This window comes from Eptatretus burgeri, chromosome 7 (genome assembly GCF_056783735.1).
Source record: "Eptatretus burgeri isolate ZD-2024b chromosome 7, Ebu_testis_v1, whole genome shotgun sequence".
Taxonomy (NCBI): domain Eukaryota; kingdom Metazoa; phylum Chordata; class Myxini; order Myxiniformes; family Myxinidae; genus Eptatretus; species Eptatretus burgeri.
This window is the reverse complement of record NC_140967.1, coordinates 47,904,379-47,976,467: the sequence shown is the minus strand read 5'-3', so window position 1 is coordinate 47,976,467 and position 72,089 is coordinate 47,904,379. Positions and strand designations below refer to the sequence as shown.

General features: G+C 46.6%; 1 protein-coding gene across 1 annotated transcript; it reads left to right on the top strand.

Moving 5' to 3' along the window:
* The first annotated feature begins 42,824 nt into the window (after positions 1-42,824).
* LOC147023211 (uncharacterized) lies at positions 42,825-64,349 on the top strand. The gene is made up of 3 exons (XM_085890327.1): positions 42,825-43,065; positions 45,010-45,067; positions 63,818-64,349. Exons 1-3 carry the CDS (start codon positions 42,825-42,827, stop codon positions 64,347-64,349), a joined length of 831 nt encoding a protein of 276 aa, XP_085746453.1.
* The last annotated feature ends 7,740 nt before the right edge of the window (positions 64,350-72,089 follow it).

Here is a 72,089-nt window from a genome sequence, read left to right as displayed (position 1 = left end):
TCTTGTTGCGCCTTCAATGGTGGGTCAGGCTCAGTATGGCCGTCAGAGGCCAAGAATCAACTTCAGGATCCGAGTCCGATTCTGAGTAGACCTCAACCCTGAGGTCTGAGTCGACCTAACCCTAACCCCAACAGCTAACCCTAACGCCCACCCTAAGTCGACCATCTTTCACATGTCACACCTGGCTCCATTGTACCCAGCCAAGGGAACATTTCACAACAAGAAGTCTTACGAGATACAACGGGTCATGCCCTATCGGAATCGATTATGCTGCCCACACCACCAGAGGCAATTGACAGGCCACCAGACACACACACACACACACACTGTCATTTCATCTGCTGAACCGGTCAGTTTGAAGAAGTCTTACTCTCCACCTTCAACGAGGAGGGCTTTGCGCTCACGCCGCCCTCCAGCATGGCAGTGCAGTGATGAGTGGCTCATGGAGACGAATGGAAGACCAAGACAACTTTCGTGCCAACAACTTTATGTCACTCTAACAGCCCACATTGCATATATGGAGTATACATCTCCACACACAGTTCCTTGAATAATCGTTATACTGTGTTCGTGATTTTTTCATTCGTAGTTGAGACTTACAAGTTTCATTTGTAGTCCATGTTCATGTTCTTTCAGTAACCAGTAGAAAGACACAAGAGGCAATTACGCCATTGTTGTTGTTGTGGTTTTACCATGTGTGGCTCTGCGTATGCGCGTGGGGCCGAGGTCGGCAACCTGCGGCCCGCGGGCCAAATGCGGCCCGCGGGCTCCTCCCGTGCGGCCCGCGGAGCCTTGTCCAGATTTCCATTGGTGCGGCCCGCGAAACATTTTTCTGAACCGACGGCAAATTTGACAGATGTGGACATATGATTCTTCCACATGTATCATAGTCTCTGTACGTCACAATAAATTATTTTTGCTTCGAGTCCACTTCACTTGGTCTTAAATATTTTTTCGTTGTTGTTTCAGATGGCTGAAGGTCTTAAGGTTTAATTTAAAATTACATTTATTATCATTGATTTTAGGTGTGTTTGTTATTTTTTCGGGTTGGGAGAGGGGTGCGGCCCGCGAGGTGGCCCGAACGTGGCCCAGTGGCCCGCGGCCTGGTTTAGGTTGCTGACGCCTGGCGTAGGGTATTATCCCGGCTGGTATGGTGGCGTGTCATGGCTTGAATAAAAACCTTCGTTGGAGAAGCTGATCTATCGACCTTGTTGGCGAGGGTTGTTTGTTGGCATCCCCCCAAAGAAAGTACAATTATCAATGATGCTTTTAATGGCAACGCACCCAGTTGTTTATTGGTGTAGGTTGCCGAAACCGCCGATTGGTGATGTGTTAATGTGCTGAGATGCGATCTTGGCAGAGAGCCAAAGCATGCAAAATTGGCTAGAAAATGCACACGTAACGACACGTACTTATTATGATCCCCAACATTGCACAATTTACTCTGATGTAACCAGAAATAATGTTGAATTTGCGAACAGGATAGCTCCACATTTGGGAAAGTGTGATAAGTTGTCCGTCTTACGCTTAGTGATTGGAAAAGAAGGCATTGCAGTGGAAGTTATGCTCACAGAAGAACAGAGGCGAATGACGAAGTATCTGTCGGAGGTAACCTCACATGGAACAATAACCACAGCGATGGGATATCACCCAAAGGACTTAGGCTTCATGGTTTATCGCCTGCAGGGGGCAGTGGTGGATTGCTCCGCAACTCTGTTAGGGCCCTGTCACACCTTGACGTTTCAGCCAGGAATGGCAACGTATAAAAATGCACGTAAAACGTTGGCGTACGCTGAAGTTTTGAGTTTTTTTTTTTTAAGTTTTGGTCGTATTCATAACGTGTTGGTCGTATGCATAACGTATTAGTAATGGGCACAGAACGTTTCGTTGTGTTAAAGATAACTTGTACCAACGAATGCTTAGCATGTTGTCGGCGTTCACAACCTATGCCCAACGATAGTTTAACTTAGTCATAGCGCGCTGCACGTATCGCCGACTAACTCGTGGCGTTCTCTGTTAAAAACCTGCCGCACGCCGATTTAAATCATAACCGCCTGAAAATTGGAAGTGTCAACATCGCAGTCACACCTTGATGATTTAGCCAGCGTATGCTGACCTATGAAAAATGTGTCTAAAACACTGGGACACGTCGAATACGGTATGGGTAAGTTGTGTATACGTTAGGAGCACGCTGAAAAACAATGAAGTACGCTGGCATATTACGTGGTACGTCTAGTACGTCGTGAAATTTCAAGCATGCTGAAAATTTTACGACGTACTCGACGTATGGCTCACAAGTTCTGCATACGCTGGCATAAGTTCTCAGCACGCTCCGCGATCGTTTACACACGTCGGCCACACGTTACTTGTAAGTTACTCATAAAAGTTGAAACACGTCGAGGAAATGTTTAGCATACCCGAAACTTAATTTTTAACCTGCGATTAACGTGCTTTGAACCTATTAGTAGCGTGCTTTGAACCGATGTGTAACGTATCTCAAACGCACATTGGCGTATGTAGACAAATTAGATTGACGTCTTCCGGACGACCACAGAACTTACTGAACGTGTTTCTAACTTACAGCTACCGTATAATGGCGTATTGGCATATACAAATGGGCTTCACAAGAGGAACCCGTCAGTGTTCCAGACTCCATGTTGAGTAGATGTCAATGTCAGTAGCAGTAGCAGTAGCAGTTCGAGAGAATTTAGTGATGTCGATGTTAGTAGTAGTAGTAGTAGTAGTAGTAGTAGTAGTAGTAGTTCGAGAGAATTTAGTGATGTCGATGTTGGTAGTAGTAGTAGTAGTAGTAGTAGTAGTAGGAGTACTTTCAAGTAACGTGTTGCAAAGTGTGAACAACGTTCGTGTAGCGTGCTTACAAAACGTTACTCATCGGTTAGAAATAAGTTTCGGGTACGCTAAACATTACCTCGACGTGTTTCGACTTATGAGTAACTTACAAGTAACGTGTTTCGACGTGTGTCAACGATCGCATAACGTGCCCACAACTTATTGCCAGTGTAGCGGAACGTGTGAGTCATACGCCGGCATACGTCGTAAAATTTCAAGCATGAAAAAATTTGAGGAAAACCTAAAAGTACAACGTTTAAAGCCAGCGTACTACGACGTATAGCAGTGTTTTTCAGTGTGCTCTTAACGTATACAAAATGTACCCATAACGTATTCGACGTGTACCAGCGTTTTAGACAAATTTTTCATAAATCGGCATACGCTGGCTAAATCGTCAAGGTGTGACAGGGCCTTTACATTGGCAAGTGCACAAATATACATGGACAGTCCTGACAGTCCTCCAATATACATGGACGGTCCTGCCACAGGGTTTTGCAGACAGCACTACCTTGTTTTCATCCTACCTAAAGCGGTAGCTGTCATAAAGTGCCGCGCACACCAGAAACTAGCAACGGGCGTGGATAAGGGAAATGATAGAGCAGCCAAAGCCGCAAAAGCGGCTGCGGAACACTCCATTCCCTTGGTAATGTTGGCACGTGTAGCAAATGAGCATGTTAAGCTACATCAATATAGCTTGCCAGACATCATTGCCATCCAAGCCGCAGCACCAATTAATGACCACGACAAATGGCAGGCAAAAGGAGGAATAATGGATGGAGATGGACTGTGGACAAACAATGGGAAAATTCTAGCGCCAGTAGAGATCCTACCGTGGCTTGCACGCTTGGACCATTTGAATGGACATGTGTGCAAAAGGGGGACTGTTAGACAGGTGCAAGAATCATGGTATGCACCAGAAATTGGGAAAGCAGCCGAAGAAGTCTACAAGAGTTGCCTGGTATGTCAACAGCACAATCAACAGATTACAGGTAAAACACGCGAGTTAGGGGCTCATCTCCGTCCTTGGGGTCCTTTTGTACACCTGCAAATAGATTTCATCAATATGCCTCTGTCATGTGGCTTCAAAAATGTTTTGGTCATGGGAGACATGTTTACCAAATGGGTAGAAGCATACCCATGTGCAAAGGCAGACACCGTCACTGTGGTGAAGCACTTGATGAAAATCTTTTTCTGCCGATTTGGCATCCCCCATAAGTTATCACATGATCTAGGGGGGACACATTACAGGGGAAGTGATGCAAGCAGCATGTAAGGTGTTGGGAATTAAGAAAGCATTTCACTGTGTTTCTCACCCGCAATCAGTCGGCGCTGCAGAAAGGCAGAACAGAATTGTAATATTTGCCAACTTATTCTTCACAACAGAAACAGGATTAAAATGGCCGGACACATTACCTTTGGCATTAATGAGCATGCGGTTGACCACAAACCAAAAATCAGAGTAATCCCCTCACAAAGTATTGATGGGAAGGCCGATGGGGTTGCCTGTAACCGCCCCAACCGATACGAATAAGCTGGACATTGAAATGATGGATGAAAATGTGCTGACATTTTGCAAACAGCTTTCCAGGATTGCTCGAGTGAGACATACGCGGGTGAAAGATGCGCTGCCAGAACCAGTGGAGGGGCCGTACCACACCTTCCAGCCGGGAGACTACATGCTGGTGAAACGCGTCACAAGGAAAACAGCCTTGGAACCTCGGTGGAAAGAACCATTCCAGGTATTGCTGACCACCCCAACTGCTGTGAAGTGTGAAGGTAAGTCAGCTTGGATACACTCCTCACACTGCAAACTTTCCTACCTGACAGAATAGAAGGGTGCGCTGGGATGAACATGCCACAGCAAATTTTAGTTGCCATTGTCACCCTTTGGATAGGAAGTTGGGAAGTGGAAGGGAGAATCGACTGTTGGCCAATCGAACAGAGAGAAAAAAAAGAGCAACTGAGAACCCTGCAGAACATTTGCACGAGTTGGGAATACAAGGAATTCATATGTTCTTTCTCCTGTTACATAGAAATGCAACGCTGAACAATAAGACGAAGTGTTGGGTATGTGCCTACCTCCCGCACTCCTCAAAAACAGGTTTGTGATTATCTGTGATCCAATTTGAGGAAATAGATTATTGCGGAGCTGCTTGGTACCACAACTGTAATTTGAAAAAAAACAGTACTCAGTGATGCACGGACTTTACAGGTGCGTGGTACCCCTTGTCAGGTCAGGCCAGATTGGATCTGTGACTTGCTACAGGTATCATGTAAACCTATAGTAACCTGTTCCATGGTCGGGTTGTCGGCAACTAAACCGTCTCCCCCACCACGTTTTTTTGGTGAGGAGGGTGTTTGGATATGGACACCCAGAGGATGAAAAACAAAACCTGTCAAAGGGCAGAGGAGCTCCTTGTGAGCCAACGGCCATCCATATCTAGTGCCCAACTGTGTCTGTGGACGTCCTCCTGCAGTTGGGTGACTTTTTATTTGGAGGTTGGTGGCAGGATTTGCACTCCAGCCACCATAAAACCCTTCATTCTGCAAAACACAAAAACGCAAAGAAATCTGAAAACCCAAGCTGTAGGAGTACCTCCTGTGCAGCTTCCCTTCGCAGGGCAGCTCACCGGATGACGGGATTGGGGCAAAGCCTTCGGGACCCCCAATCGTTAACGATATGAGGGAAACCAGAAGGGAACATTCCCGGGTCAGATTGCGGAAGAGCGAGTCAGAGTGATGCTGAGGTGTCGTCCACCAGATGGCGGTCTCCTTGGGTTAACCTGAGGCGGTCCCTTCGGGTGGGTGCCTGGAATGTCCTATCCCGAAGAGAGGATGATCACCTGTCTATGTTATCATCTGAGCTCAAGCGTTTGGACATCAGTATTGCAGCACTCTCTGAAGTTCAGACACCGGATTGTGGAGAGATCATGGTGGATGGTTACACCTACTATTGGTCTGGTCGCTCTGATGGTTACCATGCCCAAGGAGACACTGCAGCTGGGTCCAATAAGCTGACTCCAATGATAATTGAGGTAACACTGGTCAACGAGCGTATTATGAGATTAAGGATTCGTCACTCTTGAGGTGTCATTTCCCTGGTCTCTGTCTATGCTCTGACTGAGGCGAGTGATCTCACTGTGAAGGATGCATTCTACGCCACGCTCGAGTCTGTGGTCGATCAATTCCCCAGACGAGATACACTTCTAGTCTTGGAGGATTTCAATGCATCGACTGGAACTGATAGGGATGGTTATGAGATGTGTGTTGGTCCCCATGGGTCAGGAGCTATGAACCAGAATAGCACTAAGTTTCTTGACTTTGCAAGAAGTCATTGACTTAGGGTGGCCGGTTCATGGTTTCAGCGCCCCCAAGCTCATCGCTGGACTTGGTATTCCAACGCTGGCAGTGTGGCAAAGGAGATTGACCATGTCCTCGTTGATGGTCGCTGGAGGATGATCCAGAACTGCAGGGTCTACCGGAGTGTTCAGTTCCTCAATACTGACCACTGGCTTGTTGTAGCAACTCTGAAGCTGCACCTTAAATCCACGAGAATTGTACCATCCCAGCCTAGGCTGGATGTTGGCAAGCTCAAGTATGAGAGGGTAGCTGAGGAGTTTGTGAACAAGGTGAGTGGAGATTGAGGAGTCTGGGTGCTTTGGGAGGTCCTGAAGAGTTGTGGAGTGCCTTCAAGACCACCGCCCTTGATGTTGCTGGTGGATGTCTTGAAACTCACCGTAGGGCAAATAAGAATTTTATCTCTCAAGGGACACTGGATACCATTGACCAGAGTCGCAGGGCCAGGCTGCATGGCAGAGCTGAGCTGTTCAGGGAGCTGAGGCGTAAAACTGTATGTGCTAAGGGTGGACAAGGAGGCCTATATGTGAGGAATCTGAGGGGGTCGAGCATCACCTGTGGTCAAATGATTCTCGTCTTGCTTACAGGGGAACTTGCGTGTTGTGTTCATCCAAGCCCATCCCTCGGTGCACTGCAGTTAGAGCAGAGGGTGGTAGGCTCTTGACAGAGGAGTCCGAAGTGAAGGTCCGCTTACTTTGAGCGGTTGTACCAGGCTGATCCACCAGCTGTCAAGTTGGATGTCAGGGGTGTTACAATCCCTGTTGCTGACCATCCAATCAACTGTGGTCCACCTTCGCTTGTGGAAACACAGGCTGTGGTGAACCGGTTAAAATGGGGTAAGCTCCAGGGATATGTGGCATCCATGCTGAACTTCTCAAGGCTGGTGGAAATGCTGCACTTGTGTAATTGCATGCAGTTCTGTGCTCTGCCTGGAACACAGGCATCATCCCAACTGACTGGAAGAGGGGCCTTGTTGTCCCTCTCTGGAAAGGGAAGGGTGATCGCCAAGACTGAAACAACTCCCGAGGGGTGACGCTGCTCTCAGTGCCGGGCAAGGTCTTTGCTCAGATAATTCTTGATCAGGTTCGCCACCATCTGCTTGAACACCAGCGCCCAGAGCACTCAGGCTTTGCACCAAAGAGGTCAATGATTGACCGTATCCTTGCTCTTCGGGTCCTCACCGAACGAAGATGAGAATTTCGGCAGGGGCTGCTTGTAGCCTATGTTGATCTCTGTAAAGCGTTCGATTCAGTGAATCGGGATGCCCTCTGGAGGATTATTGGTCTTTGTGGTGTGCCACCAAAACTGATCGATCTGATGTCTGAATTATACTCTGGTATTGAGAGTGCTGTGAGATGTGGTGGTGCCATCTCTGACTTATTTCCAGTTGTTACTAGAGTTCGTCAGGGGTGTGCATTGGCCCCCATACTTTTCAGCACTTGTATGGACTGGATTCTAGGGAGGATGTCCGAGAAATCAGGCTGCGGTGCATCATTTGGGAATGTCAAGATCTCTGACCTAGATTTCGCAGATGATGCAGTCATCTTTGCGGAGACTTCAAATATTCTTTTGGGGGCCCTCAAGGTGCGGAAAGCTTGAGGTTAGTTGAGGGGAAAGGAGATTTGCGGTGGAGCATAAACTACGATTCACACTGTCCCATCAAAATGATTCTGCATGGAATAACAGTGAAGATGGAAACAAAATAATGTCTGAAATACATTTTCTACCGGTGATACTGTAAACACCTCCCAGAGATAAACACCGCCCGGACACGTCTGGAGACAAACACCGCCCGGACACATCTGGAGATAACCATCGTCCGGACACAACTCTGGACGTTTATATGTATTACAGCTGAAATGCAATTAGTTCTAGAATCTGTGAACATGAAACAAATTTCAAAATTTAAGATGCGAAATTCACCTCAGTCACAGTTCCGACAGTGAAAAAAAGTGTTCATTTGTCCAATTCGCACATCGTTTGACACTCCGATCGTCTCTGGAAACTAAATAAAGCCACAGGCACTCAGATAAGGAAGCGTGAGGTCGAAAATGCTGCAAAGGTCAATTCCACAATTCAAATTTTGAAATTCCGCTCAGGTTAACAGATTCCAGAGCATATTGCATACACAGAAATGAAATAAAGCCATGAACACTGATGTCCCCAGGAGTTTATAAGCATTGCAATGCATCCAGCGATTCATAGGTATGAGGATGAGGCATTCGATGATATGAGTGAGGAAAGTAAAAAATATAATTTTGAGTGCTTTATCGTGAAGAAACCATTGCAGTCTGTTCCAACTCAAGGTGTTGGTGAGCTGGCTGAACAAAATGGCGAAGTAAGAACCCAGCAAGCTGACAGAGGGCTGAAACAGTGGCTGATTAAGGATGATGCCTTGATAAAAGGATAATTAAATAAGGTTGTTAAATATCTTCAAAAGGGGTGTTTAAATTAACCCAAACACCCATTTTTCATTCATGCACAACCTTGGGGTTCCCCTATTATGCATGTAAAGTTTGGGGCTGCACTAATTTTCATGGTTTTTCAGTTATGGAAGAGATACACATTGGCATCTCAAGGAGATGGCCTGGGGGACGGAGGTGCCTGGAGTACCGGCAGAAAGTGGACGTAGCAACGTGCTGCCTCAGGCATGCTCCCATACCTGACCTGACATACACATACACATGCTGGCATTTATAATAATCGACTAGCCGAAACCCCGTCACAGACGGATTCCGTTCTTTCAACCACCCTCACCAGCTCACCCACACTCGAGGGACATGGACTGGACAGGGCATGCTTGCCCCCGCCTACTCATCCCCCGCCCCTGCCCCATTCCCCCTGCCGTCCACCCCCCGCCTTCAATTTGCTTACCCCCACCAAAAAATTTAATTACCCTGGCCCCGCCCCTGCGTCTCTCGATTCTCCACCCTACTTGCCCCCGGGCCCCCGCCCCTTGATTCCCCGCCCCACTTGCCCCCGCCCCCCTCACACTCAACCCCGCCTAATTCACCCCAGCCCCCGCCCAATTTCCCCCCGTCTCCCACTTTCAATTTGCTTACCCCCGCCCAAAAATTTGCTTACCTTGCCCCCCGCCTCTTCACTCCTCGACCCGTCTCAACGAAAAGTATTTATTCTGCTTCAGACTTGAAAGTTGACTGTTGCCACTTTGTGCGATGCACTCTTACAGGTACGAAGCTTCTTTCAGTCCAGGTCACAGTACCGAGATAAATGACGCGACTGCTCGGAGGAGCACAAAATTGGTCCTTCAGTATTAATATATATACTGAACAAAAATATAAACGCACCAACCTAAATATCTAAGTCAAGATTGCCATTATGGGAAAATGGTCAAACCGATGATATTGTTGCGGTCTTCGCGCCCGCCGGCGTGCGACGGCCACGTAACTCGAATCGCGGCACGTCGCCCACCGGACGGACAATCCAGTCGTGACCCTCTCGGACTAACGCCGGGAACCAGTCACGGGTGGACCTTTCGGTCTCACCGCGATCGAGCCAATCAGCCCCCGCGTGGGATAGGGTTGCTCGCCAAATTCGAACTACCTAAGTACCCACGCGGAGGGTAGACCGGGCGATCGCACCTCGCCGCAGGTCGACTTCGGACACGGGCCACTTAAGCGACCCGTTCCGTACTATCAGAATAACCGAGCGGTGTTATCGTCGACCTCGACGGTTCGATTAATTATCGGGCGTATTCAGCCCACTACCAACCCTTTACGTGAAGCAAGATGGGGATTCAATGGAGGAAAAGACGAAGCGAAGCGGGAGAACAGTTCAACAATAAAGCACATTTATTCGCGGCACACGGGAAGCACACAAATACAATTCCACCAAATGCACACAAAAAAAGAAAACACAATTCCATTTACACAAAAAGCAAACATAAAAGTGAAAACACAGTGCAGAGCTAATACCGACTACCGAGCACACGGCAACACTTATACAATTCTACTTCACAGACGGCGCCGACAACACATACCCAAAACCAAGGAAAAGAAATCCCCCAAGAATGGGGCAGGCCTGAGGCCGAGACCGGGTCGGGCCTACCCGTCTGGTGATGAGACGCGGAGCGGCGATGGCCCCGCAACCCGCGGGCCTCGTGGACAGTGCCTGGCAGGGGGTGGGAAAAGGGGCCCCCTTTGTCGCACTATCTCAGCGCGGGGGGAAACAGGAGGGGGTTGCTGATGCTCGGGGTATAGAGGATCTTTATTATGTGCGACGAGCGTCTCCACCTCGGCCAGGTCGCGCTGTCGGCCTCCCTCGGGTGCAGCTTCCTGCACGACGCGAGCACCCCCTCGTCTGGTGTCGCCGCCTTTCCACAGCTCCGTCCCCTCCGTTCCGACTCCAACGCACACGACGAGCAGCTCCACCGCCCGCGAAGTCTTGACCCTCTGCTTCCGACTCTCCTCTTCTTGACTCTCCTCTTCTTGACTCTCCGACCTCGTTCTGCGGACTCTCTCGTGACTCTCCTCTGCGACTCTCTCTGACTGACGAACACCGTCCTTTTATCCCCCCGTAACTTCGCCTTTGACCCCCTCCCTTTGACCTTTCACCTCGCTCCCCATTGGCCCGAGAAAAAGTGGGCGTGAAGGCTTTTTGATCCACAAATTTGCATATATCGATCGCCCTGGGGGCGGGGCCAATTCGCCCCTCGCTCACCGATTGGACGGCAAAAAGTGGGCGTGTGTCGTTTTTGATCCGTTTTTGAAGCAGAAAATCCGTGATTTTGTACACCCTGTTCAACGTGCGCCCTACACGAGTCCAGCATCGGTGCCCATGAGTGGCGCGAGATGACGGTGATGCGATGGTGGCGAGTTGTGACGGTAAAGGTCGTGGCGGTTGTGGTGAAGAGGCGTTGTGGTTGGTGGTTGTTGTTGTGGTTGTGATCATGGCGGTTGGTCCAAAATAAAGATAGTAAAAGAAAAACGGCTATCCTGAAGAGTCGCAGCACGTATAAATGACATGTATTCCCACTAGACAACGGGTTTGGGCCTAACTACACATGCACTTACCGAGATACCTCACCTAAGGGACCTGAATGGTGGTTTGCGAATCTGGTAACCACAACACTACCCCCTTCCCTTTTTACAGACTCGTCCCGAGTCGTCAAATTTTCGTGTGCCATCATGTGTAGTTTTCCCCTAGTACATTTTACCTACGGATCCCTGAGTGCGACATTCATGGTATTCGTGTCCCCAAAATAAATAACCTGAGGGCTGCGTAACTACCTAAACAAACTCACTCACACGGACGACTTAAATAAAATTGCCGGCGCTAGACAGACATGCCGGGGGGCGCACTCATATTTACAGTACATCTTAACCTTAACTTACAAATTTTACACTAAACCATGGCCCAGGATCATTGAACTCTGCAAAAGAAAGCAGTTAGCAGGGAGCCAGGCTGCCCACATGCAGTCTCTGGCTCAAAACAATGCAGGTGACAGGGAACGTGGCTGGCTGCTCACACGCAGTCCAAGGCCTTCCCTTTTGAACTGAACGCAGTGAACCACAACGGTGCTTGGGCTGCACAACGCAGTCTCCGTGCCAGCTCAAGTGGCACACGCAATGAGCACAACGAATGGATGCATGAACGGTTTGAACTGAATGCAGTGAACGCAAACACGGTGCACGGGCCGCCACTGCAGGCCCGTGTTGTAGCTGCCAACAGGGCAGTTCTCGCAGCTTGCAAACTGTTGCTTTTACGATCCTGGCGCACATGGAAATGAACAGGGGGGGGGCAAAGCAAAATTGAACGGGGCTGGTGAACATGGGCAGTGGGCATGGCATGGCAAAGGTGCAGGCAACACAGCCCGCAGAAGAAGGCCGCTGCAGGCAAACACAGCCGGCAGATGAACTGGCCGGCACAGGCCTTGAAGAAAAACAGCCAGCAGATGAACTGGCCGGCACAGGCCTTGCAGAACACAGCTGCCGATGAAGTTGGCCGGCCTCCGCCTTGAAGCAAAACACGGCCAGCCGATGAAGTTGGCCAGCTCTTGCCCTTCAGTGGAGGTTGGTGGAGGGAGTGCGGTGGTGCTGGCCACTTGGAAGGCGGGCTCGGACCTACCTACCTGTCTCCCTCCCAACCTATCGCCTTTGCCTGTCACTGTACATACCCACTCCCTTAATTTGTGAAAAACCAATTTAGCCCCCTTAATTTTTTTTATTTTTTTTTTATTTTTACTTCCCCACTATAAATCGTCCCCTAACCCCCTTTATCGTCCTTGTTCGGCTAACCTATTCTGTCACCTAGCCTACTCCCAACCCCTACGTTCCCTTCCCGGAGGGGAATAAGGGAGAGCTAACGTCCTGTGTCGAGGCCCAACGAAGCCTCAGAATGGCCTCCCCAGAGTTCGGCGATCTAACCCAAAGTGGGTCCAGCGACCCACAACGACAGCGAGGGGATGGATGGTGCGGAGGGGTACATCTCCTAATCTACCCTAACCATTTAACTGTTAAACTACCCCGGGGCTTTCAACAAGCGCCTCTCGCTTAAACTATTGGTTCTAACAACCCAGATTCCCGTCGCCTGTGTTGGTGTCCTTACAATTTCGGGCCTCGCCCCCCCAATTTTCTCTCCGTGCCCTCACACGGTCTCCTGGCTGGGACACGTGGCTCCCTTTGGCAGGCACGACCCTCTGCCGAATCTCCCGCTATGGCACCCCCGGGCACTACACTGCCTCCGAGCCTACCAGCTCCCTAACACCGGGGAGTGCCCCCATGGCACCTCCCCTGAAACGCACACGTGGCAGGCCGGCCTCCCGGGCCCCTTTCCGAGGGTCACCCGTGCCCACAACACTGCCCACGCGGCTAATGGCGCCCCGGGCCCCCGCACCAAGCAGGCGCACCCGTGCCCACTACTCTATCCCGGCCCCCCATGGGCCCATGGCCTACCGCGGCCGACTAGCCTGGTGCCCGGGGTACCCACTCAGCGATACTCACCATTCGCAGCCACGCTCCCAAGCCCGTCAACAGGGCTCCTGCACCCCTCCAAATGGGTCTCGAGCCTACATTCCCACCAACAACAAAACGACCTCCATTTTTCAATTTGACTAACCCAGCTAACTCACTCTACACTGACCCCGGGGTCCCTTGGGCGGGAGTCACTCCTCCCCCCCATCACTCATCGCACCATGCATTCCCCATTCGCTCCACTCACACAGACCCGCTGGCCTCACTCACTCAACAAGTACTCACCTCACAACTCACCAACTCTTCAACACACACACCACTGAACTCTGCCATTCTTCTAACTACATCCCCTAACTAACTCGTGCTCCCACGTCGTCCCTTAAACTAGTAGCACGTTCCTTTTAACACTACGTAGCTAAGCTACGTCCCCTCTACACATCCACAAGTCTGTCACGGTCTCCAAAATAAATCATTTTATTTCCCAACCTAAATCTGGCTATAATCCCTCTACCTAATCCATTCCACGGACTCCATGAGGACTTACCCCTGCCCCATGAAGTCGGTCTAACTAAGCTAACCCTTCCCCCTAACTAGTTTCCATCCTGTGCCCAGGTAAGGGGGTCTTTCACCCCTTGCCCAGGAATCCTGTGCACCCGAAAGTGAGGCTTGCTTTTTCCTTTTTTTTTTTTTCATGCGCAGCACCTGCGCGGCAACTCAGAGCTCACGCACTTTGCACCTGTCCGTGACGTCATGCAGCTGCACGTGTTCCTCGTCCCTCCTTGGACGGGACCATCCGGCAGAGATACCCCTCCTGCCGGATTCCAACCCCACGTGCAGCCATGACGTCACCGTGCGCATAAAAAAAAAACAAGCCACACGTCTCGAGGGGTTCCCCACGCGAACACATGTGCTTTGCCCGTTGGAGCTTAACACACACGATCGCGTGGAGAACCCGTCCGGTCCAAATCCGTTTACCTGCCTAAACTTTGTCCGTCCGCGGGATCGGCAAATCCACCGCGTGCGTTTCCGGACCGGGACTTCACTCTCGCAAGCGAGCACGTGGTGGTCTCGTGCGTTGCACAGCACGAACCTCGTGCTCCCTGCTGGGTGAACCCGGCACGGTCCTCGAAACAACTACAGCCGCTACCCGGCTTTCTCTCCTCTGTCGCCGTCTTCGCCATTCAACCCACGCACACCTGCGTGTTACGACGCACACAGTCCACTCCATCACATTCACACCGGGAGACGCGGCTGCGTGCTCCCGCATGCCAACCGACATCTCCCTCTCATACCGCTCTCTCACACACACGGTCTCCCTGGCACACAGCGACCTTGCACACGGCCGTTCACTCACGCGTGCGGGGGCACTCACCCGCGGTGCCTCACTCGCACTCCGTGCCTCATCCACACACGCGGGGGCACTCACCCGCGGTACCTCATCCACACACCGTGCCTCACTCATACACGCGGGGGCACTAACCCGCGGTGCCTCACTCGCACACGGTGCCTCATCCACACACGGCGTGCTGGGAAGCACGTACTCCGGCACCATCGCCACCACACCACTCACACACGGGGTCGCTTCCACACACGGGGACGCACTCACACCTTGCACCACACACACAGGGACAACCATACTGGGGATTCGTGTCCCCACAAGGGTCTCCGGGGCCTCTACACCCCCCAAGCTCTCCGTGCACCCGTCCACAGCACTCGTCCCCTCAACCTCGCAAAGCACGACCGAACTCACCTGGTCGTGACTCGCCTCAAGGGGGCATACTCCCTCCCCTCGTTCCTGGAGGAGGCCATCCCGCTGCTCGCACCGGGTCCCTACACGCTCCGCGAGCTCACCCCCATTGTCCTCCACTACCTCCGTGTGTGCGTGCGCGTCACTTACCCCGTCTTCATCGTGCAGTCTCTCCTCTATGGTTCCCTTCCCGGCTACCGTCACTGCCAACTCTTCACCCTTTACCTCCCTTGTCTCAACTATTATTTCCTTTGTCACGGCCTTCATGCCCGCCTGCAGGCATCGGCCCATGTTCTGCGTCTCACCCCGGAACTTTTTCATTTCTTCCTTCATGTGCTGTGTATTCGCATCCATCGTCGTTTTCACTTCATTTGTATTTGTATCCATCTTTTCGTTCATGCCTTTCATTCCGTTTTTCATTTCATTTGTGTATGTATCCATCTTTTCGTTCATGCCTTTCATTTCGTTTTTCATTTCATTTGTGTTTGCATCCATTTTTTCGATCATTTTCGCATTCATCTTTTCGTTCATTGCCGCCAGCATGGCGCATAGCTGGGCCATGTTGGATGCACTCAGCTGAGCCGTTTCGGCAAGGGTTGGGGAAGGGTTTTGGTGGAGAGGGGGGGGGAGGTGTCATACACTGCGGCCGCTGCCGCACCCATTTCAGGTTCTGGGTTTAGTTGGGCGAGTCCGTGTTCCTGCACAATCAACATTTCCTGCTCAGGGATTCCATCCTGGACCATGGATCCTACACTATTACACATATACATTTCTAATACCCCCGGCTCCCGCTCGCCTTGAGACGCCATCTTGCTTCTCGTGAAGGGTTAATTTGCTCGCTCGTAATTTGGAGGGAATCGGGGGTCGCTTCTCTCACCCCTGGACCGATTCCCGTAAATTTAGCCGGAGACAGGAGAGCCCGTTTTCCCGTTCTCCGATACCAGTGCCGCGAGGAGGGCGATGAATTTGTATCCCACTCCTGACGCCAGTGTTGCGGTCTTCGCGCCCGCCGGCGTGCGACGGCCACGTAACTCGAATCGCGGCACGTCGCCCACCGGACGGACAATCCAGTCGTGACCCTCTCGGACTAACGCCGGGAACCAGTCACGGGTGGACCTTTCGGTCTCACCGCGATCGAGCCAATCAGCCCCCGCGTGGGATAGGGTTGCTCGCCAAATTCGACCTACCTAAGTACCCACGCGGAGGGTAGACCGGGCGATCGCACCTCGCCGCAGGTCGACTTCGGACACGGGCCACTTAAGCGACCCGTTCCGTACTATCAGAATAACCGAGCGGTGTTATCGTCGACCTCGACGGTTCGATTAATTATCGGGCGTATTCAGCCCACTACCAACCCTTTACGTGAAGCAAGATGGGGATTCAATGGAGGAAAAGACGAAGCGAAGCGGGAGAACAGTTCAACAATAAAGCACATTTATTCGCGGCACACGGGAAGCACACAAATACAATTCCACCAAATGCACACAAAAAAAGAAAACACAATTCCATTTACACAAAAAGCAAACATAAAAGTGAAAACACAGTGCAGAGCTAATACCGACTACCGAGCACACGGCAACACTTATACAATTCTACTTCACAGACGGCGCCGACAACACATACCCAAAACCAAGGAAAAGAAATCCCCCAAGAATGGGGCAGGCCTGAGGCCGAGACCGGGTCGGGCCTACCCGTCTGGTGATGAGACGCGGAGCGGCGATGGCCCCGCAACCCGCGGGCCTCGTGGACAGTGCCTGGCAGGGGGTGGGAAAAGGGGCCCCCTTTGTCGCACTATCTCAGCGCGGAGGGAAACAGGAGGGGGTTGCTGATGCTCGGGGTATAGAGGATCTTTATTATGTGCGACGAGCGTCTCCACCTCGGCCAGGTCGCGCTGTCGGCCTCCCTCGGGTGCAGCTTCCTGCACGACGCGAGCACCCCCTCGTCTGGTGTCGCCGCCTTTCCACAGCTCCGTCCCCTCCGTTCCGACTCCAACGCACACGACGAGCAGCTCCACCGCCCGCGAAGTCTTGACCCTCTGCTTCCGACTCTCCTCTTCTTGACTCTCCTCTTCTTGACTCTCCGACCTCGTTCTGCGGACTCTCTCGTGACTCTCCTCTGCGACTCTCTCTGACTGACGAACACCGTCCTTTTATCCCCCCGTAACTTCGCCTTTGACCCCCTCCCTTTGACCTTTCACCTCGCTCCCCATTGGCCCGAGAAAAAGTGGGCGTGAAGGCGTTTTGATCCACAAATATGCATATATCGATCGCCCTGGGGCGGGGCCACCCGCCCCTCGCTCACCGATTGGACGGCAAAAAGTGGGCGTGTGTCGTTTTTGATCCGTTTTTGAAGCAGAAAATCCGTGATTTTGTACACCCTGTTCAACGTGCGCCCTACACGAGTCCAGCATCGGTGCCCATGAGTGGCGCGAGATGACGGTGATGCGATGGTGGCGAGTTGTGACGGTAAAGGTCGTGGCGGTTGTGGTGAAGCGGCGTTGTGGTTGGTGGTTGTTGTTGTGGTTGTGATCATGGCGGTTGGTCCAAAATAAAGATAGTAAAAGAAAAACGGCTATCCTGAAGAGTCGCAGCACGTATAAATGACATGTATTCCCACTAGACAACGGGTTTGGGCCTAACTACACATGCACTTACCGAGATACCTCACCTAAGGGACCTGAATGGTGGTTTGCGAATCTGGTAACCACAACAATATGTTTGAGCAATGGTTCCTTTGTTTTGCTCAAGACAGATGTTCCCATTGAAATTGACCACTCTGAGTGTGTGGACTCACACGTTGAGTAATCCTTCCCATGAGCACCATGGGGCTTGACAGAGTGATGGTCAGTGAGCGTGACCAGGACATAAACACTCCCTATAGCTTGCCCTATAAAAGGCCTCCCCAAAATGTGGACTGGTGCCAAATGTCAACATGCCACAGATGTCACAAATCTTGAGGGAGCGTGCCATTGGCATGCTGAATGCTGGGACGTCAGTACGGGCCGTTGCAGCACACTTCAATGTCCACCACTCCACCATTAGCCGCCTGAGAACGCGCCTCAGAGAGACTGGAAGCACCGGGAACCGCCCACATGCCCGGCGACCACGTGTGACCACCGCGGGTCAGGATCGTCACATGAGGCTGCAACATCTCCGGGATCGACTCCGACCGGCCACGAGGACTGCCGATGAGACTGTCGGGCTGCATAACAGGCGCATTTCAGCCCAGACGGTGCGTAACCGCTTGAGGGAGGCCAAGCTTGAGGGAGGCCAACACCCGCTACTGACTGTGTGAACTCTGACAGTGACACCTCGGTTGTGTCGGCTGTTGTAGCGCAAAGACTGTCGCCAGAATTCCCAAGGAACTCTTTGAAATTTAATGTTCAATTGTCATGGATTCTATAACCAAATTGTTGTGAAGATTTAGTATTAATGAGTTCGAGGTAAAAGAGTAACAATCGCTTGGTGCGTTTATATTTTTGTTCAGTATAGATTATTTCAAAGAAATATGGCAAAGGCGGTTGGATGAAATGCTCAGAATGTGCCCGAGCAATGATCATCGAGAATCAACAATTTGCAGGGGCTTGCCCGGTCATCATTATTGGCTCTGCAATTTGAACCAGTCCCTCGACCATCACCACCCCTCCCCCCCCTGGCTTCATTGGCCAATTTTTAAGTTGCGATCGACAGCAATGGTACGGTGACTGGTAAGGGTGAAATTAAACGTAAGAAACGAAGGAAAGCTATTTTGTTAAAGGTGAAATATCACTGCTCACATCATCTTTCCATCTCAACCACGATGTACCGCTTCATAAACAAAAAAAAGTAGTAAAAAAAAAAAAAAAAAAATAGTCAGACAATAATAGAACTTCGACTTCAACCAAACTGGAAGATCTCCCGAAGCGAGGGATCATCAATCTTTCCAATCATTCCCTCGGTGAGGCTGAAAGAAGCTCGCTATCAAAGGGTCTAAAATTCTGCCCAATCGCTCCACAAATGGACCAATTACAACTGAAAGAATATGTAAAAGATTTCTGTCGGCGAATGACATTGAAAGCACACTTTGTGAGAGTACTAACAGACAGTACCATCAGCCCCACAACAGATACTCAAGCAATCAACGACACCAATACACCACAACTCACTTTACCTCAACCACAAAAACACCTGGACACGTGTCGACAATCCTCATCTACACGTCAAAATGGAGCAAGTGAGGAATGAAATTTAAAATACGGTCCAAAAATAATTATTGAAGACACAAGGACAATGCTACAAACGCAGAGCGACGAGCACTCCACAATCTCCAACGTAATAAAGACAGCAGTTAAAGGTTCTGCCGTTGGCATAATGTCGACCATCGATAACACTGCAGAAGGTAATCGCCAGCTCCATGATGATGCCAACAAAGGTCTACCATCGAACCCGACCCTTCGACATCTCAAATAGGTTAAAAGGGTATTACATTCTATTCAGGCAGATGAAGCCATTAAATCACGCTTGGTTCTTGAAGTCCTAATCTTTATTTTCTTCCAAAGATACACAATCCAGGAAGGCCAATTGTATCTGGCTGCACATGTCCAACTGTTCTGACATCAAAAAAGTTTCCAATGTTATGGACGGCATTTCATTCAAACTCAAAGTCATTCCCATGAAGATGTTAGTGTCCCATGACACTTTGAGCCCATGACAGTGCATCTTCAAAGCACTGCATTGGGCTTAAAGTGCCATCGGACACTAACAACTTCATGGGAATGACAGAGGCTAAAATCTATGCACAACCCCATCACGGCAACTTAGGAAAATCCTGGGTACGTTATATTGATGATATCCTGTTTATCTGGTCAAAATCCTCCCGCAGTCTCACACAGTTCGAAATGAATTAAATTTGATGCATCCAACCATCAAATTTACATTCACCAGTTCACAGTCCGAAGTTCACTTTCTCGACACAAAACTCACTTCAAAACAACAGACTTGAAAGAGAACTGCACACCAAACCAACAGACACACACACTTATCTTCTCCCATCTTCATCTCACCCCAAGCATGCCATGCAGTCAAGCAATCACAGCAAGACACCTCTGCTCAACAAAAGCGACAGAAGAAACTTCTCTCCCCCAAAAAGAAACACTTCATTGCAAGACACGATAACACTCACACTGTGAAAGTTGCCATAAACCGAGCAAAACCCATACCTCACCCAGACCTTCTGACTTACAAACCCAAATCTGTAACTAACCGTGTCCCACTGGTCCTGACGGCATCTCAATTATCAACTATTTTGAAATAGGCCCTCCTATCCTCCATCGATCAGAAACACTCTCCACCACATTCATGAACTTCCACCAACATCATTTTGACGTGGTCGAACACTCAAGGACCTTTTAGTAAAAGCAAAACACCCACAACCCCACAGCAAAGAAACTACGGTTTCTGGCTTCCACAAATGCATCACACACAAACATATATGAGAAGGAAACAAATTCCACACTTCTACCACCATACACAAGTGCCAAATCACATCCAGTATGGACTGTCAGTCCACAAAGGTCATATACCTGAATCACTTGTCAAAGATGTTTAAACAATACGCTGGAAAAACTGAGAACATTCTCGATACATCATAATATAATGGGCGAAAGCCTCGAACTTCGAACACACTTTTCTCCGAACGTGTTGTGTTCATATTCCCGAAATCTTCACATTATGTGTTCCATGTGTTTACGCAGGTGATAGCGGATTCAAAACATTGAATATGGATAGAATAGCCATAAATAAGGAATTTGTGGAGTTAGTTTCACGTCCGCTGAGATTTCTGGCGACCGTCGCGACATCTATACACCACTGACGCGTCCGCTGGGATTTTCTGGTGACCGTCGCGACATCTAAACACCACTGGCGCGTCCGCTGGGATTTTCTGGTGACCGTAGCGACATCTATACCCCATTGGCGAAACGACAGTTTTTGCACCCAAAATTCATCTTCACCCCGATACCTCTTGTAAATATATAACAGCAAACATATAAAAAAATAAAATATGACTGGATAGACACAACTTTTCTTTTGTCTCCATAGTGACAGAGATGTCTGAAAAATGCCGCCACCCAAACAAAGCAGAGCATCGATGGTAGCGGTGTCCAACCATGCACGGCGAGATAGGAAACGGAGGCGTCTTGCATCGCGAAGTGCCACGTAGTTTCCCGCTCTTGATACAGCAAGTACTCCTCATAAGGAACACCCCGCTGTGCGAACTGTTTTCGAAGAGGGCAAGATTCCACCCCATAATTGTGGTTCGCTGTATGACGTCTCATGTCCCCATTGTTTGGCGTATCGATGGTCTGATGAACTTGAAGGGCAATGCTGCCAGCAAGGAAAACTGAGGTTTCAATCCACATGACTAAATGACTCGTGATATCAATTTCAATGGAGGGATCAATCCGGTAAATGACTCCTCGACTCTCCCTCAGACTCCTCGGAATATGACACAAAACACGGACCCCGTCAAAATACTGGGTTTTCATCACCTTGTCCCATTGATCGACTGATTTACACTTCATGAAGAGATCTCCAGATCTGAGATTTCTGGTACGAGACACATCTCCGAATTCTTTGTTCATCACTGGAGCCATTTTTATGGGGTTGTCAGGGTTTAGGGGTGTGATACCGTCAAAAACCCAAACGATAACAACAAGTTTGTGATTGTTCTCTTCAGGGGTAGAGGGGCCTTGACCACTTTGGGGGGTTCCGACCCCTCGGACCTCTCCCGCCGTGATCCGTCCCTCTTCCTCGTTCGATTAACCCTCCATGATGAACCCTCGTCATCATCACCAGAAGTGTTGATCATCCCTCATCACCATCTCCCAGCACCCACACGGTTAGATTGACCAATTTAGTAAAGACCCGATCGTATTATAACCTTCATGGACACAGAATACCAGAAAAAATCCGATTCACCCTCAACACTCAAACCCTCCTGTAACATCGTCTGACCGAACTCCAGCCGCCATCTTGACTCGTTAACCCCACCTGAGGTACAAGAGAAAAAAAGGAAATCATCACAACTGATAACATAATAACCAATTAAACCTCGTTAAACGATACACGAGTTAACAAAGTTAACAACTGACGATCTCACAGCAATCGATAACTATTAACGAACGGAAAAAGCTTCCGGTTACTCATCCGCTGTTGTTGTTGTTGTGGTTGTTGTTGTTGTTGTTGGTAAAATCCCCCAAAAACATCGGGAAACAACCAACGAACCTTGATACTGATTTTCACATCATTTCTGATAAACTTGACTGGAGAGACCAAGACAGGACGAGCACACAATTCATCAGCTGACCCGGAATGGGCTTTTGTCATGACGTCATCAGCGCGGTCAAGATGCTTCCTCGACGGTGGTTTGAATTTCTCCGTGGTGCCGGCGATAGCTCACCCACTCTTCCCGAAGGACATCGTGGGATGTTAAAAGTTCCCCACCTCGTGCTGGTAGACGGGACGCCCAATTTAACGTGTATCCGAGGGATGACACTCACACTGATGTTAAACTCTGCCTGTGAGACACCAGGATGATGTTTATATTTGGGTCGGAATTCGAACCAAGACGAGACAGCTTCAGGGTGAATGTTCCTCCCTCGAAAACCTCCTCCCAGCTCAAAAACTCAAGAAAATAAACTTTATGTTCTCTTCTTAATCCACGAAAACTACTTTATTTTATGTTTTCTTCATAACTCTTTTATTCATGAAAAACGATGCACAAACATGTTAATTATGGGTACAGTTTGGACAAATTTTAAAGTTGAAGTCCCGAACCCCTATTTTCCCCATTTACCCCCTTAGTTTGTGTGTTTACGGTTTAGAGGGATTTTCAAGAACATCAACCCCTATAAACAGGAAGGCTCTCCTGGATGGACCTGAACACTGTGCAGGGAATCAGGTTCTCTGACATCGAGTTTAATTTGAGGTTGCTGTTGTGCAGGTCTTCTTCTTCTTCTTCTTCTTCTTTCTCTTACACACAACAGCTTGGCTGCTGGATCACCATCATTTTGTTTGGGCCTGACTATGCCACTGATACTGGGCCCCTGCACCAATACACTGGAACTCATTTCGCCAACCTCGGAAAGATAACAGGCTGAGTCAACCCCACCTGCTGTTAATTCAGTGACCAACGGGGATAAAACTCAGGACCCTTGGATCCGAAGCCATCCACCCGAACCACGAAGCCAACAGCAGACTTTCTCAACGGTGAAGAATCACTTATAGACAGCATAGAAGACTTGCTGTCTTTGCACAATAGACAGCATTGAAGACAAATATGAAGTTTCACATCGAGTGATTAAGCGGTTCCCGAAAAAACATTATTTAATATTTTTCTTCAATCCAATTTGGCTGCCGAGATGCCCCTTAAAATTTTCACACTCAGCAGATGTGGCGTTCTTCATATGCAATTATGACATCAAAACAAAGGGACCTATGATGTCACAAAAATCACACTTATTTCCCATGAGGAGTACATGCCGTGTACCAAGGATCAATTTTTTTTTTATTTGTTGCGGTTTCAGAGAGAAAGAGGTCCAAAGTTTTTCAGTTTTTCCAGCATGCCTGCGGCACCGTGTGATCTACGACGTCATAATTATGATTAAAACAATATGCATGAGTAGTCGCACCGATGGTGAAAATTGTCTCAATCTGACAAGCGGTTGCGGAGAAAACCTAGGAAAGCTCTGTGCGGACAAACAAAGAAACAAGAAGAAGACGTCGTGCAGAGCACGACACTTGCAAAATCCATATTACAGATTTGACCTCAAAAATAAATGGTGGTTGAAGTCAATGACCAAATATGCAAATCCTCTTCAAATCACAAGTGAATCGGATGAAAATTGACAATTTTAGAAACTCGGTCTTTCTTGACTTTTTGGCCGATTTTGACTTCCAAAGTAATTGGTGGTTGAATTCTGTGACCTGAAATATAAATTCTCCACAACTTTGAAGTCAATCGCATGCAAATTGAGGATTTTAGAAATACCACCTTAGTTGTTGACCTTTGGCCTATTTTGACCTTTTGGTGCATGTTGACCTCAAAAATAATTGGTGGATGAATTCAGTGATCGGAAATATAAATCCTCTTTAAATTTGAAGTCAATCAGATGAAAATTGAAGATTTTAGAAATCTCACCGAAGTTGTTGACCTTTGGCCAATTTTGGCCTTTTGACCTTTTGACTGAAAAACAAAAGGCTTCTTCTTCATGACAAACTCTACCATGTGGTGAAGTTTTGTGAAGATCGGTTTAAAATTGTGATTTGTAGGCGATAAACAGACACGCAGACAGACAGACAGACAGAATAACAAAATGGACGAACCAATATACTTGAAAAATCTTCGATTTTGCAAATAACAAAGACAGACAGACAGACAAACAAACAAGCAAACAAACAAACCCAAATGCAACACCCTCTCTTTTGGCAAGGGTAATAAAAAGGAGCCCGGGCACATTGAGAGATGAGTGTCCATCACACTTCATCGTCTGGATGACTTTATACTTTGTACGGATTATGAAACGTGTGGTTTGTTATGTTTACACAAATTACCGTTTCGCCTGGAAAAAAACTGGAAAACTTCCTATTATTTTGTAAGCAGCACAAGCCTGCTGGGTGGCACCGTCGGATGAGGGTGTGGCTGTGCCACTGATGTGGTGCCCTCTGTTGTGGGTTAAGGGAGCAGTTTGGAATTTGTTCATGGTGCTGGTGATAGCTCACCTCCTCTTCGCGAAGGACACCTTAGGATCTTTAACGTCCATCAACTACTGGCAGATGGGGTGTCCGGTTTAACGTCCATCCGAGGGACATCGCTCACGTTGATGAATAACCTGACCTGTGAAACACCGATGACAGTTTGTTGCTGTGTTGGGATTCGAACCCACGCAAGACAGCTTTGAGGCGAGTGTGCATACTTCTCGGGCCATCCTGCCAGCCTCAGTTGGTAGATAATTAGTCGAGGTGGTGAAATCCAAACAGAATTTTAACAGTGCAGGAAAGTCATCGAGAAACAACAAGGAAAACTGTTTCCTCAATCATTGTTTAATTTTCACAAATTTCGTTGAATTTCAGGCTATCGACAATAGTTTTGAAGGTGTGTTGGGAAATTCAAACGTTGAAAAACAAATAACAGACTCTGATTTATCTTCCAACAAACTGCAAATCTTGTTTACCTCGTCAAATGCGTAGTCATGACAACCGTCAATACGCTGGTGTCCATGGCAACGTTTGTTCTTTGCTCCAAGCGTGTTCTGTTTGTCGTGCTGAACACTCCCGTTGTGCGCGGTCTTGTTGATGGTGATATCCAAAGATGAAGAAGCTCGTGCAATGTGTGAATCATTTGTGGTTCATTGTGAACCTCATTTGTATTTGTGTGGCAACAACAACTGCAATGCAAGGTGAGGAGGTTTGAGCTTCACTTTCATGAAAAACGATTCATCTCTGGAGCCTTTGTGATTACTTCGGACTGTTGAAAACGATTTTGGAGTTACATGAAGGTTTTCAGAGACAATCTATCAGGTTTTCCTGAGTTGAATGTTGAACAATTACGGGGTTTGAAAAAGAAACTTGAATGTGGATTTGTTTTGCCGAGACATCTTCACGGATTTATCTCACTTGGATGTAACATTACATTTCACTGTTCAAGTCCATGATTACCTGTTTACCTGATTATTAACTGTCCATGATTATTTTATTTTTTTCCTCTCTCAGACCAGGTTACAGAACCACCCAACTTCATGTTGGAAGAACCTGTACAACTGGTGATCGAAAACCTGACTTCGGCCATAGTTAACGAGGTTACTCTCCCAAACGATGAAAACACCCTTCACTTGGAAAAGGCAACAAACACTCAAGGAGAACCTCGAACCAAAACAACACACATCGTCTCAACTCTCAAACATCTCCTGGATAACATGGAAATGGGATTGAAACGTTTTCACTTCCTTCAAAATGTTCGAGAGAAGGAGTTGGAGAAACACCCTCCAGAGAATCCAGGGAACTCTCACAATGAGCAGGACTTCCATCTTCAAAAAGGTAATTTGTGCAAATACTGATGAAAGGGATTTTGTGGTTGTGCAGGTTGTTGTTCACATCCATTTCCAGCTTTCAATGTGAAAAACATTGATCGACATTCAAAAACTTCATCGTTTGTTCCTCATTAATCGTTTCTGAACAAAACTGTGGGATCGATGGACATGTTTTGTTTTGATTTGTGTAACCATGGTGATACTGTGTAACCATGGTAAGAGACGATGGAAGGTTTCCAACGGGCGATTGACCAAGAGGTTTGTACGTGATACTTGTGGAACTGTCAAGGAAGAGAGGGGGAGCAGGGAAGGGAGAGGAAGATTTCGGGAGAGTTGGGGGGGGGGAGGAGGGAGGCTTGGGTTGGAGGACACACAAGGTGTCCCATGAATAGGTACTCATTTTCATTGATTAAATACAACAAGCAGACACAATTTTCCAGGTCCAACTTCGATGGAACAATGGGAGCAATGTTTGAAGGATTATTGAATCCTCAACCTGTCCATCTTCTCTTTCAAATCATGCTCATCACCTCCACCACCAAAGGTTAACGGAGGTCGTTTACATGTTTGTCTGTCTCTCTGTGAACAGAATATCTCAAAAAGTTATCGACAGATTCGGAAGAAATTTGAGGGAACAGTTTGGTATCTGACAAGGACAAATTGAGGAGATTTCGGTGAAGATCCAGGTCCAAATACGAGAATTTTTAAAGTGATTCTTTACCGTTGAGAGATGGGACCAAAAACGATACATAGCACGATATCTCAAAAAGTTGTGGACAGATTCGAACGAAACTTGGTGGACGAGTTGGGAAAATGACAAGGACAAGTAAATTAGATTTTGGTGTGGGACGGGAGGACGAATGGTCCGGTTGCAGATCCGGCATATCAGTGGGATGGATAAAAAACATAAACATTCCGGCCTGGCGAATTACTACGCTCCACGGAGTGCCGTTCTCGTTGTACACCACTCCTTCCCAATTCCATATAAAGGCGATCTATGATGTCATCTCCGGGGGACAAGGAAGGGAGTACTCAGTTTTTACTCTGTTTGTTTGTTTGCTTATTTGTCGAGTTAATATCTCAGCCATCCTTTGAGCTGGGAAGCTGAAATTTGGGGATAAAAGCCTCAGTTGGTAGATAATTAGTTAAGGTGGTAATTTCCAAACAGAATTTAAACAATGCAGGAAAGTCATCGAGAAACAACAAGAAAAACTGCTCCTCAATTCCTCTTTAATTTTAACGAATTGCATTGAATTTCCAGCTATTTACAATAATTTAAGGTGTGTTGGGAAATTCAAACGTTTAAAAACAAATAAATAAATAACGGACACTGATTCATCTTCCAACCAACTGCACATCTTGATTACCTTGTCATATGCATCGTCATGACTACCGTCAACACGCTGGTGTCCATGGCAACGTTTGTCCTTTGCTCCAAACGTGTTCTGTTTGTTGTGCTGAACACTCCCGTTGTGCGCGGTCTTGTTGATGGTGATATCCAAAGATGAAGAAGCTCGTGCAATGGGAGAATCATTTGTGGTTCATTTTGAACCTCATTTGTATTTATGTGGCAACAACAACTGCAATGTAAAGTGAGGAGGTTTGGGCTTCACTTTCACTACAAACGATTAATCTCTGGAGCCTTTGTGATTACTTCGGAGTGTTGAAAACGATTTTGGAGTTACATGAACATTTTCAGAGACAATCTAGAAGGTTTTCTTGAGTTGAATGTTGAACAATTTCGGGGTTTGAAAAAGAAACTTGAATGTTGATTTGTTTTGCTGAGACATCTTCACGGATTTATCTCACTTGGATGTAACATTACATTTCACTGTTCAAGTCCATGATTACCTGTTTACCTGATTATTACCTGTCCATGATTATGTTATTTTTTCCTCTCTCAGACCAGGTTACAGAACTACCCAAATTAATGTTGGAAGAACCTGTACAACTGGCGATCGAAAACCTGACTTCGGCCATAGTTAACGAGGTTACTCTCCCAAACGATGAAAACACCCTTCACTTGGAAAAGGCAACAAACACTCAAGGAGAACCTCGAACCAAAACAACACACATCGTCTCAACTCTCAAACATCTCCTGGATAACATGGAAATGGGATTGAAACGTTTTCACTTCCTCCAAAATGCTCGAGAGAAGGAGTTGGAGAAACACCCTCCAGAGAATCCAGGGAACTCTCACAATGAACAGGACTTCCAACTTCAAAAAGGTAATTTGTGCAAATACTGATGAAAGGGATTTTGTGGTTGTGCAGGTTGTTGTTCACATCCATTTCCAGCTTTCAATGTCAAAAACATTTCGACATTCAAAAACTTCATCGTTTGTCCCTCATTAATCGTTTCTGAACAAAACTGTGGGATCGATGGACATGTTTTGTTTTGATTTGTGTAACTATGGTGATATGTGTAACCATGGTAATAGACGATGGAAGGCTTCCAACGGGCGATTGACCAAGAAGTTTGTACGTAATACTTGTGAAACTGTCAAGGAAGAGAGAGGGAGCAGGGAAGGTAGAGGATGATTTAGGGAGAGTTGGGGGGGGAGAGGAGGGAAGCTTGGGTTGGAGGATATACAAGGTGTCCCATAAATAGGTGCTCTTTTTCATTGATTAAACTCGTACGTGCCTGTACGTGCGTGGCCGTACGTGTAAAAAAAAGCAAACCTTCAAACCACGTGCCAGAAACAACAACGACACAGGCCGTACCTTTGCTCTCGCGTGCTCGTACGTGCGTGGCCATAAGTGCGTGCCCGTACGTGCGTGGCCGTATGTGCAAACCAAAAAAAAACCTTCAAACCACGTGCCAGAAACAACAACCACACAGGCCGTTCCTTCACTCTCGCGTGGCCGTACATGCAAACCAAAAAAAAACAAAAAACTCTCAAACAAACTCACAGGCCGTTCCTTCGCTCTCGTAAACGACGACTGCATTGGGGCATTGTGTTTATCTATAAATGCGCATAATAAATCGAGAAATTACTAGAATACACTAAGTCATCACTATCCGGAAGTCCGGACCTTGTAACCCGTAATGGGAAACACGGCTGAGGATCTCTTCCCCAACGGCCACGTCTACGCAGCAACGTGTCCTGTCATTGGTTTGGTAAATAAATGTCCATAACTTGGGAAGCTCTTGTCCGATTAATATCAAACCTTGAAAATGTACATACTCAGGTCCCCAGTAATATAGCTGGCAAGTTTCAATAGGATCTGACCAGTGGTTGTCGAAAAACAGCGGTCACAGACACGAACGCGCACACACACAGCTGAAATTATAGATAAATAAAACAAGCAGACACAATTTTCCAGGTCCGACTTCCATGCAACAATTGGAGCAATGTTTGAAGGATTATTCAACACTCAACCTGTCCACCTTCTCTTTCAAACCATGCTCGTCCCCTCCACCACCAAAGGTTAACGGAGGTCGTTTTCACGTTTGTCTGTCTGTGAGCAGGATATCTCAAAAAGTTAAGGACGAATTTGGAAGAAATTTGGGAGAACAGTTTAGTATCTGACAAGGACAAATTAAGGAGATTTCGGTGAAGATCCAGCTCCAGATACTCGAATTTTTAAAGTGATTCTTCACCATTGAGAGATGGGACCAAAAACGAAACATAGCACGATATCTCAAAAAGTTGTGGACAGATTCGGACGAAACTTGGTGGACAAGTTGGGAAAGTGACAAGGACAAGTAAATTAGATTTTGGTGTGGGACGGGGGGACGAATGGTCCGGTTGCAGATCTGGCATATCAGTGGGATGGATAAAAAACATAAACCGTACGGCCTGGCGGAGGTACTGTGCTCCACCGAGTGCCGTTCTAGTTGTACACCACTCCTTCCCAATTCCATATACAGGCGATGCATGATGTCATCGCCGGGGGACAAGGAAGGGAGTACTGTACTCTGTTTTTACTCCGTTTGTTTTCTTCGTTGTTTGTTCGCTTATTTGTCCAGGCAATATCTCAGCCATCCTTTGAGCTGGGAAGCTGAAATTTGGGGATAAAAGTGAAGATATTTGGCAAAAAAAGAGCGATTTTGTATTAATCAATTTTTTATTAATTAATTACTTTGGATTTATTAATTACCAATTTATTTTATTTCCATCTCAGGCACCTTTTGAGCTCAGAAGATGATATTTGGACATGACAGTGACCAAGTTATTTATCTCCAAAGGTTATTTTTGATTTATTGATTCATTAATCATTCATTTTTCGATAAATTACTTAATTTTCAAAAAGTTACAGATTCAGAAGAAACAGTGGTGCTTTGGGTATGCTATTAATTGTGAAATTAATGATTATTATTTCATCATCACACCATTTTAAAGCCTTTTTCCCAGAGCAGGGGTCAGATTTTTGCGGGCTCCAATCATGGTACCCTTTCTTGTAGCAATGTTTTTACGGCCGGATGCCCTTCCTGACGCCAATCCTTGAGTCGCCTTCGACACACACGGATAATTACCAGTAGGCTGGTGCTCATTTCGCCGACCTTGGAAGGACAACAGGCTGAGTCAACCCCGCTGATGTTAATTCAGTGGCCAGCGGGGCTTAAACTCAGGACACCAAGGATCCCAAGCAACCACAATAACCACAAAGCCAACACCAGGCTCCCTATAATTTTATTTATTTATTTTAATTACGCAATTAATTAATCAATTATTGTACTCCGCTCCTTCCCAATTCCGACTCCATGTGTTGCGTGCTGGAGGATTTGTTATGGGGGGAGTGTACTTTGAATGGAAAGCTACTTTTCTTTTTATTATGTGTGAGCTGTTCATTAACTCCTCGATTCGAACCTCGTCTGAAAAAAAACTAAGTAAAACACATACGGTGCTGTGGTCTTTAATTTCAACGACCGATCCCTACCCCACAAACATAATATGCGGAGAAAAATAGAAATGATTTTGAATTCTGAATTTTGAAGGTACAGGTGTGCCACTCTCCGAAGGTTATTTCTGTGACACCGCCACATCAGTCAAAAATGTATTGCAGTTTGTATTTTTAGTTATTCTCATTGATCACTGCTAATAATGAACATTTTTCTGTTGTAGTGTCTGACAGTAAAGAAAACAACAGAAACACTCCAGCAGCGCGTAAATTCTCCTGGATTGCTGTCGAGGTGATAACAGCTTTAAGCGCTATTATTTTCTTCTTCATGTTGCTCTTCATTTACCTCTTCGCGAAGTTCAGATCTCTCAAGGAGTAAGTATGACAAACTTCATTTGGTTGCACTTCGTGACAACTTCACTTAAAATCCTCATTCATTCACTCAGCATGTACACAGTTGTAAGATGACTTCAGACCGATCAATATGCATTCCTTTCTCTGAGCAGGTGAGCACACAAACTACTTTTAGAATTACATGTTAGTGCTGCATGTTAGGATGGGGACAACAACCACCTGTAACCGCAAGGAGATCACTGTACAGTTGAAGTTCAGACGAACCTCGCCAGTTAATCAAGACCACAGACGACTGAGATTTAAAGGGGAATCAAGGCAAACGCTTATCAATTTGTTCCTGTATTCTGAACAGGATAACAAGGAATACCAGGAATAGCAGACGCAGGAGTAGGCCATTCACGGCCAACCAACACCAGATTAAATAAATCCGTCAGAATCACTTCATGGGGGAATTGGGGGAAGAGTTGGGATGAGAAAATGTGGCAGGCTCTTGGATATCAAAAGGGTGTGAAAAAGGAGTGGGAGGGAAATATTTGTTTGGGATGGAGGGGGGAGGAGATGAAAAGGCTGTTTTAACGTTAAAAAAATACACAACACTGGCCACAAACAATTCTTTGACGAGCCCTCTCAGACATCACGCTCATCATAGATTGACACAAGCACCAATCCCCACGAATGCTGCCTTCCAGTCCTGCCAATAACCCTGCACACATATATCCACAATGTTTCTAAGTTCCTATCCAATTCCAATTTCAACCTACCAACTATTTCTGCTGCCACTCACTACCTTTCCAGGGGTACTGTTCTATGAATTAACTACAATGGCCCATATGGTACAACGATGCGGATTATAGAACGTCACATTAAACAGAACGGCACATTAAACAGAACGGCAAATGGTCAGGTCAGGTCAGGTACGGGAGAATGCGCCGGAGCAGCGCGTTGCTGCATCCACTTTCCACCAGTACTCCAGGCGCCTCGGTGTAGCAATCGCCCAGGCAGATGCCTGGCCCCTCCCCATCTTCGTGAGATGCTGCAGCCAGGAGCAACCTGGTCGGCCCATTGGCGTCCTCCACTCCTCTTCTCTCCTTCCTATTACACTGATATACCTTATTGCCTTCAAATCCTGTCCAATTAAAAGGCTACATCCCGTTGCTTCGGATCAAACACCACGTTAGTTGTCACAGATTTGGACACCTCAATTTATTGACTCACGAACTTGCATGCTCTCAGCGAATTATCAGCCAGCCCACCACAAAGGCTCTGCCCTTCCTGCAAGAGTCTTCCACGAGGATAAAATAGCCGCTCCCAGTGTATATGCCTTTCCAATCCCAGCACTTCTTACCTGGACCTCACTGGTTCCAAAAAATTGGAGGACCTCAAAATACAACTCATCGGAATTATTCACGAATTATGGACGGTGCTGACACTCCATCAACACAGCAACTGACAATTTAACCCCAACCTCAAACTCTGAATGTATGCAATGGAGTTGAAAATCTTCGTGTTTTCTCACGGTGGTTGAGGCCTTAAAATTATCACCGACCACGTCACCATCATCGTTCCCACCCGACTTACAAATGGGATACAGCCATCTTCCCTGGACCTTAATTTCCCTTGAAGGTAATCTCAGAGGCCAGCCTTAACTTATTCATCTTGCAATGATCTCATCCAATAAATTAGAGGAAACTGTCGAAGATGAACAAGGCCGAACCAGTCTCACCTTATCGAATGTTAACATTCATACCCAAAATTTTCTCATATTTGCAAAGTCAATTACCCGCCTTCTTCGGGTCTTCCTCGGTGTTTTCCAAGTGGGAGGACATTTGCATATGTAATTATTACCTGGCCATCTTTGAACAGTTGTGCACAACACAAGGCAGTAAATTGTTCCATTGCTTGATCCATAATGTTGTTCATGTAGAATGAATGTTGACAATATCTAAATCTGTTGGTGCTTTGCAGAACCAGCAAAGGCAGGAAGCACAATACAAGAAAATCAAGCAAGATCATTAATAGACAACCGAGCCAGTCGATCAAATACCAGAAAATGGAGACTTCAGAAAACCCTCAGCACAGAAATGAAGTACCACCTAAACCACAAGCATGCTCTGTTCTTGAAGCAGATGCTCATGGACTCACAGATAAACTTTTGAATGAGAGTCCACAGAAAACGAACGCAGTACCAACACCACCATCACCCACCTGCTGTATTCAGGTGCTCGGTGTATACGAGCTCTCAGATGAGCATTCAAGCATGAGCCCTCAGGTAAACACGGATGGATCGACGCAGAACACCACAAGCGTTGAATCGTCTTGTGTTTCCACCATTGCACCATCTTCCTCGGATGTTTCAACCGAATCAAGCAAGGCCGAGGCACAGTTTGAATCCGACACGAACCGCCACGTTGTGATAGATTTCGTAAACGCCTTTGATGAGGACGATTCTTATTCTGACGACGACGATGAAACTTCTACATCATGTTTTGTCAAGTGAAGACTGAGGAATCAAACAGGAAAGTTACAACAACAAAAAGAAATGGTTTACCATATTATACCCTCCACAACTCTTCCAGTGTACTCAATGTATCGCTGTTTGTAATAAAAATTACACTTGAAATTCCACAGATCTTGATCAAATTCCATCACAACGATGGTGAGATAACAGGCTTTAAAAAGTTGTGATGATGATGGTGAAAATAATGATGACAGTCCATTCAATGTTTCCCATTTTAATCTGCAAACAGGAAACCATGACAATAAATGATGACACCAAATATTTCGCCTGTATCATTATTATTTAAAATTACGACACAAATGTTTCACTGTGTGATAAAATTAATTGCTGTATGCACAACCCACATTTTAAAAGAAAGGGATGAAGTTGAATGACAAGCCAGCAGAAACCTGTGGGAAAAATACCACGGGATAAAAAACACAGGAAAACAAGGAAACTTAAAAATAGGTTAGATATTCCTGAACAGCAAAGAAAAAAAATTTCGGGAGCGATCGAGGCAGCGTTCTGTTGCTGAGACATCGAGTGCCGAGATTCAATTTTTGAGCTGATTGAAAAAAAATTATCATTTTCCTGGAGGTTTCGATTAATTTAAGCAACCTTTGCTTTCTTTCTTTTTTTTCTCTCCGATGTACGTTTCTGTGTTTCAAGATAGGATGGACAGATATATATATATATATATATATATATATATATATATATATATATATATATATATATATATATATATATATATATATATATATATATATATATATATATATATATATATATATATATATATATATATATATATATATATATATATATATATATATATATATATATATATATATATATATATATATATATATATATATATATATATATATATATATATATATATATATATATATATATATATATATATATATATATATATATATATATATATATATATATATATATATATATATATATATATATATATATATATATATATATATATATATATATATATATATATATATATATATATATATATATATATATATATATATATATATATATATATATATATATATATATATATATATATATATATATATATATATATATATATATATATATATATATATATATATATATATATATATATATATATATATATATATATATATATATATATATATATATATATATATATATATATATATATATATATATATATATATATATATATATATATATATACGTATGTGTATATATATATATACGTATGTGTATATATATATATATATATATATATATATATATATATATATATATATATACGTATGTGTATATATATATATATACGTATGTGTATATATATATATACGTATGTGTATATATATATATATACGTATGTGTATATATATATATATACGTATGTGTATATATATATATATACGTATGTGTATATATATATATACGTATGTGTATATATATATATACGTATGTGTATATATATATATACGTATGTGTATATATATATATATATATATATATATATATATATATATATATATATATATATATATATATATATATATATATATATATATATATATATATATATATATATGATACTGGGTGTAGTGGCGTGCGCCTGTAATCCGGCTACTCGAAGGCTTGGGTTGGAGGATCGCTTGATGACGGGAGCTCTGCGCTATGAGAGGGTGTAGGGCAGCCCGGAATCAAGGCGAAACCCAATCCTTATCCCTGTGTCGTAAGAGGCGACCAGGGTTGCGTCAGGAAGGGCATCCGGCGTAAAACCTGTGCCAAATCAGGATGCGGATCATAACAGATGATCCGCTGTGGCGACCCCTAACGGGAGCAGCCGAAAGACGAACAACAACAACAACATATGTGTATATATATTGTTTCGAATCCACACCCGCCCAGCGTGCGAACAACCGCTTTTCACTAATAGCAGCCGCACGCCCACCAGACGAGCAATTCAGTCATGACTTTCTGGAACAATGCCAGAAACCAGTCACGGGTGGGTTCATAATCCCACCACGGCCCAGTCCATATTCTACCCACGCGCGACAGGGTCAATCGCCGAATATCGATACACCTAAGTATTCGCACGGGTAACCTACCGAGGGACCGTACCTCGGCGAAGGCCTATTTGGACACGAACCACTTCAAGCGGTTCGTTCCGTTCTGGGATAACCGAGCGGGCATTATCGCCAGACCTCACCGGACCTGATTCTATTATCGGTATTTAACAACCAACTATTATTCCGAAAGCAAGATAGCAGTTCACTTTGGGGAAAAAGGACACGACGAATGGGTTAACATTCACACAAACACATTTATTATACAGCACATATACAAACAATCATGCAGTCATGCAGGTAAGCAATGATGGAAAAACACACATGCAGTTCTTTGTTCAATACTGCGGGACGGGGACAAAGACACGGGCAAGGCGAAAACACTACAACCGACTATGGTTATTATGTACATTTACTTAACAGGTTTTACTTACGGTACTCGGCGCCACAACACTCATTCAAAGAAAAACAAGGAAAAGACCCCCTCACAGACAAGGGAGTCAGACTGGACCTCTTGGGTCTTTATGGCGTGGGACTTGGCAGACCGAAAGAGAGATTCAGCAACGACAGTGAGAGAGCGGCAGCAACCCCAGAGAGAGATTCTCCTCAGCACAACTCCAGAGAGAGATTCAGCGACGACCAAGAGAGCTTCAGCAACGACCAAGAGAGAGCGGCAGCAACCCCAGAGAGAGAGAACGAACGCTCCGTGCACGCTTTTTATTTCCCATGCTTCGCCCCTCCGCTCTCGGCCCACCCTCCTTCCAGAACCTGCGGGAAACTTCCAGAACATGCGGGAACCTTCTTGAAGAAAGCGTTTTCCCGCCAAATTGGGGACGCTAACTCGCCGCTGTATTTGTCTTCTTCCACACGCCGGGTGGAATTCACCGTGGAGACGCCATTGGTCCGGGGGAGGGGGGAACGGGGGCCGCCTGCTTTCCCTCGACGAAGGCCAGGCCTCTGGCAACCGTGTGCCGAGGTGGAAACGCGGTGGTGTGGTTATGAGGGTTGTGGGAAGCAGTTGTTGAGAGCGATGTTGGTGGTTGTGGTGGTGGTGTGAAGCGGTTGGTCCAAAATAACGATAGCAAAGAATAGAGGCTCACTCAAAGATCACAGCCCTGTCGACACGAATAAATCTCATTAAACAATGGTGGGGAAATCTTACTGAACACGGACTTCTCGGCATAACTAAGGACCTATATGGTGTACTGCGAATTTCCACAGCCATAACACTACCCTCCCCTTTTTACAGACTCGTCCGAAGTCGTCGAATTTTTGTGTGCCATCATGTGTAAGTTTCCCTTCGTAGGTTTTATCTTTGGATCCCTGAGTACGACATTTAGTGTATTCGTGTCCCAAAAATAAATAACTTACGGGCTGAGTAACTCACTAAACAAACCCAATCATACAGACGACTTCAATAAATTGCCGGCGCTACGACAAGCATGCAGGGGGCGCAACTCATTTTCAATTTACAACTTAACTTATAAATTTTACACTAAACCACGACCCAGGATCGATGGACTCTGCCTGAAAAAGAAGCACAGGTAGCCAGGCTATCCACATGCATTCTCTGGCTTATGAAATAATGCAGGTGACGGGGAACGTGGCCGGCTGCTCAACCGCAGTCCTAGGCCTTCCACGTGAAATGAGCGCAGTGAACACAAGTGGTGCACGGGCTGCCAGAGCAGTCCCGTGTGCGGCTGCCTACAGGGCAGTCCCTGCAGCACGCGCAATGAGCGGACTCAAGCAACAAAACGGTGCATGGGCTGCCAGAGAAGTCCCGTGTGCGGCTGCCTACAGGGCAGTCCCTGCAGCACGCGCAATGATCCTGGCGCACATGGTAATGAATGGGGGCAAATGCAAAACAGAAGGGCTAGCAGGCATATGGTCAAGGCAGAGGCAGGCAGACAGGGCATGGCAAGGCAAGACAAGGCCGTTGTAGCAAAACGGGCCGGTGGTGAAGCTGACCAGCACAGGCCTTGCAGTAAAACAGCCGGCAAATGAATGACCCGCACAGGCCTTGCTGCAAAACAGCCGGCAGATGATCTGACCAGCACAGGCCTTGCAGTAAAACAGCCGGCAGATGAATGACCCGCACAGGCCTTGCAGTAAAAACAGCCGGCAGATGATCTGACCGGCACAGGCCTTGCAGTAAAAACAGCCGGCAGATGATCAGACCGGCACAGGCCTTGCAGTAAAACAGCCGGCAGATGAATGACTGGCACAGGCCTTGTAGTAAAACAGCCGGCAGATGATCTGACCGGCATAGGCCTTGCAGTAAAACAGCCAGCAGATGAATGACTGGCACAGGCCTTGCAGTAAAAACAGCCGGCAGATGATCAGACCGGCACAGGCCTTGCAGTAAAACAGCCGGCAGATGATCTGACCGGCACAGGCCTTGCAGCAAAAACAGCCGGCAGATGAACTGACCGGCACAGGCCTTGTAGTAAAACAGCCGGCAGATGAATGACCGGCACAGGCCTTGCAGTAATGAGGTTCGTGGAGGGAGTGCAGTGGTGCTGGCCACTCGGACCTACCCTACTGTCTCCCTCCCAACCTATCGCCTTTGCCTGTCTCTGTTCATACCCACTCCCTTAGATTGCAAAAAATCCAATTTAGCCCCCACTTATTTTTTTGTTTTATTTTATTTTTATTTCCCCTATAAATTCGTCTCCCTAACCCCCTTTATCGTCTCTGTCCGGCTCACCTATCCTGTCACCTAGCCTACTCCCAACCCCTACGTTCCCTTCCCAGAGGGGGATAAGGGAGAGCTAGCGTCCTGTGTTGAGGCCCAATGAAGCCTCGGAATGGCCTCCTCAGATCTCAGCAATCTACTTACCCAAGGTCAGTCCAGCGGCCCACAATGAGAGCGAAGGAATGGATGGTGCGGAGGGGTACATTTCCTTTCTACCCTAACCATTTAACTGTTAACTACACTGGGGCTTTCGAAAAGCGCCTCTCGCTTAAACTACTGGTTCTACCAACCAAGATTCCAGTCGCCTGTGTTGGTGTCCTCACAATTTTGGGCCATGCCCTCCAATTTTCACCTCGTGCCCTTGCACGGTTTCATGGCTGGGATGCGTGGCTCCCTTGGCAGAACTACCCTCTGCCGATTCTCCAACGATGGCACCCCCAGGCACTACAACTGCCTCCGAGCCTACCAGCTCCCTAAACACTGGGGAGTGCCCTCCCTGGCGACTCCGCTGAAACGCTCACGTGGCAGGCTGGCGCCCCGGGCCCCTTCCCTGGGTGCCCGTGTCCAATGCACTGCCCACGCGGCCAATGGTGCCCCGGGCCCCGCATCAGGCGGGCCCACCCGTGCCCACTACACTATCCCGGCCCCCCATGGACCCTTCGCCTACCACGGCCGACTTGCCCGGTGCACGGGGTACCCACTAAGCGATACTCACCGTTCGTAGCCACGCTCCCAGCCCGTCAACAGGGCTCTGCACCCCTCCCAATGGGTTTCGAGCCTACATTCCCACCAATAACAAAACGACCTCCATTTTGTCAATTTGACTAACCCACTAACTCACTTTATGCTGACCCTGGGGTCCCTTGGTGGGAGTCACTCCTCCCCCCAATCACTCATCGCACCATACATTCCACATTCGCTCCATACACACAGGCCCGCTGGCCTTCACTCACTCACCAAGTACATTTTTCATATAATTTCACTCCATCGCTGATCACTGCCATTCTTCTATCAAAAACCCTCAACTACCTCGTGCTCCCTTGTCATCCCTTAAACTAGTAGCATATTCCATTTAACACTACGTAGCTAAGCTACGTCCCCTCTACACAATCAAAGTCTGTCCTTGTCTTCAAAAATCCAAAACTCAATTTCCCATCCTAAATCTAAACTGCAATCCCTCCAACTAATCCATTCCACGGGCTCCATGAGGACTTATCCCTGCCCCATGGAGCCGGTCTAACGACCACTAATCCTTCCCCCAATCTAGTGGTGTCCTGTGCCCTGGACAGGGGGGTCTTCCACCCCTTGCCCGGGAATCCTGTTCACCCGAAGCGAGGCTTGCTTTTTTTTTTAATGCGTGCACCAGCGCGGCAACTCGCAACCTGCGCTTTCTCCCCGTGCCGTCATGGCAGCTGCTCGCGCTTCGCGCACCTCGTCCCTCCCCGGACGGTACCATCCGGCAGGGATTTCCACTCTGCCGGATTACAACCATGCAGCCATGACATCACCCTACACATTAAAAGCAAACCTCGCATTTCGAGGGATTCCCCACGCGAACACATGTGCTCTACTCGTCGGAGCTTCACAAATACGCTCGCGTGGAGAACCCGTCCAGTCCAAATTATTTATCCAGCCTACCTTCTGTCCATCTGCGGGGTCGGCTCGAATCCACCGCGGCGTTTCCGGACCGGGCTTCACTCCCGCAGGCGCGCACGTGGCGGCCTCGTGCGTAGCACAGCACGGACCCCGCACGCGCTGCCGTGCAAACACGGCACGGTCCCCAAACCAGCTATGGCCGCTACTCGGCCTTTGTCCACCGTCAGGCACTGTCGTCGTCGCACTCTCGCGCACAAACTCCCCCATGCCACGACGCTTACACACCTCACCATGACGTTCACACTGGGACATGCGGTTGCATGTTCGCCATGCCAACCGCCATCTCCCTCGCATGCAGCGACCTCACACACACGGCCGTTCACTCACGCATGGCCTTTCACTCACACACGTGGTTCCACTCACACACGGCCTTTCACTTTCAAGGGGGCTTCACTCACACACACCTTTTCACTCACGCTCGCCATTTTACTAGCACATGCTGTCTCTTCATCCACACACGGTGTTTCATACACACACGGTGTGCTGGGAGGCACGCACTTCGGCTCACTCGCAACCACGCACACCATATTACTCACACACGCGCTCCCTTTCACACACCGCCTTTCACCAACACTATGCGCGCTTTGCAGCACGCATTTTACCACACTCGTGAACGCACACACCGGGACATTCACACTGGATATTTGTGCCACAAAGGGTTCCGGGGCCTTCACACCCCCCAAGCTCCACGTGCACCCATCTACAGCACTCGCCCCTTTACCTTGCAAAGCTCAACCGGACCCACCTGGTCGTGATCCACTTCAAGGGGGAATATTCTCTCCCCTCGTTCCAGAAGGAGGCTATCCGGCTGCTTGCACCGGGCCACGACACATTCCCCGAGCTCCCCCTCATTGTACTCCACTACCTCCATGTGTGTGTGCTCGTCTTTCACCCAGTCTTTATTGTGTTGTCTCTCCTCTACTTTTCCTATCTCCCGAGTCTCTATACATTTTATTTCTGTTGTCTCTTCGTGTCTATTTAATTCAGTCTCGACTCGGTCTATCTCCCGTGTCTCTGGCAATACTTCTATTTCCTTCTTTGTCTCTGTTTTTATTTGTGTCTCCTTTATCAGGGTTTGCCCTTATTGCTCTTTCATCCGACGAGTGGTGTCAATCAAGTCCTGCACCACTAACATTACTCCTTGTGGTGCTGTCACACATCCCACCTTATTGTGCCGTTCCACTTCCTGGCTCCTTTTGAGTCGTTCTTCCTCTCTGAGCTTTTTGAGTTGTTCGTTCTCTTTCTGGAGTTTTTCCATCTCTGTGGACTCAAATTTTGCTCTCTCCTTGAGTTGGTTAACTTCTAACTCGTTTTCTTTGTGTTTTCTATCCCACCGTCTCTCTTGTTCTTCCTTCTCCAATCTCATAGTTTCCCTCAATTGGTTAATCTCCCTTTCCTGTTTCATTCCTTGTTCTGTCACTATCTCCTCATACTCAAACCTTGTTTTTTCTTTCAATTGGTCAACCTCAAATTCATGTTCTTTTTGTTTTCTATCCCACTGTCTCTCACGTTCTTCATTCTTCAATCTCATCGTGTCCTTCAATCGGCTTATCTCCTCTTCCTGTTTCATTCCTTGTTCTTTCACTATCTCCTCGTACTCCAACCTCGTTGTTTCCTTCAATTGGCTAATCTCCCTATTTTGTTTCGTTCGTTGTTCTTTTTGTTTCTCATTCTGCAATCTCGTTGTTTCTTTCACTTTCTTCTCGTACTCAAACCTCGCTTTCTCCTTTAATCTGGCCTTGGCTTCTAACTGTTCAATTTGCACAGTGTGGTTCCTTAACGTTTCATTCTCTGTTCTCGTTCTTTCCTCTATCAACATTCTCAGCTCGTTTTGTAATCTCGTTTCTTTGTCTTGGTGTTTCAGTAACTCAGAAGCTTTTTTTTTTCTAATTCCTTTCTCATCTCCACACACTCCAACCTTGCTTTGGCTTCCAACTGTTCGATCTGCTCAGTGTGGTTCCTTAACGTTTCATTTTCTGTTCTCTTTCTTTCCTCTCTTAACATCCTCAGTCCGTTTTGTAGTTCCCTCTCTTTGCTTTGGTGTTTTTGCAACTCAGAATTTTTTTTGCATAATTCCTCTCTCACCTCATCACCTCCTTTGCATGCTTCCTTCCGCCATTTTTAAGTTAGGATGCACGACAGCATGCACAAAGAAAGGAGTGTTTGTTGATATCCCCCCAAAGAAAGCACCATTCACAATGATGGTTTTAATGGCACCGCACCCAGTTGTTTATTGGTAGAGTTTGCCGAAACCGCACATTGGTGATGTTTTAATATGCTTCGATGCAATCTTAGCAGAGCCAAAGCATGCAAAATTGCGAGAAAATGCACAGGAAACGACACGTACTTATATTATCACCAACATTGCACAATTTACTACGATGTAACTGGAAATGATGTTGAATTTGCGAAAAGGATCGCTCCACATTTGGGAAAGTGTGATAAGTTGTCCGTCTGCCACTTAATGATTGGAAAAGAAGGCATTGCAGTGGAGGTTAAGCTCACGGAAGAACAGAAGCGATTGACGAAGTATCTGTCGGAGTTAACCTCACATGCAACAATAACGACAACGATGGGATATCACCCAAAGGATTGAGGCTTCATGGTTTATCGCCTGCAGGGGGCAGCTGTGGATTGCTCCACAACTCTGTTACATTGGCAAGTGTTTCAATTAGTAAATAAAGAAGGGTGGATCTGTGATTTAAAGGAAAAGGTTCTCCAAGCGATGGTGGAGCAAGTTGATCTGCCTCCCAAACGTGAGATGCTGACGGGAACTGTAAGTGAGCCGAAGGATTCAGAAAGTCTGCTGGAAGAAGTTCCGCAAGAATTATGGACCCGGCCTGATAATGATGTGGGTCACATCATTGGGGGCAGCACCCTCAGTGGTCAAACTCAAACCTGGAGTGTGTTGGACAAATGTACGCCAATATCTCCTCCGAAAAGAGGCAGAAGCTGGAGTAGCACCGGTAATTAAATCACTGAAAGAACAAGGGATAATTGTGGAAACTTCAAGTCCGTGCAACACACCAATATTGCCGGTTAAAAAGCCATAGAAGGATAAGTGGAGATTTGTTCAGGACTTGCGAGAGGTAAATGAGGTGATTCAAAGTGTTCACCCAGTGGAAGCTGGTGCAGAGGTGCTGATAACATCAATCCCCCAACCTCCACTCACTTCACGGTAATTGATTTGTGTTCTGCGTTTTTCTCGGTCCCAATTGCAAAGAAATCGCAATTTTTGTTCGCTTTTATGTACAAGGGCCACCAATACCCATGGACGGTCCTGCCGCAGGGTTTTGCATCCAAGTTGATGGTCTGAATCCAAGTTGATGATCGGAAATTAGGCCATTGCAGAAGAAGAAGGATTTAATGTCAGAAGTGATGATGGATTCCATAACCATGTTGATGATTGGGAGAAGGCTGATTGGTCTGTAGTTGCACCTTTTTATTCAGAGCGGTCATATTTGCTGATTTCCAAGCAGATGGCAGATGACCTTGAGCAAATGAGAGGGTGAATAGAACAGAGATAGGGTGAGCAAGAGCAGCAGAGCAGGTTTGCAGGACATGTCGGCTGATGCCGTCTGGACTAGTTGTAGAATCTCAGTCGAGTTTTGACAGCAAGCTCTCCACTTTGTCAGGAGAAAACGACACAGAGTCCAGAAACAGCTGGGTGTGACTAGGTAAGTTGGGTGCAGAAAGTGATAGGTTTGGGACACAACTTTTAGAAGCAAATGCCGAGTTTAGACAATCAGCCTTTTCATGTGCAGTGTCAGCTGTGTGGTCATTTCAGGTAAGGGAGGGATGGAGGGGGAACATACACCAGAAGCAGAATTAACTAGACACCACCAGGATTTGGAGGAGGGAGACAGGTTTGACAGTTCAGATTTGAGATTGGAAAGATGATGTTTCCTGGCTCTCCTGAGGGTAGACACACTGATGCCATTTTAAGTGGATGTCTGCACTGATGTAACTTTAAGTGTGTGTCTACACTGATGGAGACACACTTAAAATGGCATCCTTAAACGTGATGCCATTTTAAGTGAGGGAAGGGATGAAGGTAGAGCACACATCAGTGACAGACTTGACAAGATGTCATCAGTTTTCCAACCTGGCCTCCAAAGCGAGTCGCCGACTGGGATTTCTCTGTCAGGCAAAGTCCTTCCTCGGCCCACATACAAAGCTTTCGTCTGCAGCCTGATGGAATACTGCTCTCTCCTCTCGGCTGGTGCTCCTGCCTCTCACCTTTCCCGGCTTCACGCTGTGGAAACCAAAGCATTTCGTTTCATTGGTATCTCCCGCGGTGAAGCTGAGTCTTTGGGCCTCTCTCTCTCACCGCAGGCAGGTTGGTGGTCTTTCTGTCTTCCACCGTCTCCTATCCAGTCTCGCCCCCCCCCCTCTGTCCGCAATTTGACCCCACCATATTTCCGCAGAGTGCTCAAGGTCCGCCAACAACCCCCTTCTGTTAAAACTACCAAAATCATGATTCATTGCTCACCTTCACTCTTTCATTCCTCTTTTTTCCCACCTTTGGAATAACCTCCCTCACTCTCTTCAATCCCATTCTTCCCTCCAAGCCTTCAAAGCAACTGTTCACCACCATTTATCTTCCCCCAACCAAAACCATGATATTTTCTACTCCCCTAAATCCACCCCCAACCCCAAATCCTTAAAATTCCTTGCTGTTCTTCCTGAAAGTCCCTGTACTGTCCATCTTGTATTCCCCGTGTTCCCTGCCACATCCCTCTCCCTTCTTCAGATACCCTAATGTCTCTGTTCCCCACTATTTTGTCCTTCCCTCTCGTCTCCTGCCCCCCTTGTTGTGCATTGTGTGTTAGCTCTCACACGAGCCTCGACAACGTTTACATAAAAAAATTTTAAAATCTTAAATTGCCTTCAGTCGGCTTTTCCTTCAGAAAGAGAAGGCAAGTTGTTTGACAGCAACTGCCTCATCACAGGTTTCTGTGTACTGGGGTGAGAGGACAGGTATGATAACTGCATACGAGATGGTACAAATCTGTGTGTATGGAAAGCAAGCTTGTGTGGAAGGATTACCAGGCTGTATTGATATCAGGAGAGGTGGAAATGAAGGACCAGTCTTGACATGAGAGGCCAGGTTGCAGTTCCTGTCAGTCGGAGTGAATTGCCAGGTTCTCTGACACTGAAGTAGCTCTCTGAAAATACACAGGAGAGATGTTGACTCTTTTAAGCAAATGATCAGAGTAAACTATTGGAGCAGAAGAGGAACAGGAGACAGTGGTTGAAAAATTCATCATTGCCAAGTCCAGAATTGGGGACGTGCCATTGGGAGATATCCGGGTCGAAAAGTTCACTTATTGGGTGACACCCACGGAATTACAGAAATATTTTGCTGCAATGCCATGATTGGTTCACGAGGTCTCAACACCCAGCCAACTGGCATGGCAACATTTGATATCACTGCATGAGACAGAGACAGAGACAGAGAGACAGACAGACAGGGACAGGATTGGGATGAGTGGTTATTATATGGTCCATGTTGGCAGAGAGTGAGATATGAATCGTCTTCCCTGTTAGGATGATGGTACAGAACACAGGCAAACATGAGGTGGTTATGGAAGGGAAAGCACAGCCAAAGGTACTCCTCCAAGAGGGGGTAAAGAGGAGGAAGGGTAGTACACACTGCACACACAGTGAGAAATGGAGTTCGAGACATAACTTCAACTTCTCCACCAGATCGGGGTTCAGGCCTGATGAGCGGGTAAAGAAAAAAAACCCGAGGAATTGCTGATATCCTGTGGGAGGAAGGCTTCTGCTCAGCAGATAATGTGTGGTTTACCAGTGGCAGGTTGAATTGAGAGGTCTGTCAAATTGGAGGAAAGACCTCAGATGTTGGAGGTCCGTAGAGTGAGGGATGGAGGGAGGAGATGTTGACAGTTAGAGAAAAAGACGGGAGGGATCGGGGAGCGTGGGGAGTGGGAGGAGGATGTGGAATGGGATGCGGGGTGAGGAAGGAGGGGGTGGTATGGTGGGGAGTGTGGAAGAATTCAGATCTTCTCTTTTGGAGTCTGAAACCATTTATTATCAGCACACATCAAATACAAATAACCAACATGCGCAAGGGAAAAAGGATAACAAGACAAGTAACAACAAACATGATCGTCTTTCTCCCCAAAATGTCCAGGGCAATTGTTTTTATACTATTCTGGAGTGCAAACATCTGACAAGGGTGAATGTGGGTGGGGGCCGGCAAGCATGAGAAAGGGAACCGCAGACATGGCCACTTTGGGAGGGAAGGGGTGACAGACACGTTCAGATCATGATTGCAGTTTGGGAATACGAGGCCAGCCGTGAGAAGGAGAGAGTAACGACAAAGTTAAGACAAAATATGAAGAGGCCGTGTGAATGGAGACACGAGCCCATGACTTTGATCATACCTTCCATTCACCAGTGACATTCAGATTCTCAAAACACGACATTCCATTTTATGCTGTCAAATAATCATCCTTGGACAACAAGGCATCTATTGCAATCGCCTTTCAGGAGTTATTTAATTCCCATCAGAAAATTGGTTCCAGCAGCAAAGTGTCCTTCTCTTTAGCAGCATAGCAGTTTCATTTAAACATTGGAAATACTAATTTGGATATATATTACAATGAGATAAAGCACATAAGATTTCGTAAGATACCATTTCATCTTGCTTGTTCTCATCTACATCACGAAGGAGATCAAAAGGCTGCAAAAAGAGATTTTACTGACAGTCAATTTGATTCCAGTACAAAAGTCACACCCTATTCTATACTGTTAAAAACAGCGGTGTAACGAAATTGAGAATACATTAGTATAATTAATTATATTTCTTCCACATCCCCCCCTTTTGTCCTATTCGGACAAATTTACATAATTATATTACACGTGATCACCATACCCCATTCCTCAAGGAGAGAAGACATGTTTCACAAGTTCACCAACGACAACGAGCATTCACAGGAGAAGAATGTTGAACGACGGCCATTTTGATCGCGCCCAGACAGGTTACTGAGCATTTTTCCACCTAGTTTACAGCCTGTTCGTCATCACCAACTGTCAAGAGTTGCGAAGGCATGCTACCCGAGGCCAGATGATAAGTGGTTGAGGGTGAAGATAGAGCAGCACCCAATGGGAAACACAGTCTTGACGCTCCCTCCACTGCATTGATGGTAGGCCCTGGTCGGTATGAGCTTGGGTCTGACAATGAGTTGCAGATGATCCTTGAAGAAACAGAGGGAGCTTGAGATGCGACCCAGAGGTCCAGCCTCAGCAGAACTTTGAACTCCGAGCCACTAAGCGGCAGTTCTGGCAATCAAGTTTGTTCCACCAAAACGAATTATGCACGGCAGAGGCAACAGCGATGGCTCCAGCAGTGATGGCGTGATGATGCAATGGCCTTCGCATCGCACCATTGGGCACATGTTGCATCAGCAGGAGTAGGAGCGGCAACGATCAACAGGTGTGGGAATGACTCACTGCAAGGACCCTCAGGACCTCCGTTGTGCGTCGTGCGACCACGGCAAGTCCACAATGTATCTTCTCTTCAGTGGGTTTTTACATGCTCGTCTCATCTCCTCAGGAAGGGGGTAGTGTCATGATCACGTGTTGAATGCCCAATCACCCAAATCTGGGTTCTCCCCATCATCCAATCTTTCGGTGGATCTCCCCATCATCCAATCTTTGGCAGCGGCTTGGGATCCAAAAGGTCCTGAGTTCAAGCCCCGTTGGGCCACTGAATTAATACACCAGGGGGTTGACTCAGCCTGTCATCCTTCCGAGGTCGGCGAAATGAGTACCAGTATACTGGGCCGGTGTATACCCCGGTTAAAATAGGTGTACCTTATCCCTGTGTTGTAAGAGGCGACCAGGGTTGCGTCAGGAAGGGCATCCGGCGTAAAACATGTGCCAAATCACTATGCGGATCATACGGATGATCCGCTGTGGCGACCCCGAACGGGAGCAGCCGAAAGAAGAAGAAGAAGACCAGTTTAACATGACAACCATTTTAACATTCATATTTTCCAAACAATCCACAGTTTCTTTCACAAGCAGTTCCAGAGCAACTACCGTTTTATTTATTTAAATATTTCCAGCTAACTTCACACTTCCAGAGTGAGGAAAGATGGTCAGAAGGCCAAGTCAGTGTTTGAAATACCCCACTGATTTCCTCATATTCATTTTCCCTTTCAGTTAACTTCCGGATTGAATTAACCTTTCAGTTAACTTCTTTTGTCCGAAACTCATCGCTTTCTGTATCCACCTTACCCAGTCACACCCAACTGTCCCTGGACTCTGTGTCCTTTTCTTCTGACAAAGTGGAGAGCTTGCTGTCAAACCTCGCCTCAGATTCTGCAACCGGTCCAGACGGCATCAGCCCACGTGTTCTAAAAACCTGCTCCTCTGCTCTTGCTCATCCTCTCTCTGTTCTATTCACCCTCTCATTTGCTCAAGGTCATCTGCCATTTGCTTGGAAATCAGCAAACATTACCGCCCTGCATAAAAAAGTGCAAAAACAGATCCCTGCAACCACAGACCAATCAGCCTTCTCTCAATCATCAACAAGGTTATGGAATCCATCATCGCTTCAGACATTAAATCCTTCCTCTTCTCCAATGGCCTGATTTCCGATCATCAATTTAGTTTCAGTCCAGGTCACTCTACCCTGGATATCATGCTTCTGCTCTCCAAACAATGAATGGAGGTACTCAATGCCAGACATGAAATCAGAGCCATATCCCAAGACGTATCGCGTGCTTTTGACATGGTATGGCACCCTGCCCTGCTCATCAAACTCTTCCTTTGGTATCGAAGGCAATCTCCACTCATGGCTCACAGAATTCCTCTCCTGTCGCAGCCAACGTGTGGCCCTAAATGGAGTTCTCTCATCCCCTCTTCCTGTCCAGGCTGGAGTTCATGGCAGCGTTCTGGGCCCTGTTCTTTTTCTGGTTCTGCTCTGCGACTCTCTGGAAAATCCTCTTTATCTCTTTGCTGATGACTCCACCCTCTGCCGTACCATCTGTCATCCCTCAGACAGGCAAGCAGCAGCTTCTTCGCTCTCTGCATATCTGGATAAAACCACAAACTGGTCCAACATGTGGAACATGTCTTTTAATCCTGACAAATCTCACACACTCACTATGTCTCTCCGAAAGGACCGTCTGGAACCCTCTCATATTCTTCCGAAATTAACGTCTAAGAAATTCAGTCACTCAAACCTGTGGTGCTCGCCATCAGCCGTGATCTTTCTTTGGCAAAACACTTCTCGAAGTTGGCCTCCAAAGCCAGTCGCTTACTGGGCATCCTCAGTCATGCAGTCTTTCCTTGAGAAATCTGAACCTTTATCAGCTTGTGAAATCTTCATATGTAGTTTGATGGAGTACTGCTCTCCCCTTTCGGTGCTACACTGCTCCTGCATTACAATTTGCAATTCTTCATATTGCAGAAACCAAGGCCCTCAAAATCATTGGAATCCCTCAAGATGAAGCTGAATCTCTGAACCTGCTATTCCTGCATTGCAGACAGGTTGGTGGTTTATTTCTCTTCCACCTCCTCCTTCAAATTCCCTGGTGTGGACTAATTACTCTGCAACTTTCGATCCATTCAGGAGAAAGTTAGAAGAAAACAAATTAGGAGAATACTCTGTCACTTGAAGACCCCGATACATTTAAATTAGGATTACGAGACGTAACAATTTCAAAACAAACATAATCTGTTGACGAGATAAGCAAAATAAAATCATCACAAAGAAAAACCTCTCAATGCAACTCAAAGACCAAAGGAACATTGTCTGTAATCAACCCAAAAGAAACATGAAGGTTCGAATACCATAATGAATTGTGAAGGAGAATACCATCATTTTTGATGAGCTGAGTCTGAAAGTAATTTACTCAGTTACTCTGCACACAACCTCCACTAGTTACCAACTCTTCCCCATGTTTGTGTATTTGACAACCGACCCGGTAAACAGGTGTGTGAAAATCACTTTTCTGATTAATATCACATGCAAACATGATCACGTGTATCACTTGTTCATCATTACAATGCAGGTCAAAGCACATTGGTGTGCTGTTGCGAGGTTTCACATCGTTACATTAATTAACAGGAGTAATTAAACAAGAAAGTCCATCATTGTAGTCACAGGGCGGTCATCCAGGAGTCTTTTTGGGACTGCCAGCTCTGTGAACTCCCCATGCCACTCGGTTTTTGACATCCCAGAAGTGTGATTTGTCGAGCTGCCAAACTTGACATTGCTCCCGGACCGGACCACACTTTGGCTGCAGAGCGTTCATGTGGAAACAAGAACTTTGACAACATTGTTAAAAGATACGAAAATTTTCCAAAAAGTTTAAACAGTAGCTTCTACAATTGAACTTGATTCCTGACAAATATAGGCCCACATAACAAAATCCATAAAATAAAGATGTTTTTGGTTTCTTTGCGAGTAAGCCGACCTTGGCTTGGATCAAAAGAAGCACCAGCCGAGTAGCACCAGCCCCGCCCGTAATTTCCCCCCAAAAGCATTCCTACTTTGCTCAGTGCGGAGCTTGCTAAACGTCTTTGTCCTGGTTCTTAGATGACTGACATTTAAGAAAGATCACTATTTTAACCCATATTTTCTTCACTTTATGTACTTGCTTCACAGATCAATCATTACAAGAGGTATTTGCAATGATAATGTCTCACAGTTAATTAATTCATCAAATCTTGCAGGAATTCCATAATTCACACCCAAGTTACCATTATTTCATTCAAGATAACCAAGGAATTTTGCCTGCTTGAGTCGATCAAAGGGTTGCACTGGGTGGTTTGCCCATGCCTTCCCAACAAGAGTTTGGACAGGAATTTGTCTTTAACATATACATCAACGAATGTCATCTATCAACTTCAACATCCATCAACGAATAAAGACAACACGCCAAGTTTAACGCCCATCCGAGAGATCACGCATGCAGTAATGAATTGCCCGATGTGCTAAACATCTGGATGACAGTTTATAATTCGGTTTAATAAAATTTTTAAGGCAGCTATGTGGAATTCCTTATGGAGGGCAGACTACTGAAGGAAAACAAACACCATTTGGGGGTGGGGAGGGGGGGCATTACTTCACCCCCTTTAATCTGCATATGAATTGAATGGAGGGTTTCAGTACCCATAAAATATCTTATCACAGTTATAACAACTGCTTGTAAAACAAGAACATTGTCAAAAGAATGTGCAATTCTTAAACATCTATGTTGCAAGGGAGTTGTATATTTAAACACAGGTGTGCAAAACACCGCAGTTTGCTGGGCTGAGCGATTAAAGGCAATTCCCCACTTTTCACCATTTTAAAATCCTGAACGAAGCATTACTTTAATTAATTTTGTCTCATAATGCCAGCGATAACCAGTCCACTAAATGGACCCTCGTTCAGAATATATTTTACATTCACAATTTTCATTTCACAATTTCTCAGCATTTTTATTCACAAAGCAAGGCTCTCTGGTGTTTCCAAGATCCCGATGGCTCTTCCACATTATATCAACACATATAACCACTCCATGAGGGGAGGGGAAGAAGGCAGCGTGAGGGGAGGGGAAGAAGGCAGCGTGAGGGGAGGGGAAGAAGGCAGCGTGAGGGGAGGGGAAGAAGGCAGCGTGAGGGGAGGGGAAGAAGGCAGCGTGAGGGGAGGGGAAGAAGGCAGCGTGAGGGGAGGGGAAGAAGGCAGCGTGAGGGGAGGGGAAGAAGGCAGCGTGAGGGGAGGGGAAGAAGGCAGCGTGAGAGGAGGGCAAGAAGGCAGCGTGAGAGGAGGGTAAGAAGGCAGCGTGAGAGGAGGGCAAGAAGGCAGTGTGAGAGAAAGGGGAGGCAGTGTGAGGAGAGGGAGCGGGAAGGCATGAGGGGAGGTGGAGGGAAGGAAGCACGAGGGGAGACAGACGAGAAGCGTGACTGGAGACGGACCAGGCAGCATATCAGGGCATTACTGGGGCGATGAAACGTGCCCAAACAGCAACGTTTTCTTTTTAACTGCAGTGTTCGATATATAACCGGGCAGCATTTCAAAATGAAAACCCATGCTATCTACCAGGCAAAGGCCTGCCTGCATGTATACATGCCCCCACCCCATAGGTCAGGTTCGTTTTGTCAGGTCAATTTGTCCCATTTGTCAGGTCAGGTTCGATCTGTGACCTGCTACAGGTACCATGTAAACCTGTACTAACCTGTTCCATGGTCGGGTTGTCGGCGACTAAACCGTCTCCCCCACCAGGTTTTCTGGTGAGGAGGGTGTTTGGATATGGACACCCAGCAGGATTAAAAACAAAACCTGTCAAAGGGCGGAGGAGCTCCTTGTGAGCCAACGGCCATCCATATCTAGTGCCCAACTGTGTCTGCGGACGTCCTCCTGCAGTTGGGTTACTTCTTATTAGGAGGTTGGTGGCAGGATTTGCACTCCAGCCACCGTAAAACGCTTCATTCCGCAAAACGCAAAAACGCAAAAAAATCTGAAAACCCACTCCGTGGGAGTACCTCCTGTGCAGCTTCCCTTCGCAGGGCAGCTCACCGGATGATGGGATTGGGGCAAAGCCTTCGGGACCCCCAATCTTTGATAGGAGGGAAACCACGGGGTAACATCCCTGGGTCAGATTGCGGGAGAGTGTGTCGGAGTGGTGCTGAGGTGTCGTCCACCAGACGGCGGTCTCCTTGGGTTAACCTGAGGCGGTCCCTTCGGGTGGGTGCCTGGAATGTCCTATCCCTAAGAGAGGATGATCACCTGTCTCTGTTATCATCTGAGCTCAAGCGTTTGGACATCGGGATTGCAGCTCTCTCTGAGGTTCGGAGACCGGATTGCGGCGAGATAATGGTGGGTGGTTACACCTACTATTGGTCTGGTCGCTCTGATGGTTACCATACCCAAGGAGTTGCTGTAGCTGTGTCCAATAAGCTGACCCCAATGATAATTGAGGTAACACCGGTCAACGAGCGTATTATGAGATTAAGGATTCGTCACTCCTTAGGTGTCATTTCCCTGGTCTCTATTTATGCTCCGACTGAGGCGAGTGATCTTACCGTGAAGGACGCATTCTACGCCACACTCGAGTCTGTGGTTGATCAGTGCCCCAGACGAGATACACTTCTAGTCTTGGGGGATTTCAATGCATCGACTGGAACTGATAGGGACGGTTATGAGGTGTGTGTTGGTCCCCATGGGTCAGGAACTATGAACCAGAATAGCACTAAGTTCCTTGACTTTGCAAGAAGTCATGGACTTAGGGTGGCTGGTTCATGGTTTCAGCGCCCGCAAGCTCATCGCTGGACTTGGTATTCCAACGCTGGCGGTGTGGCAAAGGAGATTGACCATGTCCTCATTGACGGTCGTTGGAGGATGATCCAGAACTGCAGGGTCTACCGGAGTGCTCAGTTCCTCAATACTGACCACAGGCTTGTTGTAGCAACTCTAAAGCTGCACCTTAAATCCTGGAGAATGGTACCATCCCAGCCTAGGCTGGATGTTGCCAAGCTCAGGGATGAGAGAGTAGCTGAGGAGTTTGCGAACAGGCTGAGTGGACACTTGGGGGGTCTGGGTGCTTTGGGGGGTCCTGAAGAGTTGTGGAGCACCTTCAAGACCACCGTCCTTGATGTTGCCGGTGGATGCCTTGGAGTTCACCGCAGGGCAAAGAAGAATTTTGTCTCTCAAGGGACACTGGATACCATTGACCAGAGTCGCAGGGCCAGGCTGAATGGCAGAGCTGAGCTGTTCAGGGAGCTGAGGCGTAAAACTGTACGTGCACTGAGGGTGGACAAGGAGGCCTATGTGCGAGGAATCTGTGAGGGGGTAGAGCATCACCTGTGGACAGGTGATTCTCGTCCCGCTTACAGGGGAATTCGCGCATTACGTTCATCCAAGCCCATCCCTCGGAGCACTGCAGTTCGAGCAGAGAGTGGTAGGCTCTTGACAGAGGAGTCTGAAGTGAAGGCCCGCTGGGCTGGTTACTTTGAGCGGTTGTACCAGGCTGATCCCCCAGCTGTCGAGTTGGACGTCAAGGGTGTTACAATCCCTGTTGCTGACCCTCGAATCAACTGTGGTCCACCATCGCTTGTGGAAACACGGGCTGCGGTGAACCAGTTGAAACGGGGCAAAGCTCCAGGGATCTGTGGCATCCATGCCGAACTTCTCAAGGCTGGTGGAAATGCTGCACTCGCGTCGTTGCATGCAGTTTTGTGCTCTGCCTGGAACACAGGCATCATCCCAACTGACTGGAAGAGGGGCCTTGTTGTCCCTCTCTGGAAAGGGAAGGGTGATCGCCAAGACTGCAACAACTACCGAGGGGTGACGCTGCTCTCAGTGCCGGGCAAGGTCTTTGCTCGGATAATTCTTGATAGGGTTCGCCACCATCTGCTTGAGCACCAGCGTCCAGAGCAGTCAGGCTTTACACCAAAGAGGTCAACGATTGACCGTATCCTTGCACTTCGTGTCCTCACCGAACGCAGACGAGAGTTTCGGCAGGGGCTGCTTGCAGCCTATGTTGATCTCTGTAAAGCGTTCGATTCAGTGAATCGGGATGTCCTCTGGAGGATTCTTGGTCTTCGTGGGGTGCCACCAAAACTGATCGATCTGATGTCTGAACTCTACTCTGGTACTGAGAGTGCTGTGAAGTGTGGTGGTACCATCTCTGACTTATTTCCAGTTGTTACTGGAGTTCGTCAGGGGTGTGTACTTGCCCCCACACTTTTCAGCACTTGTATGGACTGGATTTTTGGGAGGATGTCGGAGAGATCAAGTTGCGGTGCATCGTTTGGCAATGTCAAGATCTCGGACCTTGATTTTGCAGATGATGCAGTCATCTTTGCGGAGACTTTAGACATCCTCTTGGGGGCCCTCGAGGTGCTGAATGAGGAGTCGGAGCCGTTGGGATTACGGATTTCTTGGGTCAAAACAAAGATCCAGGCTTTCGGTGACATCTTGGATGCTGCTGTCCTGTCTGTGTCTGTTTGTGGTGAGGATGTTGAGGTCGTGGATAGATTCACTTACCTTGGCAGTGATATTCATGTCTCCGCAGGTTGTGAGCCGGAGGTCAATAGACGTCTGGGTCGGGCCTGGGGAGTCATGGATTCACTGGATCATGGGGTGTGGCGCTGCCGGTACCTGTGCGGGAGGACGAAAGTCCGAGTCTTCAGGTCCTTGGTACTTCCAGTCTTGCTCTATGGGTGCGAGACTTGGACTTTGACCAAGGATCTGAGACGGAGACTTAATTCCTTTGGTACCAGGTCTCTTCGGAGAATCCTTGGCTATCGCTGGTCGGATTTTGTGTCCAACGAGCGGTTGCTGAGAGAGACTCGGATGAGATTTGTTACCTGCATAGTCCGTGAGCGTCAGCTGCGGCTGTATGGACATGTGGCTCGTTTTCCTGACGCTGATCCTGCTCACCAGATTCTCTCAGCGAGGGAGTCTCATGAGTGGAGGAGGCCAGTGGGCCGACCACGTGCCTCATGGTTGCAGCAGGTTGACCATCATCTCAAGGAGATGGGGATGGGCCTGGCATCTGCCTGGGGGATGGCCAGACGGAGGCCCCTGGAGTACCGGCGGAAAGTGGACGCAGCGACGCGCTGTTCTGGCACATGCTCCCATACCTGACCTGACCTGACCCCATAGGCGTTCCCCCAACCTCCTCATGTGCAGGCACACACACACCCCATGGAGAGTCATTTGTACCACGTTCATGTGTGCTGCCTATGTACCTCCTCATTTTCAGCAACTGCTGACATTTAGTATACTAGTACGTGCCCGTAAAAAAAAAAAAAAATGCAAACTGCGAGCAACAAACAACAACCACACAGGCCGTTTCTTCGCTCTCACGTGCCCGTACGTGCATGGCCCGGATGTTCCCATATTATTCGCAGTTACGATTATTCGCAATTTAGTTTTAATACCCAATTATTCAATTAGTGCCAACGTATTTTACCTTTTCGCAATGTCGTGGCAAGGAAAAACAAAAAGAGAAGAGAAGAGAGAGTAAAAAAATTTACTTCCTGATTCGGAGAATACCAGCACTCTGATGTTACCGAAATTTATGCACCGCCTAATATGAAAACGATCATAACTTGGGGCATTGTGTTTATCTATAAATGCGCATAAGAAATCGAGAAATTATTAGAATACACAAAGTCATCACTCTCCGGAAGCCCTACGTTGTAACCCGTAATGGGGAACGCGGCTGAGCTTCCCTTCCCCATCGGCCACGCCCACGCAACAACGTGTCTTGTCATTGGTTTGGTAAATAAATGGCCATAACTTGGGAAGCATTTGTCCGATTAATATCAAACCTTGAAAAGGCACATCCTCAGGTCCCCAGCAATATATCTGGCAAGTTTCAATAAGATCGGACCAGTGGTTGTCGAGAAACAGCGGTCACACAGACACACACACACACACACACACACACACACACACACACACACACACACACACACACACACACACACACACACACACACACACACACACACACACACACACACACACACAGAGACACTGCTGGAATTATAGATATATTGCAGCAACTATTAATATATTGATATTAATATTTTGACATGAAAGCAGATCGCACAAAATGGTAAAAAGAAAATGATGTACGTTTGTAATTGCCGAAAAAAAAAGGACCCCTGTGGACTGCATTGTCATGGATTTCAAAAGAAGGTTATGGAGCACAGCGTTGCACTCAATGAAGTTCCACTTTCTGCACATTCCTTCATCTTGTCTTTACTCCAAAAATTATTCGAACAGTAGAAAAAGTTAAGTTTAATGCTTTGCTTAAATAAATACACTTAGTGATAAAAAAATTACTAATTTGTTAAAATTTTCAAATTTCACTGCAGATTTTGAGGTATTTAGTCCACGACATCTGATTCTCAAGTTAGATATAATATTTCAACAACATACTTTAATTAGTCCGTGAGAGTAGATGGTGTTTCCAAATCAAGGCATGCAATTTGAATATAACGAACAAAATGGCGAATTAAGACCCCAGAAACCTGACAGAGTGCTGACCAATGATGATGCCTTGCTAAAGGATAATTAAATGAGGCTGTTAATTCTCCTCAAAAGGGGTGTTTAAATAAACCGAAATACCCAATTTTCATTCATGCAATACCTTGGAGTTCCCTTGGTATGCAGGCAAAATTTGGGGCTGCTAGGTTTCATGGTTTTGGAGGTATGGAGGACACACACACACAATGATTTTGGTCTCGACTACCTATACTCTATTCTGATTGACACAGACTCAATTGAGAGGTAGTCGGGCGTACAAAAGAGGAAAAAGATCAGAAGATAGGAGGGAGGAGGGGGGGGGGTGGAGGATGGGATTTTAAAAAAATGGCGTGTTCAGGCCTGGTCAAGCTCAGTGAAGCACCTTCACTGAGACTTAAAGGTCCCGTGACACCCAAAATTACTGAAATTGCATGTATATATATATATATATATATATATATATATATATATATATATATATATATATATATATATATATATATATATATATATATATACACATACGTCCTATAGGAGTTTTTCATCGTGATTTCAGATCTGACAATGTTTTTTCACAATACTCTTTCTATAAAATGTAAAATAAAAAAATAAAAACCTTCGGGAACACCCCTAAAAATTCTGCCGAAATCTACTGAAAGGGGCGTAACCCACATGGCGTCATCTCAAGAACGACAAAGGCTGCACGTAAATTACTTGGGTTGGTGGTCTACGTGATTCTATTGGTTTCCTGTGTGTTTCTACATTCGATTGGTCGACTCAATCGCTTCGTTCATTTCTGCTTTAAAAAAAAATCAAACATTTGGTGTTGAATAATGGATGACATGGACTTTGATTTGTCTGGTAGCGACAGTGAGTGTGAGAGAAATGAAGGATTTTGGTCTGAATCAGATGGAGAATTGTCAGATAACGTAGTCGCGGGAGGTGAAGTTCAGGCAACTGGAAATGAAATATGGCCTTACCAGTTCGAGCCCGAAGCAGGACAAGCAGAGGAAACTGGCGATGAAATTCCCAGCGTTCATGATGATCAGGAGGACATCGAAGGAAGACTTGGCAATAACAACTGGTTTGACAAAATCCTATTCGTAATTCAATAATGTAAATTTGACTTGCATACTGCTCGATATCAGAAATATTTTAGTGAGGTGATGCGACCAGCAGAACGGACATGTTGCAACGTGGCGAATGAATCGCAAGCAAGGTCAGCGCATGTCATCGGCCGTATCTCTCCGCGCATAAAACAAAGCAATCTCGCTGTCCGGATAAGATAAAACTTGTGTGCAGAACACACCTTGTGACACAATTGTCTAGAGTAGTCCGATAAATCTGACGTTCTGTTGCATTTTTATTTATTTTATTCCTACTGTTGTCATGTCGCGCCAGTAGGAAACAATGAAGAAAAGAGAATAATAAAAGAAAGCTGCAGCACGTCAGATTTATTTAATTGGCCTAGTCGGATGGACGACGGATTTATCGGACTAGTCCAGACTAGAGTTGACAAGTACCTTGTATTAGCATGCACACAATGTATAAGTCAATGCATAAGAGTCCTGAGGCTATGAGGCCGTGTAATAGGAGTATCGGGAATTTGAGGAAGCGTGAAGTGAGCATTTTGTCAGATATACAAATGGACATTTATTGTCGTCATTATTTTTTATCTTGGGTGGCATGGGTATTCCTGAATTGTTACTTGTTGTTTGTAAGCTTCATTGCAAGGGTATACACAAGTCAACAAGAAGATTTCTTTTCTGTTGCAGTTTTCATTTCTTTGTGCAGGTCTGCTCATTATCTTTGCACTATATGTATATATTTATATTTAATAATTGTACTATACATTTTAATTGCTGTAATATTTTGGGCAAATTACCATGTGCAGTCAGTATTAATTCCTTTACAGTATTGCAAAAAGTATATTCGATTAAGTGCCGGTGCAAACTGTATTATTCTGACCCACTTGTACAGTAACAAAATATACTCCTCATGTACCTTTACAAAGTATGTTGCCTACCCGATACCTTTGTATAGTTTTTTTTTTGCTGCCACCAGAAACATGCTGCATCACCAATATAATCTTAAATTAGAAAATTCTGAAATGAATTATTATTGCTCCCCAATTAAAAAGTGATTCACATGCCAACGGCCTTGGTATAAGTGCATGTACAATAAGAGTGCTGTTAGCTTGCCTCCACTTGTAATTTATTTCTCATAACTTAGACGTAGCAATACCAACTAGACATTCATTCATCAGAAGTCGATCAGTGAGATAGCAAGCACATGTGCACAATGCATTTGTACGTATTTTATATGGCGCACGACGTCTAATCAATCCACTCTGTGCGAGTCGCGTTCTGGAGATGACATCAATGGTCATGTGACGTGCGGTTCGCTGAACTCAACTTTTTTGAGGGGCGGGGCATAGCAAGTTGTGAAAAGCACAAGAAATGTTCGAAATATTGGTCTAATTATCCCATTGTTGATTTAAAAAAAGAAACATGGGTGATTTCTTCACTAGGAAGGTCAAGTTAATATATAAATAACAAGAAAGTTTTGAGTGTCATGGGACCTTTAATGGGGTGAGCAATCCACGAATTTGTTCTGTGAGGTTGGTCTCTGGTCGATCTTGCTGCTGGCATCATCAGGATCATGGAACCAGGTCCTCCTTTCACTGGAGTGGCCCAAAGAACCCTCTGTGATGCTCTGGCAGGGAGGCCTGCTGAGAATGTCTGTGGAGAGGCTAAAAAAAAACTGAAATATTCCTCACCCTGTGAAGGACCCGGCACAAATGTGCTGATGTGGACGTCTCTCTCGGGATTCCCATCACAACTGTGCAAACAAGGACCTTACTCTCGGGATTCCTGATTCAACTGCAATGAGGCGGACATCTCTCTCTCTCCAGATTTCCATCACAATTGTGCTAACATGGACCTTACTCTCAGGAATCATGGCTAAACTGCACTGACAGTTTCGAGAACACAAACCTCACTCTCAGCATTGCTGGAGAAACTGCCCTAAGGCAGACCTCTTCCTCAGGATTCCCATCTCAACTGTGCTAACACAGACCTCACTCTCAGGATTCCTGGCTAAACTGTGCGAACACAAACCTTACTCTCAGGATTCGTGGATAAACTACCATAAGGCAGACCTCACTCTCAGCATTTCCTGCTAAACAGCACCAACACGGACCTCACTATCGGGATTCTTGGCTCAGCTGCCAATTCTCACACAAAATACGGTTCAAAACTGTCCCTCACATGACATCCTCAGCCAGCCGTATAAGTTGCAAGGCTTGAGCACATCATTGCCCCCATTTAAAAGAACACGTTCTCCATTCGGCTCGAGGGCCGTTATTCATGAGGCCGGTGAGGAGAAAGGGGTAAACTATTGATCAAATAAGTGAGACGAAAGCACATTTAGCAGTGAAAAATACAAATGGATGGAAGGGAGAAAAAGGATTTACAAAACACTATCTGTCAAGTCTAAATTGGGGTTCACAAAACACATACCGTACACTCAACTTGAAAATTATACAGTTGAACGAATCAACAAACTAACAACATTACAGTCCATTTTGTTGCAATATTTAATCTTTAAGTTCGGATCTATAGTCGCAGTCCAAAACCAAAAATTGTTTGAAATGTTGAACAATTATGGGGTTTGAAAAAGAAACTTGAATGTGGATTTGTTTCGCCAAGACATCTTCATGGATTTATCTGACTTGAATGTCATATTGTTACGGATTTGGAAACCTTGTGCACACAAACAGCCAGAGTCTCTAAGCTTAGTTATTTCGATAAGTTTGTGTTTACAGTTAGAATCCCCCCTTTGTCTCATGGGAATTACATGTGTGCACTCCAAATTATTGTATAGTAAGATTTATTGCATCTTTTACAACAACAACTATGACTACATCCACGACAACAACGGGCCGTCACCTCGCTCCACCGGTCGCCATTGCCCACGTGTTTTTGGCTGAGGGCGTGGGCGGAGCCTCCGTTGCCTCGGGTTGAGGCTCCACTCCAAGGAAGAACATGGACAGTTTCCTCCAGCCAATGAGCAAAGGGCGAGCATGACACGCACGCCCCAGCCAATCGGGAGGTGACCACACGTCATTAAACAGCCCTCGTCCAATCAGGGTTCGATTGGGAGGAGAAGAGACCGCTCCTACCAAAAGAGGAGTAGAATGGTTGTGAGGAGCAGTTTTCGGCAGACCGGGTGATCGTGAGGATGGCAGACAGGAGGATTGTGGCGATTCTGAGCAGTCTGTCGTCATGGCAGACGGTCGTGTGTGGTGGTTGGAGCGGTCTGACACAGTTGTGGTCGTGGTTGAGCGGTCTCGTCCGTGGGCCGTGGAATTCGGGTTGTGGGTTCGAGTCCCACCAGTGGTTCGGGTCAGTGTGACCGCATGAGGCGGGACAGGGACCCAGCTAGGCCCCTTCCCTCAGCTCGCCTTCCCTCCTGAGCTGAGGGACCGAAATAAAGACCCACAGGGTCCAATTTCGTGTGTGTGTGTGTGTGTGTGTGTGTGTGTGTGTGTGTGTGTGTGTGTGTGTGTGTGTGTGTGTGTGTATATCTGTGTCCGTGGGCCCAGTCTGTGTAAGTAGAATTGTACAAGTGTTTTCCTTTCATTGCACATTGCCTGCCTTTTATTCGTGATAACTCAGCTCTGTGTTCCCCTCCCCGATTATTCTTTGTAAAATAAACCCCTGTTAAATGTACCAGCTCGTTTTCTGTGCTTTCCTTCATTGGCCAAGCAAGGTGCATATTGTGAATTAGTAAGGGCGTTCGTGCCGTAGGTTGTTCATTTGGTCCGGCGCGGCTTTGGTAACTTCCGCATTTGAGTCGGTGATAGCGACTCGATTCGGACAAAGTCGGTCGAGGGTGTGGTTTTCCACGGAAGTTGGACGGCGTGGGTATTTAGGTATATTGAAATTAGGCAATTAACCCTACCCCACGCCGTCAAAGTATTGGGGACCACGGTCCTTTAAGTGACCCGTCGGCTCCGTAGTTATCTGGGGTGACAACTTATAAATTCAGGGTGTTCGGTGGGAAACGACTCCACTGCTCCACCCAGTGGTCGTTTATCGCCACCGAACCTCGGCCCACAACAATATTGCATTTCACTGTTCAAGTCCATGATTACCTGTTTAACTTTTTGTTTGTTTTATTTTCACTCTCTCAGGCCAGTTTAAAGAACTACCCAAATTCATGTTGGAAGAACCTGTACAACTGGCAAATGAAAACTTGACTTCGTCCATAGTTAACGAGATTACTCTCCCAAATGATAAAATATACCCATCAGAGATGGAGAATCCCTCGCCATTGAACCAGTCGGCCATGTTGGATCCGGCCACGCCCAAAATCAATAGGGTTCTTCCTTTTCAGGTGGTACATGTGAGACCCAAAATTTCAGATCGATATGGCGAACTGTTTATGAGTTATCCCACTCAGAGCTATAAATGTTGACGTCCAGCCAGCCGGACGGATGGACGGACGACCCGGGTGACAACAATATCCCCCTTCCACCACGCGGCGGGGGATAAAAATATCCTTCACTTGGAAAAGGCAACAAACACTCAAGGAGAACCTCGTACCAAAGCAACACACATTGTCTCAACTCTCAAAATGTTCTGGATAACATGAAAATGGGATTTCAACGTTTTCACTTCCTTATAAATGCTCGAGAGGAGTTGGAGAAACACCCTCCAGAGAATCCAGGGAACTCTCATAATGAGCAGGACTTCCATTTTCAAAAAGGTAATTTGTGCAAATACTGATGAAAGGGATTTTGTGGTTGTGCAGGTTGTTGCTCACATCCATTTCCAGCTTTCAATGTCAAGAACATTTCGACATTCAAAAACTTCATCGTTTGAACCTCATTAATCGTTTCTGAACAAAACTGTGGGAGATGGACACATTTTGTTTTGATTTGTGAAACCATGGTGATGGTGTGTGACCATGGTAATGGACTTCCCAGCCCACCACAAAGGCTCTGCCCTTCCTACACGAGTCTTCCACGAAGATAAAATAGCTGCTCCATGCGTATATGTCGTTCCAATCCCAGCACATCTTACCTGGACCTCACTGGTTCCAAAAACTTGGAGGATCTCAAAACACAACTTATTATATCTGAATGATTCACTACTTTGGACGGTGCTGATACTCCATCAACACAGCAACTGACAACTTCACCCCAACCTCAAACTCTGAATGCAAGCAATGGAGTTCTAAAATCTTCGTGTTTTCTCACGGTGGTTGAGGCCTTAAAATTGTAACCGACAACGCCACGATCGTCGTCCCCACCCCCTCACAAACGGGACTCAGCCATCTACCCTGGACCTTAATTTTTCATGAAGGTCATCGAAGAGGCCAGCCTTAACCTATTCATCTTCCAATGATATCATCCAATAAATCAGAGGAAACTGTCGAAGATGAACAAGGCCAAACGAGTCTGACCGAATCAAATGTTAATATTCATAGGCAAAATTTTCGAATATTTGCAAAGTCAATTACCCGCCTTCTTCGGGTCTTTCTTGGTGTTTTCCGGGTAGGAGGAGATCTGCAGATGTAATGAATACCTGGCCATCTTTGAACAGTTGTGCACAACACAAGGCAGTAAATTGTTCCATTGCTTGATCCATAATGTTGTACATGTAGAATGAAGGTTGATGATATCTAAATCTGTTGGTGCTTTGCAGGGCCAGCAAAGGCAGGAAGCACAATGCAAGAAAACCAAGCAACATGATTCACAGACAACCGAGCCAGTGGATCAAATACCAGAAAATGGAGATTTCAGAAAACCCTCAGCACAGAAATGAAGTACCACCTAAACCACAAGCAGGCTCTGTCCTTGAAGCAGATGCTCATGGACTCACAGATAAGCTTCTGAGTGTGAGTCGACAGAAAACGAACGCAGTACCAACACCACCATCACCCACTTGCTGTATTCATGTGCCAGGTGTATACGAGCTCTCAGATGAGCATTCAAGCATGAACCCTCAGGTAAACACGGAAGGATCGACACAGTACACCAGAATCATTGAATCCTCTTGCGTTTTCACCATTCCACCATCTGCCTCGAACGTTTCAACCGAATCAAGCAAGGCCGAGGCACAGTTTGAATCCGACAAGAACCGCTGCATTGTGATAGATTCCGTTCATGCCATTGATGAGGACGATTCTTATTCTGACGACGACGGCAACACTTCTCCATCATGTTTTCTCAAGTGAAGAATGAGGAATCAAACAGGAAAGTTACAACAACAAAAAGATATGGTTTACCGTATTATACCCTCCACAACTCTTTAAGTGTACTCAATGTATCGCTGTTTGCAATAAAAATTACAGTTGAAATTCCACAGATCTTGATCAAATGCCATCACAACTATGGTGAGATAACAGGCTTTAAAAAGTTGTGATGATGATGGTGAAAATAATGATGACAGTCCATTCAATGTTTCCCATTTTAATGTGCAAACAGGAAACCATGACAATAAATGATTACACCAAATATTTTGCCGATATTATTATTATTATTTTTATTCTTATTTAAAATTCTGACAAAAATGTTTCACTGTGTGAAAAAATAAATTGCTGTGTGCACAACCCAGAGTTTTAAAGAAAGGGATGAAGTTGAATGAGCCAGCAGAAACCTGTGGGAAAAATACCACGGGATAAAAAAACACAGGAAAACAAGGAAGCTCAAAAATAGGAGGTTAGATATTCCTGAACAGCAAAGAAAAAAATAATTTCAGGAGCGATCGAGGCAGCGTTCTGTTGCTTATACATCCAGTGCCAAGATTCAATTTTTGGGCTGATTGAAAAAAATTCATTTTCCTGTAGGTTTAGTTTAATTTGAAGCAACTTTTACTTACTTTCTTTAATTATCTGCAAGGAGCATTTCTGTGTGTCAGGGAAGGATATATATATATATATATATATATATATATATATATATATATATATATATATATATATATATATATATATATATATATATATATATATATATATATATATATATATATATATACCAAGCCAAATACAAGGACATGGCTTATAATCTGTCCCGGTGTCTGCATCACTGGGGCAGGGGTACTCCAACACCAATACATTACCATTGGCAACCCCAACCCCTGGCATATAAATCGCGAGGACGACCACAGTCAGCAACACAGTACCAGCTGTTCGTTCCATCGTCTGGGCGACCGTTTAAGTCGAAATATCCGAGGATCCCAGCTAAGGATTGTGATGATCATCATCCCAACTGATTGGAAGAGGGGCCTTGTTGTCCCTCTCTGGAAAGGGAAGGGTGATCGCCAAGACTGCAACAACAACTGAGGGGTGACGGTGCTCTCAGTGCCGGGCAAGGTCTTTGCTCGGATAATTCTTGATAGGGTTCGCCACCATCTGCTTGAGCACCAGCGCCCAGAGCAGTCAGGCTTTACACCAAAGAGGTCAATGATTGACCGTATCCTTGCTCTTCGTGTCCTCACCGAACGCAGACGAGAGTTTCGACAGGGGCTGCTTGCAGCTTTTGTTGATCTCTGTAAAGCATTCGATTCAGTGAATCGGGATGCCCTCTGGAGGATTCTTGATCTTTGTGGGGTGCCACCAAAACTGATCGATCTGATGTCTGAAGTCTACTCTGGTACTGAGAGTGCTGTGAAATGTGGTGGTACCATCTCTGACTAATTTCCAGTTGTTACTGGAGTTCGTCAGGGGTGTGTTCTGGCCCCCACACTTTTCAGCATTTGTATGGACTGGATTTTAGGGAGGATGTCAGAGAGATCAAGCTGCGGTGTATCGTTTGGGAATATCAAGATCTCGGACCTTGATTTTGCAGATGATGCCGTCATCTTTGCGGACACTTTAGATATCCTTTTGGGGGCCCTCGAGGTGCTGAATGAGGAGTTGGAGCCGCTGGGATTACGGGTTTCTTGGGTCAAAACTAAGATCCAAGCTTTCAATGACATCTTGGATGCTGCTGTCCTGTCTGTGTCTCTTTGTGGTGAGGATGTTGAGGTTGTGGAGAGATTCACTTACCTTGGCAGTGATATTCATGTCTCTGCTGGCTGTGAGTCAGAGGTCAATAGACGTCTGGGTCGGGCCTGGGGAGTCATGGATTCACTGGATCATGAGGTGTGGCGCTGCCGGTACCTGTGCGGGAGGACGAAAGTCTGAGTCTTCAGGTCCTTGGTGCTTCCAGTCTTGCTCTATGAATGTGAGACTTGGACTCTGACCAAGGATCTGAGACGGAGACTTAATTCCTTTGGAACGAGGTCTCTTCGGAGAATCCTTGGCTATCGCTGGTCGGATTTTGTGTCCAACGAGCGGTTGCTGAGAGAGACTCAAATGAGATTTGTTACCTGCATGGTCTGTGAGCATCAGTTGCGGCTGTGTGGACATGTGGCTTGTTTTCCTGACGCTGATCCCGCTCACCAGATTCTCTCAGTGAGGGAGTCTCGTGAGTGGAGGAGGCCAATGGGCCGACCAAATTCCTCCTGGTTGCAGCAGGTTGTCCAGCATCTCAAGGAGATGGGGATGGGCCTGGCATCTGCCTGTGGGATGGCTAGACGGAGGCCCCTGTAGTACCGGCGGAAAGTGGATGCAGTGTCGTGCTGTTCTGGCACATGCTCCCATACCTGACCTGATTGTGATGATATATGTGTGGGGGGAAGTGAAATTACTCAATGAGCTGTGCCCCCCCCCCCACCATCCCTACTTCTCCCATGTGAGAAATTGTTCCAGGCTCACCAGCTGGACCAGCGGCAGAAGGGATTCAAGGAAGAGGCGCGCAAGCCGCTATCGTGGTATATCAACCGTTGAAGGAGCATGAATTGCGATCAATGCGTGACCGAATTTTGGAATGTCTAAATGAACCACAGACGATCCGTGACGTGATTGCCAAATGGGTTGAAACACACCGATGTACACACCGAGATATCAGCAAGATGTGCCAGGCGATCCTCTCATCGACAGTGTGGAGAGAGGCTGGGAGGGAAGCTGAAGTGGCCAGTCGAGGAAGGGGCAGAATGGACAGATGCGGACAGACAGGGAGCAAGATATAGACCATATAATGCTATCCAAACTGCTCTTAGACACCTGACCTTGGATTGGAATAAAGTGTTTGCTATTCCCCAAAAGGTGGAAAAAGGGGGGTCGACTTTAAACATCGGATAATACAAGGGTTCTGAGTGCATGGGGGAATTGGAACAGAGGCAGACATTCCTGACTGTTTGTTGACAAAATTCCTCGTGGAGGGCTTGCGCCCACCCCTGAAAAAGCAATTAAAATAAGTGATGCGAGGGTGGAAGGCCCTCCACCCCCCAAAGCTATTTGCACTGTGGCTGACCAATGTGCGGAGAGACATGAGGAAGAGGTAGAGAAGGAAGTGAAGGTTAAGGAAGAAGTGTTTCAAATGGTATTACGAGATAAGGTAAGAGTCACTCAGCCCTACCTTCCATCTTCAGGGACCTGCAATTTCAGATGAGGAAGAGGAGTCTGATTCGCAAGAGGATGAGGGTTAATGGCAACCATTACTGGAAAGGGGAAGGCGACCCCCACGACCCCGCAAACGGTCGGATTTGAAACCCCAGAATAGGTCGCAAAATAGGGGTCGGGAGAGCAGAGACAAAAGGGGCAATCCCCCGCCAGATGCTTGTTTTGTGTGTGGAAAGATAGGGCATTGGAAACAAAATTGTCCCAAAGGAAGACGGGGACCAGGTCCCCTACCCGCTAACTCACGAAGGTATTGACAGGATGAGAGTGGACCCTCGATGGAAGGAGGAATGCTGACATTGAGTCCGACAGAGGAGCCGACCTATACTCTGAACGTCTCAGGCAAGGAGCTTGCTTTCTTAGTCGATATGGGGGCCACTCGCTCCACAATTGCAGTCAAAGAACTGCCAGGGGGTGAGAAATCTAGAAATAGCATACAGGTAGTGGGTTTAGGGGGTAAGATTCAAACATAAGACACAACAGCACAATTGCCGGTAAGATGTGGACCATTGCAGGAGAAACATGCATTCCTTCTCACTACCACCACACCAGTGAACTTGTTAGGTTGAGACTTGCTATGTAAGTTAGGATACACGATCGCATGCACAAAGAAAGGTGGCATTAATGTTGTTGTTGTGGTTTTACCATGTGTGGCTCCACGCATGCGTGTGGGGTATTATCCCAGTTGGTATGGCGGTGTGTCATGACTTGAATAAAAACCTTCGTTGGACAACCTGATCTATCGATGTTATTGGCGTGGTGGCAGCAGTATGTTCCATTCCTGTACAAGCTCTTACACACAAGAGTAATATTTCAACCAGGTCTGGCTACTGTCCACATCAGAATAGGTTTTACATTCGTCGTTAACGACCCAACCATCCGGCGCGATTGCGGCTTTGACTCGGCCTGAGAGCAACTAGACGACTGGTGCACTGATCTTGTGACCCGTTTCGGTGTGGTTGTGGCCGACAACAACCAGAATAGCGTGTTCCAGCTTCGTGTATTGGTAGCTTGATCAAAGCCATGGCAGCTCTCCATCAGGCTCCTAAGCAATGGCAATTGTCGAAAAACGAAACCATTACTTCCTTTGAGAGCTGGCGACACAACTTCACATATATATATATATATATATATATATATATATATATATATATATATATATATATATATATATATATATATATATATATATATATATATATATATATATATATATAAATAAATATATATATATATATATATATATATATATATATAAATAAATATATATTATCGCTCGACGAGAGCTTTTCCCCCTTCCTTGGGGACGTCACCTGGTTGAAGAAGACAGCTACAAACCCAGACAGGGGTTTTGCCAACGACTTGGCAGAGGTTCCCGAGGCACAATGCGTACAGCTGCTCAGAAGAATGCACACCTCAAACTCATGCTCGGGCAGAATGCTAATTTCTGCCCAGTCATCTCACGCAACCCCATTGCCAAGTCATCGACCTCGGTTGCAGACATCTGGCAGAAGATAAGACAGCATTTAGGATTTCAGTCAACAGGTGCTCATTTTTTGGACCAGGCCAATATCAGGCTCGAGACTGATGAACGTCCAGAAGACTTGTTCCAGCGGCTAACTGATTTTTTTTGTGGATAATCTCCTGATGGTGGGTTGTGGAGTCACCCATCACGGGGAAGCCATCGCCACAGATGAGGATATGACCCCTTCCCTTGAGAACACAGTTGTATACCTGTGGCTATCGCTCATAAGCCCTTCTTTTCCTCAAGTGTCAAGCAGAAATATGGTGCCCAACTCCGCAACTGTTCACTAGCCTCACTCAAGCCTGAAATATCACAGGCCCTGTCATCCCTCCAAGACGAGCTGCGCACAATCAAGGACAAGAGGACCATGCGCATCGCCAGTGGCTTCAACTTCAGGTGAAGTACACCTGGTCGTGATATAATCAGGAAGGCATTCGTGGCGAAATCTTGTGTTCTATGTAAAACAGCTGGACAATCCTTCAACACACAATTTGGCAGAGTGCCATTTCTTACCTGATAGTGACAAACGCGCCTTCGTTCGATTCTGACTTGATGCTGCTGATGATTGTGACGTCAGTAAGACTGCACCAAGTGATGAGTATATCGCCCCTGAACGGGAGTCTGATGATCGTGATCTTTCAGCCTGCCGTGTTGAGTGCCCTCCTTCCACCCACAGAGTGAATGTCATCCAATCTCCGGAACTGAGCACATTCTACCAGCCCCATCATGTCGCTCTTACACTCAACACCGGGGCCACAACCAATTTGATCCGTGCTTCGGCAGCAAAGGCCTTCAATCTACCAATCAACCCAGCTTCTTAGATGGCTCGGCAGGATGGTGGCATTACCCCACTTGATGTCATCAGCGAGGTACATTGCGACTTGTCAAGAGGGGGCTTTGGGCTTCGACTGGATGCCTTAGTCATCAAGCAACTCGACGTACTTGCTGGTAATCCATTTTTGGTTACTAATGACATTGCCGTGCGGCCCTCGAAGAGGCAAACCATCATTCAAGGTGTCGACTCCGTTGAGTATGGCTCACAGAGCAGTGAACACAATAAAGTGCCATCGGCCAGACGCACCCAAGCATTCCTATTGCGCTATCCTCGCAAAACTGTTCGCCTCCTTGGGAATTACCTTGAGCTATAAACTCCTGCATGCATGGCCTGAGCCTCAAGAAACTCGTTCCATCAGCGGGGCCATGAGCATTTCCAAGACTGACTCTCCAATACTGATCAATTGCGGTGAACATGTCGGCTCGGCAAGGGCGATCGTTTTTACCAGAGACGCATACGAAGATTGTATTCCTACAAGCGCAACAATCAGGTCAGCTGCTGCTCCTCCATTCTCTGCCAGTTTTTCTGTCGATCCTGATAATTTCCTATCAATTGAATTGCGTGATCGGTTCCACCAAATCAACAAGGCTCATGACAACGTGTTTAATCCCAAGATTTCCAAATATAACGGAGCTCGTGGCAAGATTGAGGCCTTTGTCAACATGGGTCCAATGTTACCTCCACAAAGGAAGGGGAGACTCCCTCAATATAACAAGGGTAATTGAGATGCACTGCAAGAGAAGTTTGATGAACTGGAAGCTGCAAGCGTTGTGGCTAAGCCCGAGCACGTCGACATTCGTGTCGAGTATCTAAACCCTTCCTTTCTTATCAAGAAGCCAAGTGGAGGGAGCAGACTCGTCACATCCTTTGGTGAGGTAGCACAATACAGTAAACCCAACCCTCCCTGATGCCCAATGTTGACAGCGTACTGTGACAGATTGCAACATGGTAGTGTATCATCACCACTGATCTTGTGAAGGCCTTCTTCCAAGTCCCATTATCTCATCACTCCATGAATTACTGTGATGTTGCGACTCCTCATAAAGGAATCCGTGTCTACACGAGGTCGGCGATGGGGATGCCCGGCTCTGAGACTTGCTTAGAAGAGCTCATGTCTCGGGTCTTGGGGGAGCTTGTACAGTAAGGCTGTGTTGCCAAGATGGCTGATGATCTCTACATTGGAGGCGATACACCTGAAAATGCACTTAACAAATGGTGCCGAGTCTTGGTCGCATTGCAGAAGAATAACCTACGTCTTTCAGCGGCAAAGAATATTATTTGCCTAAGGTCAACCACAGTACTGGGATGGACATGGCGTGATGGAACATTGAGCACAAGCCCCCACAAGGTTGTGAGCCTCTCTGCAGTGGAGCCCCCGCACCCCCCTCGACTGTTCAGGCTTTGCGGTCATTTGTGGGAGCATACAAAGTTCTCAGCCGAGTCTTACATAGCTATACTGACCTGCTTGACCCTCTGGACATGGCTACCACGGGCAAAGATTCATGTGAGAAGATACTGTGGTCTGATGAGTTACGTCATGCCTTCAAATCTGCTCAGAATGCATTGAAGAATTGCAAGACTATTGTTATACCGAGACCCGACGATGTGCTGTGGATTGTCACTGATGGATCTGTCAAGAACAAAGGAATTGCAGCAACATTGTATGCACACAGAGATGGCATCTTGCGTCTCGTGGGGTTCTTCAACGCGAAACTCCGTAAGCACAAGGTCACATGGCTGCTTTGCGAGGTAGAGGCCCTGTGTATTGGAGCAGCCATCCAACATTTCACACCTTTCATCATCCAGTCTCACCACAGTGCCCAAGTGTTGACAGACAGTCGCCCCTGTGTTGAAGCGTACAACAAGCTTATGTGCGTGAATTCTCATCCAGTTCCAGAGCAACTTCATTCCTGTCCACTGCCAGCCGTTACTGTGTGCAGGTTAGGCATATTGATGGTATCGCCAACTTGCCTTCCGATTTTGCGAGTCGCAACCCTCAGCAGTCTCGACGCAAGCTGTCAAGTATGCAAGTTTATTTAAGAAATGGAGGCTTCTGTCATGCGCAGTGTCTGGAGGTGAAGTACTGGACGGCACAGGCAGAATGCCATTT

Bases quoted from the DNA above. Each gene is read 5' to 3' on its own strand.
- LOC147023211 (XM_085890327.1), top strand. From the start codon at position 42,825: ATGGTGGAGCAAGTTGATCTGCCTCCCAAACGTGAGATGCTGACGGGA. The intron at 43,066-45,009 runs GTAATTAAATCA...CTTTTCCTTCAG, and splicing joins CAGAAGCTGGAGTAGCACCG to AAAGAGAAGGCAAGTTGTTT. The intron at 45,068-63,817 runs GTGAGAGGACAG...GGTGCTTTGCAG, and splicing joins ACAGGTTTCTGTGTACTGGG to GGCCAGCAAAGGCAGGAAGC.